This window comes from Equus quagga, chromosome 8 (genome assembly GCF_021613505.1).
Source record: "Equus quagga isolate Etosha38 chromosome 8, UCLA_HA_Equagga_1.0, whole genome shotgun sequence".
Classification (NCBI taxonomy): Eukaryota; Metazoa; Chordata; class Mammalia; order Perissodactyla; family Equidae; genus Equus; species Equus quagga.
In genome coordinates this window covers 116224912-116297000 of record NC_060274.1, presented here as the reverse complement: position 1 = coordinate 116297000, position 72089 = coordinate 116224912, and the positions used below count along the sequence as shown (strand labels likewise).

General features: G+C 39.6%; 1 protein-coding gene across 1 annotated transcript; it reads right to left on the bottom strand.

Moving 5' to 3' along the window:
* Positions 1 to 30260: 30260 nt before the first annotated feature.
* Positions 30261 to 69175, bottom strand: AKR1D1 (aldo-keto reductase family 1 member D1). Its single transcript, XM_046668870.1, has 9 exons — positions 69026 to 69175; positions 56874 to 57041; positions 55272 to 55388; positions 49712 to 49789; positions 44878 to 45000; positions 39197 to 39306; positions 38102 to 38267; positions 33514 to 33596; positions 30261 to 31315 (listed from the first exon to the last, which is right to left on the bottom strand). Exons 1-9 carry the CDS (start codon positions 69116 to 69118, stop codon positions 31273 to 31275), a joined length of 981 nt encoding a protein of 326 aa, XP_046524826.1. The 5' UTR covers positions 69119 to 69175; the 3' UTR covers positions 30261 to 31272.
* Between the last annotated feature and the right edge of the window lie 2914 nt (positions 69176 to 72089).

The following is a 72089-nucleotide window of genomic DNA, read 5'->3' as shown; positions in this document are numbered from 1 at the left end:
ATTTTATTTTTCCTTTTTCTCCCCAAAGCCCCCTGGTACATAGTTGTGTATTTTTAGTTGTGGGTCCTTCTAGTTGTGGCATGTGGGATGCTGCCCCAGCATGACTGATGAGCGGTGCCATGTCCAGGCCCAGGATTTGAACTGGTGAAACCCTGGGCCACAGAAGCAGAGCGCACGAACTTAACCACTCAGCCATGGGTACGGCCCCCTCTTCCTCTATTTTTGTATGTGGGTCGCTGCCACACCATGGCCTGATGAGTGGTGTAGGTTGGTGCTCAGGATCCAAACCCACGACTCTGGGCCACTGAAGTAGAGTGCTCCAAACTTAACCACTATGCCAAAGGGCCAGCCCCATTTTTTTCTTTTTTGCTGAGGAAGATTAGCCCTGAGCTAATGTCTGTGCCAGTCTTCCTCCTCTTTGTATGCAAGTCACAGCCACAGGATGGCTGACAAGAGGTGTAGATCCATGCCTGGGATCTGAACCCGTGAACCTGGGCCGCCAAGGTGGAGTGCTCCAAACTTAACCACTATGCCACAGAGCTGCCCCTGCCTCTTATTTTTGAAAGCCCTGGATATCTATCAAAGGACAACTAAGAACTGTGCATGATCAAATTGGCTTAGATATTTGAAACAGGCCTGCAGCTCCTTTCCTATATTGTTCACGGTCTTTGGCCACAAATACATGTAAGTAACCCATGAATATCTGTAATATTTTCATTTGTTCTAAAAATAATTTCTTGGGGCCGGCTTGGTGGTGCAGCAGTTGAGTTCGCACGTTCTGCTTCTCGGCAGCCTGGGGTTCGCCGGTTTGGATCCCGGGTGTGGACATGACACCGCTTGGCAAGCCATGCCATGGTAGGCATCCCACATATAAAAAATGTAGAGGAAGATGGGCATGGATGTTAGCTCAGGGGCGGTCTTCCTCAGCAAAAAGAGGAGGATTGGCAGCAGGTAGCTCAAGGCTAATCTTCCTCAAAAAAAAATTTCTTGTGGCTGGCCCCCTGGCTGAGTGGTTAAGTTCTTGTGCTCCACTTTGGTGGCCCAGGGTTTCGTGTATTCAGATCCTGGGCGCAGACGTGGCACTGCTCATCAGGCCATGCTGAGGCAGCATCCCACATGCCACAACTAGAAGAACCCACAACTAAAAATACACAACTATGTACCAGGGGGCTTTGGGGAGAAAAAGGAAAAATAAAATCTTAAGAAAAAAAAGTCTATAAAATAATTTCTTCTTTCTCAGATTATTTCTTCATGGCGCCAAATAAAATTTAAATGTATGTATTTGATTCAGGGAGTCTGGCAGAACTAGAAGAGAAAAAACACAATCCAGAGATGGTCTAATAAAATAATTATTATGATAATAATGATAGTGTAGGTGAGGAAAAATTTTTCCTCTACTCTTCTAGCTTCTGTGGCTGTATAAGAATTAAATTGATATAAAACAGATTAACAGGAGGATAAAAACCAATTTAATGATGTACTTATGCTCAGGAGACCCACAACGAGGTGAGACTTCAAAGGTGGCCAGAGGATTGAGACTTATACACCATCCTGAGCTGAGGAAAGGGACAGGGTTTGGGGCTTCTTAGTTGGGGAGGCAACTCACAGGACAGTGAGAGCAGGAAACATTTGGTAGATAAAAGTTGCCCTTTTATGCAGATAAGAATCTCAGGTCAAAAAACCTTATCTCTGTTAGTAGCTCTGTTCCTGGTATAGATACTCTTTCTAATAGAAATTTCCTTTATTAATGTAGATTTCTCCCACAAATGGGGAAATTTATACCTTTTTTAAGGTAGTTGAGGGGGAGCTAAGAGCTTTTCCTGAATCTGCTGAATCTTGATAGCTAAGGTCAAAATAATCTGCAGGCCAACGTGGCACCATTTGAGGTAGTAGGTTCTGAACTCCTTCGATAGCAATAACAGCTTTTGTTACCGTGCAAAAATGGGAATCTCCTACCTGGTGCACATGAACAAGTCAATTAATTGTGTCATCAGCCTTTCGGGGAGATATCAGCTTTATTCTATGAGATTGATCTGCCCTCAGATCTATCTCCCCAATTCAGGATCTGGCGCAGAATGTAAGAGGTTGGGGAGAGCAGGCTGGCACATGGAAATGCTGGCCGCGCAGGTTCTGATTGGTGGGCTTCAAGTATTCATGGTCAGGGTCTAGGCATTTATGACAAGGTTCTAAACATTCATGAGGTTTGAAACATTCATGACAGGGTGGGGAAGGAGTTTTAACACCAGATCTTCCTGAATGAGGTACTCCTTGCTTCTGATAAGAGTCCAACTTTTAAGTTCCAGTCAGGTCCCGGTCCTTTGGTTCCATAAGGAGGAGAATCTTTGGTTCCACAGTCATTTCAGGTCAAGATTTCTTCTCCTGTGCTTGCCCTGGCTACACGACTTTGCACATGTTCTGAAAGGCAATTATTATTATTATTATTTTTTAGCTGAGGAAGATTCACCCTGAGCTAACATCTGTGCCACTCTTGCTCTATTTTGTATGTGGGTTGCCACCACAGCATGGCTGGTGAGTGGTGTGGGTCCATGCCTGGGATCCGAACCCATGGACCCAGGCTGCCAAAGCAGAGTGCATGAGCTTAACCACTATGCCACGGGACCAGCCCCTCTGAGAGGCAATTCTTAATTCTTAATCACTCTGTTGATAAGATGGCGTTAGTTGAACTGGTCCTGGAGGACCTGGGGTTGTACTTTTTCCTTACTGCGAAATTAACTCTACCTCTCTGCATATACAGAAACGCGTTCATTATATGTTAAAGAAGTAGACATAAACACTTTAAAAAGTTGTAGAAGAAACGGATGATACTTTAATAATCTTGGGGACAGGAAAGCTTTCTGAAGTATAACATAAAACCCGGAATCAGAAAAAGAAAAGACTGAAAGACTTCATTAGATAAAAGCAAAACATTGAGGTATGGCAAAAGATGTCAGAAAAAATGTTAAAAAACAACAATCTGGCAGAAAATATTTGCAATGTGTAAAAAAATCAGAAAGTAATTACTTGCAATTGCACTAATTAAATGATGACAGAGATGATGGTTCTTAATCACTAGGAGGGTGTGTCTATCTGTCATCTATTCAATATCATAATTTTTCCTCACTTAATAACATAATTTGAATATATTTCCATATTATTAAGTACGCTTGTAGAGCATAATTGTTAATAGCCCCCCAGAACTCTACTGTGCTGAGCGTGGTTTACACACTGCAGTCCCTACAATAGTGCTGCTCTGAAGGAGAGTAAGCTCCTCACTTTCATCAGCCACCCCCCTACCCTTTCCGCCATCAGTGACACAGCCTCCTTTAAATAAACGTTGGACAAAATTTAGGAAGTGGTGACAAATTATTAGCCTGCCTGGTGCACCTGTGTCTCTTGATCCAATACTGCCTACCTTCTTGGTTCAGTTTCACCAAAACTTTTTTTCTTTTTCTTCTTTTTAAGCAGAACATAGAAAAATATGCAATAGCATAAAACGAGTAAGTGTGTGAAAACTCTACAACTAATTTTCTCAAGTTACAAGCCAGTTTTCTTAATAAAGATATGTCATCCTTCTTGTCAATAAATATCTTCATAAAATAACAGGAAATCGAGTTTGATATGTAATCAGATATAACTTCCTTCTTCTGATACCCTTAAATAATACTTTTAATTCATAGAGAATACCAGACACAAATTGTTTTGATTAGTTTCTTATTTATAGATTATGAAAAAGGTTGTTTTCTATTAGAGCAAACATATTAAAACTTATTTAACAATTAAAATGAATTAAAATTATTTTGTTTGGGAAGTTCATGATTTCAAATCATTTTTTTCAAATAAAATGTTAAAAGTTTTACATTTGTAACATGTTAAGTGAAAAACAGTGAGGTCTCTTTAATGAAATTAAAATGCATTCTAAAATACAATATTTTAATTTTTTTGGTAAGTTTATGACATAGTAATAAATTCTCCTGATTAAAAAGTAGAGGGGGCTGGCCCCGTGGCCAACTGGTTATGTTGGTGCACTCTGCTTTGGCAGCCTGGGGTTTCACTGGTTCGGATCCTGGATGTGGACCTAGTAATGCTCATGAGGCCACGCCGAGGTGGTGTCCCACATTGAAGAACTAGAATGACCTACTGCTAGGATATACAGCCATGTACTGGGGCTTTGGGGGGAAAAAAAAAGAGGAAGATTCGAGACAGATATTCGCTCAGGGCCAGACTTCCTCAAAAAAAAAAAAAAAAGTAGAAAACACCTAAATGGGGAATGAAGAAAAAGATCCATTCAAAGTCTTACAACTGTTAATATTTATTGTATTTTTTCCAGTCATTTTCTACGTAGAAGTTCCTCTTAGCTATCCTTCATGATTATTATTATATTATGTATACAGTGTAAACTCTTCATTTTTCACGTGACATAAAATAATGCATTTTATCAGAATTTTAATTCTATGAGGAGGACCTTTCATCCAAAGATGCACATTTAAGATCTGGTGCCTCTATCTAATGGAGCCATAAACAACTCTGTGCTACAGTAGATGTGCTTGTGAGTGAGTCTCTGTTCAGTACAGAACCTTTGTGGAATTTAGAGAAGACGTTTGGATAACATCGCTCATTTCAGCTCTCTTCCCAATGGCAAAGAGAATGGCTTTTGGCAGCCCAGCTTGTGATATACTGCCAATCACCAGAGGCAATGCCTGACAACTGACTTAGAAAATCTCATCACTTTTGACTGATAGAAAAGAAAAGGCATAGTTTCCAATTGATAAATGTTTGGTTTATTATTGCATGGCAGACACAAAACACATTTTGTGTGAAGATGCTATTTATGTCAAATGCATCCTTCCAGTGGGTTGGTAAGCAGACATCTTGTGTCTACAGATCAGCGATAGTTATAGCAGACATCCCTTAGGGACAGGCAGCTTTCAGGGTCATTGTACCTACAACCGATTCAAACACTGGGCGTTTACATTTGTTCTTAATCTTCTTGGTCCACTTGCTCACTCCATCATGCATTTCCCTTCATTGAAGTCTAGCCTCCCTAGAGAAAGCCCGCTGTGGAAGGCGTGGCCTTCTCAAATATCAGTGCATAGACTGCTTTATGCAGACACAATAAACAATGCACAAAAAATAAAATTAATGCAGCTGACCCGAGGTGTTTATCCACCTCTGGTACTGGAATTCCCTTCCCAGAAGTAGAAACCCTAACTCTATGAAGAATGAAAAGGACACAGTACAACCATTTCAAAGCAAAACCCCCAGTGTGCACAAAACACTGCTTTGGATAAAAGATGGCAGCTGCAGAGCTGGAATGGTAGCTGGTTGCCATGGTTACCAAGGCTCTGATTCAGCCACCATATGCCACCTGGTGTTCTCAGCCTGAAAAGGCAGGTCTGTGGTGTCCTAGATGGGTGATGGAGCTGTGGCCATAGTTCTTCAGAGAAACAGCACTGGCCTTGGATGTGAAGCAGTGTTGGCACTGTTTTACCCATTGCTGGAAGATTTGGGGGCTAAAGCCTTATCACTTATGGCACAGGTTCAGTTTGGGAAACGAACACACCCCCTCCTCCCTTTATAAAATAATTCTTTTTTCTCTCATGGAAATGCTGCTACATGATATTCATTCTCAAAGATTAATTTTTGTCCTCTTTTCAGGACAAATTTGCTACCCAAATCTGCTAGGTCATACGATATTGCAATAGCAACAAACTCAAAATGTTGGGTACAATGATTGCAGAACATTAGATTATACCAATTCTCAGGCTTCCAGAATCTTTAATACCCTTATCTCCTTCTAAAAGTGCTATATGGCAAATCATGGCTGTATGACTTTATTTGTTTATGTATTTATTTATTTATTTAAGGAAGATTAGCCCCGAACTAACATCTGCTACCAATCCTCCTCTTTTTGCTGAGGAAGACTGGCCCCTGAGCTAACATCCGTGCCCATCTTGCTCTACTTTATATGTGAGACGCTTACCACAACATGGTTTGCCAAGCAGTGCCTTGTCCGCACCCAGGCCGCGGAAGCAGAACGTGCGAACTTGACTGCTGTGCCACTGGGCCGGCCCCTCTATGACCTTATTTTAATATTGAATTTAATATGGAATTGTGTCCAAATTATTTAATGTATAAATGATTTATTTGTATATATTGCGAATCTGTAATAATTTTTATACTGTTCTACAATGCAAAACAGAGATTCTGGGCACTTGTCTTGGGATTCCTTGAGAATGTTCACAGTCATTGGGTAGTTATTGTTATGCAATGATAAGTAAATATACAGCCTACTATACAATGATTACAATGATGATGTCACATAAAAATGTTAGTCCTTACAGCAAATTTTGGGGACTTCATGTTTGATTTTTATATTTATGATAGAGACACCAGCTAGGTTTAGATATTGCTAATGATTCAAATTTGAAATAAACATTTCACGTCACCCCTTTTCTTGTTTTAAGAGCTATTAAAAAAGTGGTTACTGATTTCATATTAATGATTCGAGTATTCAAAATTGTATATGTATTTTGCTGTCCTTTTTACCAGTGCTGAGGAAACAATTCTCAAAGTATTAAGTAAATAAGACGGTCAAAAATAGGGAAAAAAACCCTGTTACTCTGTCAATAATTCTCGTATTGTGTCAGGATTTTTAATACTACGGAACTCAAAAAAAAATTGTATCTATAGTCTGCTATAACATTTAGTATCCTTTTTAATTTGAGGGCTTATCAAAACAGCCTCTTTGTTGTAATTAGATGACTTTATAATAAGTAAATATTATAAATTTGAATTTGTAAGCTGCATTATGTCAATTGAAAACAGCTTTAAAGATTTTATTTTTTTCCTTTTTCTCCCCAAAGCCCCCCGGTACATAGTTGTATATTCTTTGTCGTGGGTCCTTCTAGTTGTGGCATGTGGGATGCTGCCTCAGCGTGGTTTGATGAGCAGTGCCATGTTGCGCCCAGGATTCGAACTAATGAAACACTGGGCTGCCTGCAGCGGAGAACACGAACTTAACCACTCAGCCATGGGGCCAGCCCCTTTTTTTAAAAATTTTATTTTTTTCCTTTTTCGAAAACAGCTTTTATATTTCTTATATATTGGGGTCCCAAATACAATTTATTTGCAAAATGGGTTTCTGCTGTTAAAAACAAGTCTGAAAATCACTAGACTTGATAATGCCAGAGCCCAAATCAAACACCTTTTTGAAGAGGACTGACTCAGTCTCAGTAGACAAATCAGTGGAGGGAATTTCAGGGAATTTGGCCTCCCTTCTGGTTGGGTAGAAGTACCAGTAATTTTCATTACTCCCCAAACAAACTCCATTAGCAGCCATTCCCCATTTCCACGAATCTCCCAATCCCAGGCAACCACTAATCTACCTTCTGTCTTTATGAATTTGCCTATTCTGGACATTTCTATAAATGGAATCATATAATATATAGTCCTTTGTGACTGGCTTCTCAGCATAATGTTTTCAAGGTCCATCTATGTTATAGCATGAATCAGTACTTCATTCATTTTTATGGCTGCATAATATTCCATTGTATGGATGTTGTTTATCCATTTTTCTGTTGATGGACACTTGGGTTGCATGATGGTCAGTTGTGTGGGGTTTCCCTGAGGAAGAAGAGATTCTGCCCGTGGACTGAGCATCAGCTCCTGCCTGAGAGCTTCCAGTCTGTCCTTTCTTATGGCCTCTCCTACGGCTCTTGTACTTCCCAAGACAGCCCTGCAGTCAAGCAAGCCAATTCCTTGCAATAAATCTCCTCAGAAGCATACATATGTACATACTGGTCCTGTTTATCTGGTGGAATTCTGACTTATACAGATTTTTCCCCCACTTTTTGTCATTCTAATGGTTGCTATGAACTCTCATGTATGAGTTTTTGTGTGGATATGTGTTTTCATTTTTCTTGAGTATATACCTAGGAGAAGAATTGCTGGGTCATTTGGTAATTCTTTGTTTAACATTTTGAGGAACTGCTGAATTGTTTCCAAAATAGTTGGACCATTTTCTTTCTCACTAGTAGTGTATGAGGGTTCTAATTTCTCCACATCCTTGTCAACACTTATTATTTTCCATTTTTTGGATTGTAGCCATCCAAGTGAGTATGAAGTTGTATCTCATGGTGGTTTTGATTTTCATTTCCCTGATGACTAATGATGTCGAGCACCTTTTCATGCACTTATTGGCCATTTATATATCTTCTTTGGAGAAATGCCTATTCAGATCATTTACTCATTTAAAAAAATGGATTACTTGTCTTTTTATCATTGAGTTGTAATAGTTCCTTGTAGATTCTAAATACAAATCCCTTATCAGATAGATGATTTGCTAAATTTTTCTCTCATTCTGTGGATTATCTTTTCACCTCCTTGATGGTGTCCTTTGGAGCAAAAAAGTTTTTAATTTTGATGATGTCCAACTTATTAATCTTTTCTTTCATTAGTTTGCTTTAGGTTTCATATCTAAGAGACCATTGCCTTTCCCGATGGCCTGTCCTATGAATTTTGGATTTATCTGGCCAGCCTCCAAAATCCAACCCAGCTTTATAATACAAGGTAACAAAGATTTGTGCTTGTGTTTTCTTCTATGTGTTTAATTGATTTAGCTGTTACATTTAGGCCTTTGATCCATTTTGAGTTAATTTTTGTACATGTTGTGAGGTAGGGGTCCAACTTCATTCTTTTGCATGTGAACATTCACTTCTCTCAACACCGTTTGTTGAAAAGACTTTTTCCCCCATTGAATTGTCTTGACATCTTGTAGAAAATCAATAGGCCATAGATGTATGGGTTTCTTTCTGGACTCTCAATTCTCTCCCATTGATCTGTATGTCCATCTTGGTACCAGTACCACACTCTCTTTGTTACTGTAGCTTTGTAGCAAGTTTTGAAATCAGGAATTGTGAGTTCTCCAACTTTGTTCTTCCTTTTCAAGATTGTTTTGGCTATTCTGGCCCCTTGTGTTTCCATATGAATTTTAGAATCAGCTTGTCAATTTCTTCAAAGATGCTGCAATAAGATTTCCAAATAGAGACCTACTGAGCTCCATGCTTTTGAGCTTTTCTGACTTGGCTTACACCTCTGGAAAGGTATTTTGATAGAAAAACATGAATGGACATAGATACACAGGCAATCTTTGCTTTGCGTGGTTCTAAAATGTACAAATTTCAGTTTCCATAGTTTAGTTAGGCAGCTTCAGTCCCCCAACAACATGGTCCACATTTCAGTTGTCACAGAATCTTAACTGTGATTAATTGTGTAGAGTACAAGCTTTGCTGCTAATTCCTTGGTCCACAAATTACTACATAGAAAAACAGATGCCCATCATAAGCAGTAATCAATCATCACCAAACATCAGTCAGTGATTGGTCCCTGTGCATCTATTTTTCCCATCACACACAGACAGCAAAGCCTGTAGTTGCATTGTTTCCTTGCCTCCCAGTGATAGACCCACACAACATTTTACAAGAGTGGCTAATTAAAATAGGGAATTGGCCAAAAAGGATCAATGGAGGAAAAAAAACAATAAAACAAAACGTGATATTGCTGGAAGTGAAATTTGAGTCAAGCATAAATGGAGTTGTAAACAAGATCAGTGATGGTGGCACTGTTCCACTGTCATCATCTGACAGCCTCTAGGTCCGCCGCCAGAGGAACTGAGTGAAGGTGAGTTTATCGACATAAAGGAGGAAAGTGGTTGGGAGGAAAAAGGAGGAAGGTGTCCCAGAGGAAATGACGTGAGCAAAAAACTTTCCATTAAAGGGACTTTCACAGACATCTCGTGACATTGAAAGCACAAAGGATGAAATGGTGCTATCTGATCCAAATGTAGAAAGGAATATGACAATTCTCCAAAGTGCAGAAAAGATGTTTGTCTGTTTCACAAGTCAGGTGAGAAAAAGGCAAAAGCAAAAACTGTTCAAACTACTCTTTTTTTTTTTAACCTTTAATTATTTATTTATTTATTATTATTTTTTTGAGGAAGATTAGTCTTGAGCTAATATCTGCTGCCAGTCCTCTTCTTGCTGAGGAAGACTGGCCCTGAGCTAATATCCGTGCCCATCTTCCTCTACTTTATATGTGGGACACCTGCCACAGCATGGCTTGATAAGCATTGCATAGATCCACACCCGGGATCCAAACTGGCAAACCTGAGGCTGCTGAAGTGGAACATGCGAACTTAACTGCTGCGCCACCAGGCAGGCTCCTCAAACTAATCTTGATAAGTTTTTTTACAAAGAAATAAAACACTTTAATTCTCAATGTTTCTAAAATTTTAAATTACGGTGTAGTAAATAAATGTTAGTTCTATTTTTTTTTAATCTCACTGTGCATTTATAATCAAGAGTAAGAGAATTTTCAATATTTTGACAAAAATTTTTAATGTCACAGACAATTGTAATTTTTCCTGTTGATTATTAAGATTGCTTTGCACAGTTTTAGTTTGTGGTTTTTTTCTTTGGAAGATTAGCCCTGAGCTAACATCTACTGCCAATCCTCCTCTTTTTGCTGAGGAAGACTGGCCCTGAGCTAACATCCATGCCCATCTTCCTCTACTTTATATGTGGAACGATTACCACAGCATGGCTTGCCAAGCGGTGCCATGTCTGCACCTGGGATCCGGGCTGGGAAACCCTGGGCCGCCAAAGTGGAACTTGCACACTTAACCACTGAGCCACTGGGCTGGCCCCTGTGTGGTGTTTTTAGAAAGTCTCACATGCAAAGGGAGGATTGCTTATAGTTGATATAATGTTATGATATAATTTTATATGATGCAATGTTACAATAGATGCTTATTGGTATAACTGAATGTACATTTATCTTATTTAAAATAATTTAATATTGTTAATGGTTTTCTACACTAAACTTCAAGCTTCCTGTTGTGCCTGGACCTGTCCCTCACCCATAGAAGTTGCTTAATTTTATATATAGCCACTTATTTTCATATATAAAAAAATAATTTCTTTTTCCTAAATACCTCATTTTATTATGTTTATATTTGTTTATATTTACTTCTGGATACAACCTTTACTTTATATATTGGTGAACTAAATGCTTTAAAATTTTCCGATTTTGGGACCGGCCCCGTGGCCGAGTAATCAAGTTCATGCACTCCACTGCGGCGGCCTAGGATTTTGCCAGTTCGGATCCTGGGCGCAGACGTGGCACCACTCATTAGCCCAAGCTGAGGCGGCATCCCACATGCCACAACTAGAAGGACCCACAACTATAACAAAATATACAACTATGTACTGGAGGGATTTGGGGAGAAAAAGTAGAAAAAAAAAAAGATTGGGAATAGTTGTTAGCTCAGGTGCCAATCTTTAAAAACAAAATTTTTTTTCCAATTTTTTTTTTTTGGTGAGGAGGGTTGCCCTGAGGTAACGTCTGTGTCAATCTTCCTCTAGTCTATACGTGGGATGCCGCCACAGCATGGCTTGATGAACAGTGTGTAGGTCAGCACCCAGGATCCAAACCTGCGAAGCCAGGCCACCCAAGCAGAGTGCACAAACTCAACTGCTACTCCACTGGGCCAGCCCCTAAAATTTTCCAATTTTTAAACAATATTGTAAAGATTCTGCTCACCAGTGTGTTTGTGTGTGCATGTGTGTGTAAAATAAAATAGAATAGTTTGAATCTAAACTCCTTTTTCCCCTGCTCACTCTGAAAGGACAACAATTCCCAATCACCTATTACCTTCTGAAAATTGGAAAGTCAAGATACTGAAATAAAAATATACTATTATATATAAAAGACAATTTAGAATGATCTTTAGAGACAGTAAAAAATCAATATATTTTCTTTGTAATAGCATCCCAGTTAGAAATGAAAATTAAAAAAAAACATTTACCGTAGGAACAAATCTATAAATTACCCATGAATAAATCAAACAGGAAATGTGGAACGCTGAGGAAAACTGTGTGATTTTACTAATGGACATAAAACAAGAACTGAACACAGAGACACACCATGTTTTTGGGTGGGAAGATTTAATATGACAAAGCTGGCAATGTTTCTCAAAATAATATATACATTTTTTGTAATTTCAAAGAGAATCCCAATGGTGCGTTTAGGGGGATACTGAAAACTTTCTATTTTCATCCGAAGGAAAAAAACATGGTAATTACCAAGAAATTGTTGAAAAGAGTAATAGTGAGGGAGAAACTATCAGATACTAATGTATTATATTGTATATATTATAAATATATATAATATATGTTATATATTAATAAATACATATAAATATATTATAAGGTAACACTAATTAGTAGTTTTGGCAGAGGAATAAACAAATAGATCAGAGGAATAAAAAAGACCCCAGAAACAGACTCATTGGGGCCGGCCTGCTGGCACAGCCGTTAAGTTCGCACCTTCCGCTTCTCAGCAGCCCGGGGTTTGCTGGTTCAGATCCCGGGTGTGGACGTGGCACCACTTGGCAAGCCATGCTGTGGTAGGCACCCCACACATAAAGTAGAGGAAGATGGGCACAGATGTTAGCTCAGGGCCAGTCTTCCTCAGCAAAAAGAGGAGGATTGGCAGTAGATGTTAGCTCAGGGCTAATCTTCCTCAATAAATAAATAAATAATAAAAAATAAAAAGTGAAATGATAAAAAAAAAGACTCATGACATATGGGAATTAAGCGTATAATAAACGGAGCATTTAAAGTCAATGAGAAAACAATGGCCCCTTGAATAATGGCATTGGGACAACTGGATTTCCATTAAAAATGTATAAAGTTATGGCTATGCTGATAGCAAATACAAAAGTATTTTCAGATGAATTAAAGATCTAAATTTAACTACAGAAGACAAAACAACTAGACACGATTAGAAAAATAGAGGCGATTTATATAATTTTAGGATATGGTAAAAGAGTCAGAACGTCTAAAGGAAAACACTGACAGGCTCCACTATCTGACGTTTTATTATGTGTATATTTTCCTGAGTCGGACTTCACGAGTGGGGGTCCAGTTAATTCTATGCCTCACTTTATGACACATTAATATTGTTAGCTTGTGTGAGGTTCCTCTTTTGATTTTATCCATGTCTCTATGCATTGATGCATTGTCATTTATCCCTTTTCATCTTCTCACTCCCCAACGTATATAAGCAGCCATTCTAATAGTTTAAATGCACGTTTTTTTGTTTGTATTGCTCTAAAATGGGCAATGTTGTTTAGAATGCATGCGTCCCATTATGTAAATTGTGTTATTATAGATCTCATCCTGTTTCTTATTCTTGTTATTTCTTCTCTCAGTGCCATGTTTTAAAGATCCATGTTGCCACACTTAGCCTGTCACTTCTCCTGGCTGCATAGTACTCCATGGGATGTATTTGCCATAGTTGGGTTAACTTCTTCCCTGCCATGGGCACCCTGATTGTTCTGAACACCCAACTACAATAAACAACACTTCCACTAATATCCTTGTGCATACAACCTAATGGACATGGGTGGGAATTTTCTTTTGGACATGGGTGGGAATAAATACTCAGACTTGGCATGCAGACTTAATCAGGCCAAGTGCCAGACTGCTCTCCTGAATGACTGTGCCAACAGAACACACTTCCCTCAGCACTTCTAAGGCCAGTATCCCCCAATTTTTCTAATTTAACAGGTGTAAAGTGATCTCATTATTTTGTTTTCTAACTCATATTTAGAGTGAGTTTCCTATAGACGGCATAGAGTTGGGTCGTACATTTTTATCTAATCTGACAATCTGTGACTTTTACTTATTTTGAATTCTCAAATCACATTGCATATAATTATGAATTTCACTGAGTTTGGGTCTACCATCTTGCTAAAAGCTTTTTATTTGTCCCACCTATTCTTTGATACCTTTTTCTTCTTTTTCTGCTTTCTTTTGTATTTACTGAATATTTTTATGATTACGTTTGTCACTACTATTGACTTAGCTCTGCAGTTCTTTTTTAAATGGTTGCCCTAACGTTTTCCTAACGCATGTCTAACTTAGACTGTTGTCAAACAACTTCATATTGAATATAAAAGCCTTTTTACAATACACTTCCATTTCCCCATTGCATAGTTAGCTGACAGCTACTGTAGGGATCAGCCTGGACATTCCGTCCTTAAGAAGGCTGACACAGGAGGTGGCTTCGTAGTGCAGCGGTTAAGTTCGCATGTTCTGCTTTGGCAGCCCAGAGTTTGATGACCCGGATCCTGGGTGTGGACCTGGGCACCGCTTGTCAAGCCATGCTGTGCCAGGTGTCCCACATATAAAGTAGAGGAAAAAAAGGATTGGCAGCAGATGTTAGCTCAGGGCTAATCTTCCTCAAAAAAAAAAAAAAAATTAAGAAGGCTGACACAGGTATTCAAGAACTTCATTAGTTTATGGATTCTCCAGAAGAATTTGGGAGTCTAGTCATGGAGGATATACAACAGCTGTCTCTGTGTAACATCTGCTTGGGGCCTTCTGTCAGCACCACCTTTTAATTAGGCCAAGACTGCACCACTTCCCTCATAGGAACTTCTCAACTTCCCCTTTTGGTCAAATGAGGTCCTAATGGAGCAGGTTTGGCTATAACGGGTTAGACCTTTCTGACTCAGTCTTATCAATTGGATGTCAGCTTGGGTTAAAGGAGTGGCTCTATAGTAACAGTTTGGTCCCTGGCTATCAGCTAGTGGAGGAGGGCACAAAGGGATGAGGACAGCCATAAAGATTAAGAGAAAATTGGAAACCTAAGGCCTAGCAAGAAAAGTAGCTTCATGAAGTTTGAATAAGCTGTTTTTTGTGTGCTCGTCTTAATGGAATATTTTAACTGTTATTTGGTTCCCCATCACAGATAAGTTACGGATCACACACATTGTAGTTTTGAAACTTCTTGCCAGAGTAGAATTGTTGTAGAAATCAGTGAAATCTAGTGTCTTAGATCCTTTTTGATATCAGGTTTTATTTATTTTTTTAATTTGTAGCATATTTATTTATTTGCTGCAAAATGCTTTACTGTTTCCATTTGGTCCACAGCGTGGCACAGGGCTCCTGGGGGGTTAAAAAGCTGCTGTGTGGCTGCAGGAAGAGGCTCCAGCCGAAGTCCCGATGCCAGGGGGATGCCGGTGGGGCCCCTCAAAGGTGGCTGGGCACATTGTTGTGCAACTATCACCGCTAGTTATCTCCAGAACTTCTGCATCTCCCCAAACTGAAATTCCACGTCCATCAAACGCTAACTGCCCACTCCTGGGCTGCCACAGGCCCTGGCAGCCACCAGTCTACTTTCTGTTTCCATGAATTTGACTACTCTAGAAATCTCCGATAAGTGGAATCATACTGTGTTTGTCCTTTTATGACTGGGTCATTTCACTTAGCATGATGTCCTCAGGGTTCATCCGTGTCGTAGCGCTTCTAGATCAGTTCACCTGTAGAGGTGTGTTCTGGGTGTCCTTTATGGACGTGTGGCTGGCATCTGCTGTGTATATAACTAAGTCCGTAAATTAAATAATACTTGACGAGATCAGGATGTATCACAGTGGAATCTGTCAGTAGAGAATTCAAGCCAAGTCTTAAGGGAATTTTAATAACAATTTAATATAGTGAGAATTTATGGAGATTTTGGGGTAGAGATCCCATTATCATGAGGGCTGGAGGTAAAACTCTGGGCCAAGAGCAAGCTTCTCCAGAAGCAGGGCAGTATTGATCTTAATGTATCGTTAGCTTGCCTTTTTCTTCTTAGAGCGTTGGGGATAATGTGGACTCTTCAGTTTGATGTGTCTACTTTGCATACATTAAAAAAAATATTCTACCTCTAGGGGCCAGCCTGGTGGCATAGGGGTTGTTTGTGTGCTCTGCTTCGGTGGCCTGGGGGTCATGGGTTCAGATCTGGGCAGGGACCTACACATCGTTCGCTAAGTCACACTGTGGAGGCATCCTATGTACAAAATAGAGGAAGATTGGCACAGATGTTAGCTCAGAGCCAATCTTCCTCACCAAAAAAAACCACACACACACACTCAAACCTGTAAAGTAAGCTTTTATCATTGATTATTGAAGATACTTCCAGGCAGGAAAACAAAATCTATGTTTTTGCATCAGCATGTTACTCTTTTAGCAAGAAACTGCTTCGATTCAACCATAATATTTATTTATAAATAATTACTAAAATATATATCAAAGCTTGAAACAATAAAATGAAACTCATGTGTAAATGTTCAGGTGGTTCTTTAAGTAGGGGTTTCAGTCCTTGCCCTACAGCTTCAGTTTTTTGGAGGTTTATAAAAATTATGAAAAAGATAAGATTCTATCAATAATGGAATAAGTTCTTTTTCCTTCCAGAAACTAGATTAAATAACTATCTTTCTATGGACTATAAAGTTTTGGTCTCTTTTTGATGCAAACGTGTAGTAGTAGTCAGATAATGCATTTTCTTCATTGGTTTTAAGCTTAATAAAGAAATCTTCTTCGGATGTTGGATTATCTCTAATAATTTTATTGGACTTCACAAACAAGTTAGAAAATTCCTTTACTTTCGTAGCTTGGCAAACACATAAACAACTTTAAAGGTGTAATATCTACTATTAAGTTTAGATGTTAATTCTTTTTTTGAGGAAGATTAGCCCTGAGCTAACTACTGCCAATCCTCCTCTTTTTTCTGAGGAAGACTGGCCCTGAGCTAACATGCATGCCCATCTTCCTCTACTTTATACGTGGGATGCCTACCACAGCATGGCATGCCAAGCGGTGCCACGTCCGCACCCAGGATACGAACCGGCGAACCCCGGGCCGCCAAAGCAGAACATGCACACTTAACTGCTGTGTCACCAGGCCCGCCTCATAGATGTTAATTCTTAAACCTCTGGCAATGTGGCATGTTTGGGTCAGAGTTATCTGAATAGAATGATTTGTTAGTAACATAATGTTTTAAGTAAAATATTTAGAAATTACCTTGATTATTTTTTAACACCAAATAGCATCATATTGTCATCAGAGATGAGTATCAGACAAATTAGAATGAGACAAGTTTAAGGTTTTAAATTAAAGTTTGTATCCTGAGAAAAAAATCACCTTGACTTTTATGAATATTGAAAGAGGTTTAGCATAGTTAGAAAGGCCCAGAGCTTAGGGGTTGCTGTAATGTCTCTTAAGAAAGGAAAAGGCCTGTTCAGGATCTGGCTTCCAAGAGAGGGCTTTTGAGATCTCCACTGTAGCAACAAATTTTTACATCCTCCCGACAGAGAAATTAAAAGGCAGAAAAGTAAGAACTATCTAGTTATGTTTGTCCATGAGTACTAATTATCTATCATCTTATCAAATTTTAAGTTGAAAAAATACGCATGTGCATTATCCTTTAAAGGCATTTTCATCCTTTCATCTGCTAAGTGATGGCCATCCTATAGTTTTCGTAAAAATAAGAGAGAAGTGTAAATTAAAATGACATTTAGTGACCAATGTTTTCTATCTTTATCTTCTGTTAAAAAACAAAATTCACCTGAGTAAATTTTAAAGATCTTATTTGCTTTATTCAACTATTCATGAATCGGGCAGCATCCAATCCAGCAGATAGAAAGGCGGTCTGAGGAGGTGGATAAAAGGAAAGCCTTTTATCGGCGGAGGGAAGCAGGAACAAGAAAGTTGTACTAAGCAAACTGGCAATTAAGTCTCACTCTGGTGACATGGCGTTTAGCATAAGTGACTCCATTTTGGGCCTGTTGTCTCACTTTTAACACTTACTTAGAAATTTTCCAGGTATCCAAAGATAATTCAATAATTAACTCAATTTAATATTTGTTTAAGGGCTTAAAACTAAGGATTTGGATATTACAATTTATGCTGAAAAATTGTATGATTTATAGCATTGTAAGAATCCTTCTTGTGGAGAGTTATCCATTATAATTTAATTTAGTTTGACACATAATTTTAATATTTTATAATCTTATATGAATTCACTTATTTCCCATCAAAATCAGCAGAGGAAATTTAGAAAACTCTAATCAGCCTTTTTATTAGAAAATAAACCCAAGAAAATAGGCTAAATAATTTTATACTGGTGAAATCAGGCAAAAGCTAGCTATTTCTGATCCAAAAGTATAAAACCAGTCTAATTTATCCAAGGAATCATCCTGATTATTATATAAAACTCTTCCCTATATAACTCTGTACCAGATATTAAAATTTTTAGGTTGTTTGAGGGCCAGCCCAGTTGGTGCAGTGGTTAAGTTCGCACATTCCGCTTTGGCGGCCCAGGGTTCGGATCCCAGGTGCAGACATGGCACCGCCTGGCAAAAAGCCATGCTGTGGTAGGCATCCCACATACAAAGTAGAGGAAGATGGGCATGGAAGTTAGTGCAGGGCCAGTCTTCCTCAGCAAAAAGAGGAGGAGTGGCAGTAGTTAGCTCAGGGCTATCTCCCTCAAAAAAAAAAATTGGGTTGTTTGAAAACAATTTTTATTCTTGACATATTTCCAAATAACCATGTAAACAATTAACCATCAATTAAACTCACATAGTTTTTTGTTTTTTTAATTTATTTATTTTTATTAAGGTTATGATAGATTACAACCTTGTGAGATTTCAGTTGCACATTATTGTTAGTCATGTTGTGGGAACACCACTTCACCCTTTGTGCCCTCCCCCCACCCCCCCTTTTCCCTGGTAACCACCGATCAGTTCTCCTTGTCTATATCACATAGTTTTCTTAAACATTTTTTTCTGTTACCACTTTATTTTATTTTTTTATACTTTATTTACATATTTTTTGTGTGAGGACGATTGGCTCTGAGTTAACATCCTTTGCCAATCTTCTCCTTTTTGCTTGAGGAAGATGGTCCCTGAGCTAACATCTGTGCCCATCTTCCTCTCTTTTGTATGTGGAATGCTGACACAGCATGGTTTGATGAGCAGTGTGTAGGTCTGCACCCGGGATCTGAACCCGCAAAGCCTGGGCCACTGAAGTGGAGCACACGCACTTAACCACTATACCACCAGGCCAGCCCCTGTTAGCACCTTAGCAAAACATTTTTTTTTCTTAGAAACAGTACATTTAAAGCATAAAAAAGAAATCCCTAGAAATCTTTGTGTTCCTCTTCACATTTACATTAATATTTGATATATTAATATTGTTTCTTTTTTTTTATTGAGTTGTTGATAGGTTACAATCTTGTGAAATTTCAGTTGTACATTAATGTTTGTCAGTCGTGTTGTAGGTGCACCACTTCACCCTTTGTGCCCACCCCCCACCCCACCTTTCCCCTGGTATCCACTAAACTATTCTTGGTCCATAATTTTAAATTCCTCATATGAGTGGAGTCATACACAGATTATCTTTCTCTCGCTGGCTTATTTCACTTAACATAATTCTCTCAAGGTCCATCCATGTTATTGCAAACGGAATGATTTTGTTCTGTTTTGCAGCTGAGTAGTATTCCATTGTATATATGTACCACATCTTCTTTATCCATTTGTCTGTTGCTGGACACTTAGGTTGCTTGCACGTCTTGGCTATTGTAAACAGTGCTGCAATAAACATTGGAGTGCATAGGACTTTAGGGATTGCTGACTTCAAGCTCTTTGGATAAATACCCAGTAGTGGGATGGCTGGATCGTATGGTAGTTCTATTTTTAGTTTTTTGAGGAATCTCCATACTGTTTTCCATAGTGGCTGCACCAGTTTGCATGCCCAGCAGCAGTGTATGAGGGTTCCTTTTTCTCCGCAACCTCTCCAACATTTGTTGCTATTAGTTTTAGATATTTTTGTCATTCTAACGGGTGTAAGGTGATATCTTAGTGTAGTTTTGATTTGCATTTCCCTGATGATCAGCGATGATGAGCATCTTTTCATGTGCCTATTAGCCATCAGTATATCTTCTTTGGAGAAATGTCTGTTCATGTCTCCAGCCCATTTTTTGATTGGGTTGTTTGATGTTTTGTGGTTGAGTTGCGAGAGTTCTTTATATATTATGGATATTAAGCCTTTGTCAGATATATGACTTGCAAATATTTTTTCCCAGTTAGTGGGTTGTTTTTTTGTTTCAATCTTGTTTTCATTTGCCTTGAAGAAGCTCTTTAATCTGATGAAGTCCCATTTGTTTATTCTTTCTATTGTTTCCCTTCTCTGAGAAGGCATGGTGTCCGAAAAGATCCTTTTAATACTGATGTCAAAGAGTGTACTGCCTACGTTTTCTTCCAGAAGGCTTATGGTTTCAGGTCTCACCTTTAGGTCTTTAATCCATTTTGAGTTTATTTTGGTGAATGGTGAAAAAGGATGGTCAATTTTCATTCTTTTACATGTGGCTTTCCAGTTTTCCCAGCACCATTTGTTGAAAAGACTTTCTTTTCTCCATTGTATGCCCTCAGCTCCTTTGTCAAAGATAAGCTGTCCATAGATGTGTGGTTTTATTTCTGGGCTTTCAATTCTGTTCCATTGATCTGTGCACCTCTTTCTGTACCAGTACCATGCTGTTTTGATTACTGTAGCTTTGTAGTATGTTTTGAAGTCAGGGATTGTGATGCCTCCCGTTTTGTTCTTTTTTCTCAGGATTGCTTTAGCAATTCGGGGTCTTTTGTTGCCCCATATGAATTTTAGGATTCTTTGTTCTAATTCTGTAAAGAATGTCATTGGGATTCTGATTGGGATGGCGTTGAATCTGTAGATTGCTTTAGGTAGAATGGACATTTTAACTATGTTTATTCTTCCAATCCATGTACATGGAATGTCTTTCCATCTCCTTATGTCATCATCCAATTCTCTCAGAAAGGCCTTGTAATTTTCATTATATAGGTCCTTCACTTCCTTAGTTAAATTTACCCCAAGGTATTTTATTCTTTTTGTTGTGAATGTTGTGAATGGTATTGTATTCTTGAGTTCTTTTTCTGTTGGTTCATTACTGGAGTATAGAAATGCTACTGATTTATGCAAATTGATTTTATGCCCTGCAACTTTGCTGTAGTTGTTGATTACTTCTAACAGTTTTCCAATGGATTCTTTGGGGTTTTCTATATATAAGATCATGTCGTCTGCAAACAGCGAGAGTTTCACTTCTTCCCTCCCTATTTGGATTCCTTTTATTCCTTTTTCTTGCCTGATTGCTCTGGCCAGGACCTCCAGTACTACGTTAAATAAGAGTGGTGATAGAGGGCATCCTTGTCTTGTTCCTGTTCTCAGGGGGATGGGGTTCAGTTTTTGCCCATTGAGTATGATGTTGGCTATGGGTTTGTTGTATATGGCCTTTATTATGTTGAGGTAGTTTCCTTCTATGCCCATTTTGTTCAGAGTTTTTATCATAAATGGCTGTTGGATCTTGTCAAATGCCTTCTCTGCATCTATTGAGATGATCATGTGGTTTTTATTCCTCAGTTTGTTGATGTGGTGTATCACGTTGATTGATTTGCGGATGTCGAACCATCCCTGTGTCCCTGGTATGAATCCCACCTGATCCCGATGTATGATTCTTTTGATGAATTGCTGAATTCTGGTTGCCAAAATTTTGTTTAGAATTTTTGCATCTATGTTCATCAGTGATATTGGCCTGTAGTTCTCTTTTTTCGTGGTGTCCTTGACAGGTTTTGGTATCAGCGTGATGTTGGCCTCATAGAATGTGTTAGGAAGTGTTCCATCTTCCCTAATTTTTTGGAATAGCTTGAAAAGGATAGGTATTAAATCCTCTCTGAAAGTTTAGTAGAATTCCCCAGGAAAGCCATCTGGTCCTGGGGTTTTATTCTTTGGGATGTTTTTGATTGCTGTTTCAATCTCTTTCCTTGTGATTGGTCTGTTCAAATTGTCTGCCTCTTCTTGAGTGAGCTTTGGGAGATTGTAGGAGTCCAAGAATTTATCCATTTCCTCTAGGTTATCCATTCTGTTGGCATATAGTTTTTTGTAGTTATTAATATTGTTTCTATTGGATAATTGGAATAAGAACTTTCTCCATTAAATTTTAATAAATCTTATAATCTGACTTATTAATTCTTCCTGGAGGTAGATAAGATATATGTTTGCTCAAAAAAATTATATTTATAAAATGGGACATTTTAGCAACTTTTTTGCAAGCCAGGGCAGCAATGGCGATAAAGTCTCACAATGCAACATGAAAACAGAGATGTTGGTGTCTCTTAAGACTATTGATCAGTTAAAGAAGCAAAGACATATAATTATGTACCAGCAGAAACTTCAGGGGAAAATCATTATTGAAATCTAAGAAATTTTATCATTTCTTCTGAATATAGCAGCATAATCTTTTTCAGTTTCCATGTCCCTCATAATAATGACAACTTCCTTTTTTCAGTCTCCCTCGGGACAACAGCAAAACCAAGGGTTCAGACGATTGCCACGTGAATAATTGTCCCTCCTGTTGCTGAGGGTCCATGCCATGCTGCTGCTAAGCCACGTGATAGCCTGCAGCTGGACCCCGACGGGGCGAGACAGAGAGCCTCAGATCTCAGCAGAACCTGGGAGGAGATGAGAAACTGCCTCCTTTCAGCCTCCTTGGCAGATACGGGAGTGAGTGAGAAATGGCCTTGTAGCATCTCCTCACCGGCCTCCCATGTTCTCATGTTTTGAGAAGATCCAGGATGTTCTGCCAAGACTCAGATCAGCTGCTGTTCAAACTTGGCCTACGTGCCTGTGTGGATACAAGCAAGGTTATTAGATATCAGCAAGGATCTGCTCTTTTCTATTACACAGTAAAAATCTGTCTGCAGGGACTTATCCCAAAGCGTATATGAGGCATTCCAAAGAGGTCTACGACCATGGAGGTGCAAATTGATAGTGCTAATAGTCCGTTCAGCTGTGATTGATGACACCTGTGCATAAGGGCAGTCCTTTTCATGCCACACACTTTGGAAGAATGCTCCTAGAATTTTGGATGTCATCAGTGCATTCGGAACCTCCAGCTTTCTGATTCTGCCTCCTTCACTCCCAATTGCCCAAGGTCATTTTAGGCAAAACCCTGCTGCTGTCTTTCTTGCAGTTAGCTGGTGGAACCCATGTGCCGCTCTCGTTCCTTAGCTTGACTCCTTGCCCAGAAGGCACGTGAAGTTGGCAAGAGGAGATAACTGGTCTTATGGCCTCCACGGTAATTGTTCAGGGCTTCTGTGCCTCCTCCCAAGAGTTGTTGGGAGGAGGAGAATATGAATTTATACATGACACAGTCATGTGAGGGGGTGGTAATCTCTTCCTCTACCCATCTTAGGTTCTCTGGCAGGGGCTCTGTAAATTGGACCGACAAAAGACAGATCAACAAGAGAAAAACGAACAAGTGTATTAACATGTGCATTGTGCATATAACATATGGGAGTATTCAGAGATGAGTATCTCAAAGGTTTGCTTAGAACTTGGGTTTATATTGCCTCTTAGCAAAGGAACAAAAAACTTTTAAAGAAGTGATAAGACAGAGGAAAAGGGCTTGAGTCTCTAAGGGCAAATTTTGAAGGCAAATATATGGGAGACTAACGGTAGATAAAGGCTAGTTAGTAGCTTGTGATGTAGATTCCTCTGGTGGCATCTCCAGACTGATAAGGGTCTAAAGTCGTCTCTGGTGATTAACTTTTGTCCTTCCTGGTAGAGAGGGGAAGAGGGACACCTTTGTAAATTTATGTCCTGCTTTTAGACAAATAGGGGGAGGGCAGAGAGCTTTTCTTATATCTGTTTCTTCTCAATTGCCTTCAGTTCAAAATAATCTTTATGCCAAAGGGCATATTTTGGGGTGGCAAATTCTGGTCTCCTCCAGTGTAATACACGGGTCCCCTTTTAAAGGGACCCCTTTAATACTTCTATGTCCTCCTGTTTCCTCCTTCTATTGTTATGTTTCCCCCTCCCCCACTCCATCGCTTTATCCTGGAAGTAAATGCCAGCATTGGCTTCGTGATTTCCTTTTTTTAATCCTGCCTTTTGAGTGATTCTTTGAAGTTACCCCAGGCTGTGATCTGTTTCTCTTTCCGGTCTCAATATTCTGTTCCCTGCCCTCTTCTGGAACAGTATTCGCTTTGATTAGAGAGCAGTGGCTTTCAGCCTGAAGAGCAACCATGGCAGTTGGCAGCCCCTCAGAATGGTGTGTGTGTCTGGGAGGGAATAGCCCTGGAGGAAGGGAGGTCAATGGAACTTCTGCTTTCTTTTTTTATTGACTCTAAGCTTGACACATGTCTAAAATTGCTGTTATCTCTGCAGTGGTAGTTTCCTGAAAGTACTCTGGCTATGGTCTTCTACTCTTATTTCTTTGTCAATCCAATTACTTCTGCTTTCTACCCTTCAGGATTTTGGTTCGCTCACGGTACCCTTTCTTTATCCCAGAGGTGCTATGGATTTGGACTATTTAATTGGCTTTCTGCTTAGTTATTTCAAGAAATTCGGGGCAGGAAGGAAAGCAGATTACCAGCTTAATCTAATCTCTCAGATTGCTTCTATCTTTTAATAGCAGCCGGTTACTTATCAGAGCAATTTTGACTCATACTGAGGAAATAATTTATAATTTCTGTTTCCTGCATTAACGCATTTTCATTGGGACTCATTTGCCTGTGTGCTTTAAACTCAAATGCTAAAAGCTTGAAACCTGTTATCAGTGTAACAATCTGGGAAAAGATAAAATGCATAAGAAAAAACATAGATGAGTTATAAAGGATGGGCAGTTTACTTTAAGCACTATAAAAATGAGCCTGCATGGATTAGTGTTCAGTTATATGCAATGAGCTGAAATTACGGCACTAGGAATAAGCACATTTTAACATCTATCAAGAAAGACTCTCGTGTTAGCAGGGTTTCTCACCCTCAGCACTGTTGACATTTTGGTCCAGATAATTCTTTGTTGTGGGGGCTGTTCTGTGCACTGCAGGATGTTTAGCAGCATCCCTGGCCTCTACCTATGTAGGGGAGGAAGACAATTCCTCTACCCTCTAGGTCCTTCTGGCTGGTCTAAGAATTAAACCGACATGAGACAGAATAATAGGAGAAAATCAAACAAAGTTTAAGAACATGGATATGTGGGAGAAACCCAGGAAAACTGAGTAACTCGCCAGAATGGCTGAATCTTGCCACCTTAAATACCATCTTTAGCTACAGACAAAGGAGGATGTTGGGGGTAGTGGTTTGGGACTTCAAAGGGGAAGAAGGTAGTTCACATGGAAATGGAAAAGCAAATATTTGGTAGACGGAACTTTCGTAAGAATGGATTTAGCAAGGACCCTCCCAGTCTACTGATACCCAGAGTTATCTATGGTGATGGCCTGTCCTGGGGACAGGCTTCTATCTTAAACTCTTTTAGGCAGTTAGGAGGAAGGTCAAAGTTTCTTTCAGAGTCTCTTTCCTTAAAAATAATCAAGCCAAAGAGACACATTTTGGGGTGGCCAATTCTGATCCCCGACACTACTAAATGCCAGCATCACCTCCCTCCACCCCACCACTAGTTGTGACAACAGAAATGTCTGCAGACGTTGCCAAATGTCCCCTGGAGGAGGGTGGAGCAAAATTGCCCCCAGTTAAGAACCTCTGTTTTAAAGGAAAGAACCACTTACTCAAAATAGCTTTTCTAGAACCAGATGGTAAAAATGTATAACACAGGCTCCCTGCTTGTGTATGTCGATTATATCCAACTCAATACTTTAAAATAGAATGTATGTTGTCACAATCCCATGAAATATTAAAAACATTGATTAATGATCTCTGAACTCAGCATGATTAAAAGCAGAATATAAAAGCTATAAAAAAAGCTTGAACACTAGAAATTAAAATAAGACAGAAACTCTTGTAAACAACTATTAATCAAAGGAGAAAGCAAAACCAAAATTCAGAATATCTAGAAAATAACAAAATTGATTCATGAAATCTTAACTAAATTGGTGCTCAGAGGAAAATTCATTATATTCAGTGTTTTTATCACTAAACAAGAAAAAGAAAAACAAACAAGAATCAATGAAATAGGCATTCAACCTAAGAAGTTAGAAGTCTATGGACAAGCTAGGAAAAATAGACAAGAGCTCAGTAAAAGAAAACAAGATGTTAATGAATTAGGAAACAGAAAAACAGAAGCACTACTCAATGAATTTTTTTTTCCTTTGGGAAATTTGCCCTAAGGGAAATCCAGAAAAAGCAAGAATAACTTGATAAGCTACTAATTAATTAATAGGAAAAAAACCCAGATCATAGACATACAAAATAAGAATGGAGAGGGGAAAATACCCACAGGTTTAGGAAAAGTGAAGGAATCCAGAGAGTCCACGTGAATGAGAGCTCAGGGATTTTGGTTTTGTTTACTAATCTAACCCAACTACCTAAGATGGAGCCCAGCAGAGGGGCTCACAAAAGAATATGCTGACTAAATGAATAAATACCTATTTACACTTGCTAAACTATATGACATTGATACACTTTGAGAAGATTAAATTGCAAAATTGATCCTAGACCACATAGCAAATGTACAGGCTCCCTACTGACAGAGATGAAATTATCAGGTAAATTCCCCCAACACTTTAAGGAACGAATAATTTAAACTTAATTTAATTAGTTCTAGAGCAGAGAATATGAAAGAAAATCTCACTCTTTTCAATAATGAATGAGCACTATTTGATAATAGAAGCTAGTCAAAGAGTATGCATAAAGAAAACTACAGAATCGTCTTGTTTACAAACATCAATACAAAAATGCTCAATAGTACATTATCAACTAGCAACACAGTTAAAAAATATGTTCAATCATTTCCACTGGCTTCTGGTCAGGTTCTCCTGCCTGACCTCCATGTGGCCCTCAGCAGGACTTAAAGTGAGCACTACCCAGCTCCGGGTCTTCTGGAAACTTCATCCCTTCCTGACAACCTGCAAGACAGGATTAACAGGGCCTGAATGCTCCTAAGGATGCCACATAGCCTCTGTAGGAAGATTTACCAATAGCCAGATTTAAGGTGGGTGGGGCAGTCCTACATGGTCCGTGGACTTTTGTCAAGACCACTGCTACTCCTGTCCACCACACTCTCCATCTCAGCCCACACACTGGCTGAAATACCACTGCCCAGAAGGAGATTATGATTAAAAATGATTATCTATCCCTCCCCACCTCCTGCCCCAGCCAATAGAAGTGAGAACTCAGAGATTTGGTATTTGGAGGTAGCAACATGGAGGCTACAGTTCAGGTTTAGGGAGAGTTCACATTCAAGGACCAGGGCTCCACAAGATACCCGGATTTAGTTACTAGTCTGCAGCTATGAGAAATTGAGGGGCCAGCCCAGTGGTGCAACAGTTAAGTGCACATGTTCTGCTTCAGCGGCCCAAGATTCAAAGGTTCAGATCCCAGGTGTGGACATGGCACTGCTTGGCAAGCCATGCTGTCATAGGTGTCCCACAAATAAAGTAGAGGAAGATGGGCATGGATGTTAGCTCAGGGCCAGTCTTCCTCAGCAAAAAAAAAAAAAAAAAAAAAAGAGGCAGATTGGCAGTAGATCTTAGCTCAGGGTTAATCTTCCTCAAAAAAAAAAAAAAAAGAAATTGAAGTCACCAGCAGAAGCCTATAATTTTAAGGGAGTTCCAGATATTACCAAACCTGGGGAATATAATTTAGCTCAACCTTTGTTAATTCCCATAACTATGGTCATAAAGTGGGCACATCTCAAAGTGTTGAAGCCTGCAGACATGGGATCATCATCTATTCGCCTGTCATGGGCTCTTGCAATGTCCTCTGTGTCATTATCTGTGGAAGACTGTGCCCAAGGGAAGTCCGCCAGTGACAACAGTCAGGGATAGGCAGATCCAGAGACATTCTGCAGGCTGTGGCAGTTACTCCTTACTGCTCAGTCCATGTGTTTCTCTGAATCAGTGAGCATGGTATGCTATTGGCCTCCTCTCCTTTTCCAGGCAAGAGATGTCACTATTGATACATCTTACTCCATAGCTGATCAGAGGCTTCTGATTAGAAAGAAGATTGATTTTGGTTAACAAACATCTTTGGGGTTGCAAAAGTTCCCAAGAGGATCAAAATTATTGGTTATCCATACCTGAGCTCAGCAAAACATTGACTAAGTAAGGTCATTTCTACTACTGATGTCAGCTGGAGATGCCGGAAATCTTGACTGAGGGATGGTGTATTGGTTTGCCAGGGCTGCTGCAACAAAGTGCCACAAACTGGGTGACTTAAACAACAGACATTTATTGTCTCACAGTTCTGGAGGCCAGAAGATGAATATCAAGGTGTTGGACTGATTCTTTCTGAGGGCTGTGAAGGAGAATCCAGTCCATGCCTCTCCCCTAGCTCCTGGTGGTTTGCTAGAAATCTTTGGGGGTTCCTTTACTCGTAAAAGCATCACTCCAATGCATCACTCTGATCTCTGCCTCTATCTGCATGTGGTGTCTTCCCTGTGTCCGAATGGCTTCCCCCTTTTTTTATATGTGTAAAGAGATTTCCACACCCACAGGGAAAGATTCACCCGAAGCTAATATCTGTTGCCAATTCCCCTTTTTTTTCCTCCCCAAAGCCCCGGTGCGTGGTTGTATATCCTAGTTGTAAATCCTTCTAGTTCTTCTATGTGAGCTGCTGCCACAGCATGGCAACTGACAGGCGGGTTGTGTGGTTCTGTGACCAGGAAACGAACCAGGGCTGCTGAAGCGGTGAGAGCACCGAACTTTAACCACGAGGCCATCAGGGCTGGCTCCAAATTTCCCCTTTTTATAAGGACACTAGTCAGATTGGATTAGGGCCCTCTCTTCTCTCATATGACCTCATCTTAAGTAATTACATATGCAATAACCCTATTTCCAAGTTAGGTCACATTCTGAGGTACTGGGGCTAGAACTTCAATCCATGAATTTTGAGGGGACACAATTCATCCCCAAAATAGATGCGAAGCTTGAAACGGTGAGAGTGGAGGGAGAAGTGACATGCAGAAGCATTACCGGCTACAAAAATAGATTCTTTACCTGCCACACGAGGGGCCAAATAAAAACTGGAACACCAGGCTTATGGAAAGGAAAGAGTTTTTATTTTGGATGATATCAGCCGGGAGACAAGAGTGAGCCCTCAAATTTGTCTGTCTCCCTAAATGATGGGAGGCAAGAGGTTTTAAAGGCTGCAAGGGATGTGGCTGCTTGCAGGGAGGGGAGACTGAAGGCATGTTGGTTGGTGCTTTCCCGTCAGCCTGCCTTTGGCCTTGTGAGGCTGCCTGCAGGAAGGGGGGTGGCGAGATAAGGAAACCTGGAAGTGGGTGTCTGTGGTTGTCTGCCTCTATGGTGGATAGTGGATGCTGGTGCCAGCAAGCTGAGGAGTAAGCAGGGAAAGGGGAGGAGTGCTTTGGTTTTACCCCCATTTATGCTGGGTTTAATGTAGGGGAACCAACATCAAGGCCGGTGTTGGAAGCTTATATCAGACTGTCACTCTTTCCTGTCTCCAACTCTTTTCCCTCCATCTCTGTTGTGACTAAGAGAGGACTCTACTCCTCCAATCTCTAGAAATACATTTTTTTCCTCTGAAAAATGGTGGGACTCTTTTCCAATGCTCGCCTTTTAAAAATAGTTTGATAGATGTGGTCCCTCCTCCACACCAGCCCCCTCAAAATATTGTGAAGGGGTTTGACAACAGGGATCAGGACTCGGGTTTCTGTTCTTTTATAATGGTGCCCCTTTTCTTCCCTCTCTTACCAGTGCTAATGTACAGGAGGAACATGATCAAAGGTCTTTTAATTGGATTCAGATGAGTCTCCCTCCTTCCCCCACCCCAGGGAACAAAATGGAGAATCATGAGGTGAAACAAATCATCGTATTTTATTATTTCTTGTGAACAAGATATTTTCCAGAGGACAGCATTGTGTGCATTAATATTAGAATCAACAGAAACAATGAGTAGAGATCAGTTGTTTTTGAAGTGATCATTTCTCAGAAATGTATGTTTTCTAGTCATTGAAGATTGTCTATAAACAGTCGGTCTTGCACAAATATAATTTTTGAAGAACTCTCTTGCTCTGTGAGAAAGACTTCATGTGAATGAATAGAATATATTGCTTTAGTGAAACTGAAAATGGGTACATCTCTACCTATTTTCTACATCTATTTCCATATATCTATTGTGGAATTCTAATAATCTTCTTATTCACTTAAAAAATTTACATACAGTAAAATTACCAGTGTTCTTTTGAACTTGCTACTTTCTCAAAATTCACAGTTATCCTAATAACATTTTCAAAATCTTCAGAAGAATAATTTTTTAAAACTTCTTTTTTTATTTTGATGAAGATCAGTCCTGAGCTAACATCTGCTGCCAATCCTCCTCTTTTTGCTGAGGAAGGCTGGCCCTGAGCTAACATCCGTGCCCATCTTCCTCTACTTTATATGTGGGACGTCTACCACAGCATGGCGTGCCAAGCAGTGCCATGTCCGCACCCCGGATCCGAACCGGCAAACCCCAGGCCGCCGAAGTGGAACGTGCACACTTAACTCCTGCACCACCGGGCTGGCCCCTAAAACTTCTTTTTTCAATATGTTTCCTAAAGCCTCCTTTTTAAATGCCTTCTTTTAAAACAGTCATCTTTGGACTGTTTACGATACAAGGCTTTATTTGTGTATGTTGGTTGTCTCAAGCCACTTTGTATAACGGTGGCCCTGTGATGAATGGGGGCAAGAGTGACAGTCAGTGCGAGTATGATTCACCAGTCAGGTTGGAGCTCAGGCCCTTTAAAGCATGCAAGAGGAAACCAGCAATTATCTGTTCCTCAAGCTAGGTAAAAACTAAGCAAATGTACATTGGGTGGAAACAGACAACAACTAAGTCACAATGGCTTTGCTGACTGCTGTGGTATTTAATTAGCTTTATTGTAAGACCCTTCTGCACTTAGCTCTTGCTCTCTCCTCAAGGTGCAGCAAATCACTGCCTTGTTAATAATGCACGCGTGGATCTTATCTTGGCTGTGTCTGTCTTACAGTCAGTCGTCCAAACCATCAAGGCCACTGCCAGCACACTGGCATGTGGCAGCTCTCCACCCTCTTTTTTGCCCTGTTAAGTACTAACAAACTCAGGCTACCAGTGGTAGTACCCGATTCAGGTTATTTATCTTCATATGTTGCCTCTGAAGTCTTTTCTAAAGCCTGATGTTTTTCTGTCTGGGAACCCAGAAGACACTGATCTAATAAAATCTTAACTGATAATTTCTAATAATTATTTCAACAGATTTAAACATTTTTTTTCTGCAACATAGCTAGGTCAAAGTCACTTACACTACCCAAAAGTAATCGTTTCCATCACCACTTCATCTGAGGATAGGAAAATGCCGTTCATTTCCACATCTGGCGGAACCACCCAGCCAAAGGTCTTGGCGCACATGGGAGGGAAAAAGCAGTTCAGAAGCTCCCTGAAGTCAGTATTCCTCATGAAATGGGTATTCGGGGTGATCACGCCACCTGCCAAAACAATTTCCCAAAGGGAAAAGGTTCACTCCTTTGACAGTTTCACTGCCTGCCCCCTCCTCTCTTATGCATTCCCTTCTATTTCTCACCCACTCTCCTCCTCTGTTTTTCCTCAAGTGAGCACCTTTTAGTGAAACCCTGGGCAGCACCCTGGGTGTAAGTGCGTGTGTTAGGGGAGGCGGATTGCCTCCACTTCAACATTTTGCTCAGAACAAAACACAGGAGGTAAGCAATGCCTGCCTATATTTCCAGGCCTCATCCCGGCTCCTTCCTCTATTCTGCTCTCCTGATACAGGCTGCCTCCCATTTCAGTGAACTACATAGGCGCTTCTCTTCAAAGCTCTGTTGCCAGTCAGTGTCACCCTCTTCTGCTCAGAGTTTTTACTTGCCCTTCTCACTAGGCCCCCTGAGAACTGAAAGTTTGAGGTCTATAAAGGTGATGACAGCAGAGTAAGTTTCCTTGATGATGATGATGGTGGGGGTGGTAAGGATGAACCTCTCTCTTAAACGATGGTGAAACAGTCTATAAAAGGATGAACGTGTGTGTGCCTGTCATGGAACGTATCTAAGATTCAGTTCTCTGCAAGTACTATGAGCTTTAAATCAAAATATAAAACCAAAAAATGGTTCTCAAATGTCAAAGATCAATTGGATGAAAAATAGAGAAGAACCATGGCCCCATATCCCTAAATCAGACATTTTTTTTGAAGAATGGGGCCTAATCTTTCTTTTTCTTGCTGATTTTTCAAGTTATTTCCTGGTACAGTGAGTTATTTTCCCAGTGTTGCTATAATTAGGTATTAAATATGTCGTGTCAAACCAAATAATGTCACCAACTGTAAAAAAGTCAGTACATTGGTGGATTGACTATATCTTACTATCTCTTCTTAATTTAATGTTATTTATTCAGTAGAAATCATTTATCTTCAAGAGCTATTAATTAACCTAGAAGTGTAGGTTAGTGCTGAGTTGGTGTTCACTCTTATTCTTGAGGCTAGGTAGTGCCTTTTGATGTTGAGTAATTCTTTCCGCTGGAAAATTTACATTAGAAAGCTGTTTTATTCATTTAGAAATTGATTCAGAAATTTGGTATTAGCACAGTCAGAGCGCTTTCTGACTCGTGAAAAGTAGTGGGGCCAATAAGATAAGTGTCTAAACTATACAAACCATCTTAATGAGCATTTTCTAAACATTCACGAAAAAGAAGATTGCAACAAGATGATGACTATCCAGGTGACGTGAAGAACTGGAAATACTAATAAAGAATGATTAAGAAGAAAAAAATGTGTCTGTATTTATACAAATATATGTGTGTGTGTGTATACGTATGAACTATATTCTTTTTTTATTTTAAAGGACCTGTAATATTTAGAGAATAAAGGGCTACTTCATTGATTAGCTGAATTTGGCAACATTTTGAAGGAGTGTAAGGAATTTTGCTTGTGGGAAGTCAGCTAATAGGTGGAGCTGGAAGCTCCAAATCTTATAGGCAAGCATGTGTCTAAAACTCTAGGTTCTTGGCTCTCAACCTGGTGCTCTTTCTTCCATGCTCTCATGCCTGTCTCCTAGTAATTGTTTTTTTATTGATAACTTTGCTCTAATTTGTACATCACTTTTATTTTTTTATTTTTCCTTCTTCTCCCCAAAGCCCCTCAGTACATAGTTGTATATTTTACCTATGGGTCCTTCTAGTCGTGGCATATGGGACGCTGCCTCAGCATGGCCTGATGAGCAGGGCTAGGTCCACACCCAGGATTCGAACCGGCAAAATCCCGGGCTGCCGAAGCAGAGCGCGCCAACTCAACCACTCGGCCAGGGGCCCAGCCCCACATCACTTTTATTTTTAGGAAGAAATACATATATTGTTTGAATAATTGTGCCACTCTTGTATTAACATTTGTACACTATGGCTTAATTCTCCTCAAGGTCTTTAGCCTGCCATACCTTAACCTAAGTCATGAGATGTTATATAAATGCCAGAAATCTTCTTTTAAATAAAAACGTGAATTTGTAGGAAGCTCCTAGCACGGATGTAATTCAACTAGACCTGTTTGATATTCAGAATATGCTGCCTGCTGGCCATGACCCTTGTACTTTCTGTGGACAGAGGTGTGGTTCATAAGATCTCTGTTGGTTGTTTGACATTCTAACACCACCGGTCAGCGCCTGATTAATGATCCCCCAGAACTCACATGAGCATTTCCACGAAGCGGACATTTTTATTCAAGGCTTCAATGTCCTGCATTTCTTTTTCAGTGAGAGAAAAGTCAAAGATCTGAAATAGAAATAAAAGACAGATACTTATAATGGTAGACGATGGGTCAAGCTTGGGATGAGGGAGTGGGGCCAGCAGTGGGAGCCCTTCAAAGATTTATGAACATCTCTGTAAATATTTAAGAGCAGTTGAACTAGTTGAACTGACGTGGAGTTGGAATGCTCTTCTGCCCTTTGTCTTTAAGATAATCCTGCTGGGGACATCTTGCAAGAAATCCCAAATGCTCTGAAACAACATATATTCATGTTACTGGCTCTTGGTTAATATCAGCCCTGATATTGGTTCCCCGACAGTGAACCCAGCATGCATGGGGTTAAAACTAAAAGCACACATTCCCAGTTCCCTGGGTCTTTAGTCACACTCATATGTAAATGTTTGTTTCTTTAACCTCTGACTCCTTGAGCTTTACAACCAGATAGAAGTTACAAATTGTTAAAGTCCAAATGGCCTCAAGCTGGGCTCCCGCTAAAGTTGTGGCTATCACAGGATCCTGAAGCTCTTTTACAGAGAAACTAAGGTCCAGAGAATATCTGGAAACTGAAGCTTCCCAGGCCCAACTCCTCAGCTTCCTGACATCAGTCTGCCTTCCACAATGGAGATAAACAGCCAAGGACACTCATCTGAGAAATCCTTTGTCTCCTCTGCTGGAAGCAGCCCCAGACATAGGCAGATGGGAAAATGCTGACCAGGAAGGCCACAGCTCCCCTCCCCTACCTAAAACCCCAAATAAAAACCCCTACCCATTTCTTAACAGGAAGCTAGCAATTCTTCAGGCACTAGCCCTTGCTTTTCTCCCTCAGTCTGGCAAAGCAAAGCTTTCCTTTTTCACTCAAGACTCTGTTCTCATTATTTGGATTGGCATCGGGACCAGAAACTGAATTTTCAGTAACATTCTGACATCTGAAATTCCAAGAGTAAAGAATTCCTATCGTTTCTGGATAAGATGCTGAACTTAGATTCTGGACTATGGCCTTCAAACACTTTTTCTTTTAAATATTCCCTAGTCTCTAAATTTGTTATGTAATTTTTAAACTTTTAATTTGCTTTATCTTTTTTTTTTAAGAAGGTCTCTCCTTTTTCTTTTAAAGATTTTATTTTTCCTTTTTCTCCCCAAAGCTGCCCAGTACATAATTGTGTATTTTTAGTTGTGGGTCCTTCTAGTTGTGGCATGTGGGATGCTCCCTCAACATGACCTGATGAGTGGTGCCATGTCCATGCCCAGGATTCAAACCAGCAAAACCCTGGGCCGCTGAAGCAGAGGTACATGAACTTAACTGCTTGGCCATGGGGCTGGCCCCTGCTTTGTTTTATCTTAATCCTCTCTCTCATCATTTTTAATGTCTCTTCTTCTACCTTTTAACTCTAATTACATTTTCATTGTTTTAATTTTTCTTAGGTTGTACACGTTATACTCTGGTTTTATTTTATTTTTTAATTTTTTTTGAGGAAGATTAGCCCTGAGCTAACATCCGTGCCCATCTTCCTCTACTTTATATGTGGGACGCCTACTATAGCATGGCTTGCCAAGCGGTACCATGTCTGCACCTGGGATCCGAACTAGCAAACCCCAGGCCACCAAAGCAGAAAGTGCACACTTAACCGCTGTGCCACTGGGCAGGCCCCAGATACACTCTGGTTTTACAATTGTCCTTTATTAACATTTTCAAATTTTATTTTAGCTTATTTATATTCTTAATGTTTGGCTTCTCTATCTGTAATATATCTTCTCTTTATTGTTTTATCTTTCTATCCCTTAACTTTTATTTTAGTATATTTAACCATTTACAAATTTTCATTCTCTAAGTAATACATAAATATATGTTCTCTGTAAAGAGATGAAGCGGTACAGAAGTGCATGGACGCGTGTGGATAAAAAGCGAAAGTTCCTCTTCTTACCCACCAACTATCCCTCTTCCCAGATATTCCTTCCAAACACTGAACACACTGAGAGCAAAATGCAATCATTGTATCCTGTCTTTATTTTTCTGAAAATTCTCTCATTCACGCAGTCTTGCTGATCTTTTCTGTCAAAATATATAGACAGATTATATTCATTTAACCGCTGCATCCATGTAACACAATCTGCTCAATCATCCCCCACGGATTACTTCTAAGTGCTCTTTTCAGGGAGCCCTTTCTTTCATCATTTATCATCCAAGTATTGTGTAAGGAATCAAAAGTTTTCGGGGCCAGCCCAGTGGCGCAGCGGTTAAGTTCACACGTTCCTCTTTGGCGGCCTGAGATTCGCTGGTTTGGATCCTGGCTGTGGACATGGCACCGCTTGGCAAGCCGTGCTGTGGTAGGCATCCCACGTATAAAAGTAGAGGAAGATGGGCATGGATGTTAGCTCAGGGCCAGGCTTCCTCAGCAAAAGAGAGGGGGTCTGGCAGTAGTTAGCTCAGGGCTAATCTTCCTCAAAAAAAAAAAAAAAAAATCTCTTTCAGATGAAGCCCTCTGAAATTTTACGAAAATTATTCTCTTTATGATCACAGTGCAAAAACCTCTGGGAAGAAGAAGATGTCATGTTGTGTTATCCCATAGTTTTGTCAAGCATATTTTAAAAAATCAGCTCTGATTCACTGTTTCTTCTAAGATTTAGTGCACGTATGCAATTGTTACCTAAATTTTGTTGAATATAAAGATAAGTAAAATTACTTTCATAATTCTGTTTCAATTTTAAGATAAACTTCCAAATTGCCCTTCCTCCATTATTTCTATACGGTTTTTCCTTATTTTATGTGGATTGATTTTCAGTTGTCTTTCTATTTTCATGGCTCAAATGATCCTAAGTGAGTGAGAATCTCATATCACAAAACTGAGCGCCTGATATCCCCCTCACGAAACCTGCGTCTCTTCTAGTAAATGTTTCAAGAAGAGAGTGTTAACTGTATTAAACGCTGTTGAAAGATGTAATAGTACTGGGACTGAGAACTAATTGTTGGATCTAGCAATGTGGAGGTCACTGGTAACCCTGACGAGAGCTGTGTCAGTGGGATGGTCAGGGTGAAATAACAGAATCCATTTTTTCATTTTATGAACTTCCCTTCCCCCACCTTGTGAGGTGTTTGCCCCATGACCTCACCTCCTCCAGGTCAGGAATAGGGATGCAGCCCAGGGAGTCAATCAAGACACCTGCTCACTGGACACCATGATTAATATGGGGGTGGCCAATGACCTACAAAGGAATAATTGGGGATTGACAGAGACCCCAACAGATGCTTTTATCTGTGGTCATCTTTTCTGAATGTGAGTAATAGATTAGCCCGGACTGTTTGTGCCACCATGTGGAGAGAGAGAGAGAGTGAAAGAGAGAGAGAAAGAGAACTCAATCCTTTTATAAATCACTTGAATCCTTGTGTCCAGTCATGTATGACCTAGCTGTGGACTTTCTAGTTATATGAGCCAGTAAACTATGTTTCTTTTTCTTGGCTAAACTTGAGTTGCGTTCTGTCACGTGGTAGCAAAAAAGCCATGAAGATAAATTGTCTAATAGCGTGGGTATCTTCCCATGTCAGTACTTACGTTTTCACTTTATGATTTTTAAATGGCTATATAATATTTCACTGTAATTGTAATATATCATAATTTGTTTTAAACATTCTATTGTAGATTGTTTCCAGTTTTTTTAAATGATAAGTAATGCCATAAACATCTATGTACGTGTACATGTGTGTGCAAATACCTCTGGATAAGATTGTTGGGTCAATGGATACGTGCATTTGAATTTTGATCGATCTGGAAAAATGGCATTCTCCTTCCCCAAATTTTATGGCAGTTAGTGTTTCTAACAGCAGTATTTGAAAGTGCCTATTTTCCCACGCATCATCAACATTCTCATCATTTTTCTATCCGAGGGGATTAAATACTATCTCATTTTTATCTTAATTGGGAATAAGAGAAAAAACAACCTACTTCTGAAATTTAACTTATTACCCGATGGGCAATTCATTGACTTTACATGGTACTTTACCATGGCTGTATTTATTTAGCAGATTAGTCTTTAGGAGTACCAGAGTATATTAATCGCTCATTTGTCCAGTGGCCTCTTTTCTCACCTGTAAGTTACGATGCAGAATATAGATTACTTATAGAAGGGATAAAGGCAATTAGTATTCGTGTAATCTAAATGACCCTCTTGAATAATTTCCAACTTTGTCCCCAACTTTTACCAGAGTCATTAAGGTGGAAAGTTAGCTATTGCAAATTTCAAATTTTACTCTTTCTTTTCCTGCTGTGCTGGCCGTGAAGTGAGTGGGTAGTGGTGGACAGGTAAGGGAACAGAAGAAATAAGGCAACGAGGTAATGTACAAGCAGCAAAGCAATCCCGAAGTACTGAGAATTGTTTTAAATTCAGCTAAAATTAAATCCAGATACGGGCAGAGTGGGTCGGGGCGCTGGTATAAGATGAAATATGAAGGCATTACAAGTTTCCTATTAATCTGAACAGAAAATTCTCTAAATAAAAAATACTCTATTTTTTACATTTGCAGAAGCAGTTCTCTTACCTGAAAGTTTTCTTTGATCCTTTCAGAGTTAAAGCTTTTAGGAATGACTACCACTCCTCGCTGGATGTTGAAACGCAAAGCAACTTGAGCTGCTGTTTTATTATACTTTTTCCCCAGTGAGTTGAGAAGTGCATCCTTTAACAAAGGTGGGGAAGATAAATTCACCCTTTAAAAAAATCAAAACATGCATCGTATTCAGCTCAAGTAATGAGAAGCAATGGTTGATCACTCACTCTCCTCCCTTATCTCCCCATTCACCTGGCCTCCTACCAGGACACTTCAGGTCACCTCTAACCTCTTTCTCTGAGTGCAGAGTACTGGATGAAGAGTCGCTTTTAGTATGGGAAGATGAAGAGAGGCAAGTTTAGGGTCAGCCCGGTGGTGTAGTGGTTAAGTTCATGCGCTCCACTTCAGTGACCCGGGTTTCGCAGGTTCAGATCCCGGGTGTGGACCTAGCACTGCTCGCCAAGCCACACTGTGGTGGCATCCCACATAAAATAGAGGAAGATTGGCAAAGACGTTAGCTCAGCAACAATCTTCCTCACACAAAAAAAAAGAGAGTGGCAAGTTTATAGAGCTGCCTCTTTCGGAAAGTAAACCACATTTCTTTGATGGGTCTTACAGAGAGAACTGGTTTGGAAGTAGGCATATAGGGGAAAGCAGGAAGACTGAAGTGGAAGAAACAGAGGCACAACTCTTGGGATCAGAGTAAAAAAATTTCTACTTAAGTCTGTGGAACACATCACAGTGGAAGTGTCGCCATTGAATACAGAGATCAAAAAATTCTAAAATTGCAGAATACAGCCACAGAGACTCTTTGTCAAATAATACCTAAACTAATATTTATTGAGCATTTTCTATGTTTCAGGCACTGTTAGGTAATTTCATACATACAGTGTAATCAGTTCTTACAACCCTCAGCGAGGAAGGTTTTATTAGCTCTAATTTGTTTACATGGAGAATGACTCGAAGAGGTTAAGATACATTCTTGAGATCACATAGCCAAATAGAGCCATTCCAACCAGGTAATTCACATTAGCCTCATACTCTGCACCAAAGGAAACACTTCCTGAAGAGAGATACAACATTACTTACCAGACTGGATTCCTGGAGGTCCCCAAAGGGCTGTATGCAATAATGACAATGTCATGTTGTTGGCAGAATTTCAGGAGTTTTGGCTGGGTGAAATATGGATGGCACTCAACCTATGTGGTTGCATTGAAGAGCAGAGCACAAAATTAAATTTGTAGATGAATGCAATTTTACATAATTAAACAAATTTTCTTAGGGCCTGCCCCTTGGTGTAGTGGTTAAGTTCGTGCTCTCCGCTTCATCGGCCCAGGTTCCCAGGTTCCGATCCTGGGTGTGGACCTAAATCACTTGTCGGTGGCCATGCTGAGGTGGCTACCCACATACAAAATAGAGAAAGATTGGCACAGATGTTAGCTCAGGGCAAATCTTCCTCAAGCAAAAAAAGAGAAAGATTGATAATGGATATTAGCTCAGGGCAAATCTTCCTCACCGAAAAAACAAACAAAAAAAGTTCTTCAATAAAATCCATGTAAAAATATTATGGATAATAAGGCAAATCTTAAATATTTTTCCTAATGAGAGAGTTTACATTCTTTATACACCAGTGAGATTCATTAGAACAAGGTTGGTGAGGTCTCCATCTGAGTTAATTCTAAAATAATTGGGGGACAACTTCAATTTTGTATTGCTATCATAGTTAAAAATTTTAACTGGACAGACTCAGTTATTTGTAATAAAATTCTAGCAAACAGAATTTTCCATGGCAAACATACAGTCTAAAAGTTCAGATTATGGTCTTGGTAAGTAGAAGGGACATGTTGCAGAAACCTCTGTCCTGAACTATCAAACATCTAAGAATATTTTCACAAGAGGTGGAGCATGTATAAAACTAAATTTAAAGATAAATTTTATCTTCTTGCCTGAGAGTTCTTTATACCACTAAATGTAAGCCTACTTTTATTTTCAGTATCTCATTGACAAGATTCCTGCGCTACAAATACCTGCATCAACAAAGTTCTTCTCCAAGCTTCTTCTTAAACATTATGGTAGTTTTTACCTACGCTTTTCTTTTCTTTTTAATTAAAATCAACCAAGCCTTAATTAAAATATTTTAGGAATGTACTTATTATTTTCACCATCAGGAATATTGAATATTTGACAAGTTCTAGAAGGTACAAGGAAATGCTATTGAGAAGTGGAACGGTAAACTGTGGTTCTTAGCGGTGGGTCTTATTTTCTCCTAATTTGATATACTTTTCTTTTTTACTGATGTCAGTTTCTCCTCTTTCTTCTCTCTCCCCTCACTTCCTTATAATCTTGCCCCTAAGAACAATCTTTCCCTAAGAAACACTTGTGGTTTTTCCCCCTTTGGAACATTTCTTGAGCAATTCTTAAAGGTGACACATAGACTAAAATAAGTTAGGAATCGTAGCATTCGTTGTATTTCTTTCCTTTACCCTCTCTCATTCCCAACATCACTCTCCACTTCCAATCCTTTTATTCTTTTCAACTTGTTCATTGTTAGTAGACTTCTCTTTCCGAGACATCTTTTATCACGTCACTCTACTGTTTAGAGACTAAAATTCCTTAATTTAATGGCTGCCTGCTTGTTCCAAACACAACATTTAATTTTACCCACTAATCAGGTGGTGTGCCATTACCTGTCTCTGGCCTATTAAATATCTATATGTATGTATGTGTATATCCACATGTGTGTATATATATGTGTATTTGTGTTTATATGTATATTGAACATTTTTATAAAATATCCTTTGAAAAAGGATTTTGTATGGTTTGTAGCAAAAGGCATGCATAATAGGGCTAGTACAATTAAAAATAGAACAAACAGGCATGTGAATCCAAAATCTGTGCCTGAGCAAATTTGGGACTTTACAGAATTGCGTTTGGCAACATACTAGAACCATGTACTCAACAAAAACTTTTGAGTTAATGTAATATAAACTCAAACATAATATAAACTATAACATAAAAATAATATAATCTGATGTAACATAAATCTTTGCATAGATGGTTCTTAGATAAAAATTCTAGGACATATCCCTAAAGGGTCACTCAGAGAGGGGAATTCTGGGGTGGGGTGGGGTGAGGTGGGGTAAACTAATATGATCCAAGTGCATATGAACTCAGAGAACCACATTCCTTCTTTCCACAGCATTTCTCTCAGTTTCTAAATAAATAACTTTGATGATTGATTAATGTCTGTTCCCACTAGATAGCTAGCACCACGAGAGCAAAGACTTTGTCCGTCTTTGGTCACTTTTGTATGCCTACAACCTAGCGAAGTGCTTGGCAGAAGCCAGGTGCTTGGTGACTATTTGTTGAGTGAGTGAAAACAACAGCCATACAGAGAGGAGAGAGCCTGAATCATAGGAGACCTGACTGTCGACGCTGCAGAGCTGTGTAGGCTGCGCTTCATAAGGGCTGCAGCCGGATGGGGTCGTTTCAGGCCAGGGACTGATCCGTGTTGAGTAGGCTGGGACCGGATGCTCAGGCGAAGGTGGACGGTGGTGACGGTTTCTGATATCATCAATGCCCTGGAACTTCCTCATTTTCAAGTAGAAGCATTATCTAGGCACACTTGCTCCCTTCTTTGCGAGGGGCTGGTTACAACCGTTTGTGAATGGGTCCGTGGGGATGCAGGCTTTACTTTTCCGTGTTTGCTATGTAAAATTGATGTAACTTGTCAGCGTCTTGACACGTCTGGGGCTTTTACAGAACTATTTGGTAAAGCTACAGCTTTAGATAACAAAGTCTCACAATATGAAGGTAAGAAGCTGGATAGAATCCATGAAGGGAAATAGCAAAAGCCCTTTAGTTCATTAATCCCATCCTTTTCCGTCTTTCTGTAAAAAACTGCGTTGCATTTTCCTTTTATTAATTAAGACTCTCAAGAGGTATTTATTGACTCCTATGTGTCAGGACACCGTGACTTAGTCAGGAAGAACTTTCCTTTCGCCTTCCCTCCCTTCTCCTGTCCTCCCCGCTCCCTTCCTTCATTAGTAGAATAGGCGTTGGAACTTTGTGTGAAATTAAACGGCCTGAGGTGGATCTGTGGTCTCCTTTGAACTAGGCTGGGAAAGCCCTGCATGACAAGTTGCCCACCAGGAAGGGTTTCTGACAGACTAAGCCAGGAGACACGTTTCTTTAGAGGGACGTCATAGGTAGTACTAAGGAAGCTTGGAATGCTCAGGCCCTGAGAATAAGTACAGAGTGAGGCTATATTCTATGAGAATTTGTTCATGAAGTCAATGAAAAATACAAAAATTTGCCAATTTTACTTTAGATTTACTCTAATGAGAAAATTAGTTTTGAAATATGTGAATTTTGAATTATGCAAGGTCTGCAGGTCCGTATCCTTTACACATAAAATGTGTCCACTCTGTATAATGCCCATAATATGCTCATCCTGCACCTGGATTGAAAGCTGCTCATGCTTGTGCGCTGCAAGCTGCTCATTTTGTATCTTTGGAGGAGAGGCGGTCCTACCCAGTGCACCGGGTTATGGCTGGTGACCAGCAGACCTGCCCTTTGATCTGTGCCATCTCTGGAGTATTGACATACTCCGCTTTCAAATACCACAGAACATATGAATAGGCTTAGGCTGTGATCTTCCAAGACGTCTTGCTTCCCTCATAGGGTATATTTGTGAAGCTGATCCATATTCTCATGCCAATGAATCAGGGTTATTTCCTCCTTGGCTTGAGGAGACAGCTATCAAATTTTTACTGTTTTTCATTCTGAGGTCAAAAATCACCATCTTTCTCTGTATATTTGTGGGAAGAAATCTGTTTATCATTTCAACATTTTATAACAAAATATTGTTCTTGGGGGTGCAAGAAGGAGGTGTGCTAATGAGGGACTGGGTGGGAATAAAGGGATGGATTGAGATCCATTAGGAAGTCAAAGGTTGTTGCTCTCAGGTCCCGAGAGCGTCTGGGATAGCGTCAGCTCAGGTGTCAGTTTGGAAGTGGTACTTGTAAGTATAGCAACACTTCTAGTTTAGCTGTGGGCTATTGTCATGATGTAGGTAATAATTCATTCCTTCTCTTATGAACTCATGCCAGACTCTTTTGAAGTTACTAAAAACAATGAGTCAAACAAACGACCCAACCATAATCCCAATATGTGAATATTTACTCAATCCAAGAGCATTTTTTAGTGTGGTTTCTTATGTTTTATGAAGTAGGGTAAAGAGGGTATCATTATCTCCATTGGACAAGATGGATAATAGTATTTCGTTGGCATTATAAAAGTAATATATGCTCACTACAGAAGACTTGGAAAATACAGAAAGGCATAAAGAAGAAAACAAAATTCACTTGTAAAATCCACAGCCAGAGATAACCACAGTTAGTATTTCGATATATTTCTTTCCAATCATTTTTCTATGCATGGTTTTTTATAATATAATCATCTTCATACGTATTACATTTTGTATCCTAATCTTTCCCCTTAACATCATGGCCATCTTTCTCTTGCTCAAAAACGATTCAAGAACATCTTTTGTTAAGATTTCACATAATAGGAATGTTTTATAATTTATTTAAGCATTCCCCTAATTATTCATACTTATGTTGTTTCCTTTTTTTGTGTACCATTCTAAACAGTGCCGTGACAAACACACATGTTGGGCAATCTGATTTTTTTCATGAGGATAAATTCCTAGAAATAGAAAACTGAACATTTTTAAGGCTCTTGCTACTTATTGGCAAATTGCTTTCTAGTCAGGATGAACCAATTTATACTTGCCAGCACTTCAGCACTTGCTTATATGGAACGTTATATTAAAAAATAAAACAAAAGCTTTGCTAATTTTATATACAATACAAAACAAATGTAAATTTCTGTAATTATTAGTGCAGTAGAACATTTTTCATATGTTTACCAGTCTTGCAATTTGTTTTCTGTGAATTTCTGTTCATTTCTTTTGCCCATTTTTCTGCTGAGTATTTTTTCTCATTGATTTTTTCCATTGATTTTTATTAGGCTTTTAATTCATAAGGATACGATTCCTTTTTTCTATTATATTTAAAAAATATATAATTATTTTCGTTTGCTCTTTGTTGCTAATATTTTGAGTTTAACATTTTTATGCTATGAAATGTATCAATTTTCTTTATAAGTTTCCCGTGGCTTTCTTTTCTATCCATAGCTCCAGAAAACTAAAATCATTTTGTAGTATTTACAAACGATTTCCTCTTTCTTCTTTAGCTCCTGATCAAAGGGACACTTTGGAGTATGACATGAGGCAAATATCTGTATTTGTTTCTACATCACCAGCTATTTTCCCCACGCTATTTACTGAAAAATCCATCCCTTTGCTATTAGTTTGTGTTATTTTGTTTTATGCTAAGTTTTTAGTATAATTGGACCCATTTCTAAGATATTTCTTATTTTGTATTTATTTTTATGTCAGTTCTTGCACTAAGCTTACATTATTTTTAATATTTTATATGTCAGTATCTGGCAGGTTTTGTTTCCCCTTACTATTTTTCTTCAAAAAATTTTTGGAGTTGCCTTTGCATAAATTTGAACTTCCAAATCTTTTTTCTTAAGAGACATAAGTTGAGGGAAGTCAAAAGACTTGCCCAGGGTCTTATGAGGAGATATATGAAGAGTGACTACGAGACTTTCTCACTCCTACTCTGGGCTTCTTTCTGTTAAGTAAATATTGGATTCTCTGCTCCCACGCCCTTACCTCCCAGCCCCCTATCAAGAGGTACCTGGTTGCTGACTGGCTTATATTTGAGTCCTGGTTTGTTCAGGATGAGCTCCAGTTGCCTTCGGTTAAAATTGGATACTCCAAGGGATTTCACCAAGCCAGCATCTTTGCAAGCTTCCAAAGCCTGGAGAGTGAGAGCCACTTGGTCAAGAAAGAAGCCTCAAAACAAGTAAGAATAAGGGTTTATAAGGATGACTATGAATTCTTTAGAAAACAAAGTCCCTGTGTATGTTAATAGAAATTCTGTGAGGAAAAAAAAGGGAGGGGAGACAGGCAGGAATTTTGTAAAGGAATGAGTCTGGGAAATATTGTATACCATATCTTCCCCTTCTATTTTCACAATGTATACCAACACATTAATAATGATCTTATTTTTTGAAATCTGTTGAGGTTTTCTTCATGGCATGTTACCTGGTCAATTTTTATAAATGTTTAGTGTATGTGAAAAATGTATATTCTCCTATTTTTGGATAGAAGCATCTCTCTCCTCTCTCTCTGTCTCTCTCTCGTACATATGTGTGTCTATATACATTTACATATGTTATATGTAAAATTAGGTTTCCTTTTTCCTGGCTTCTCAATAATTTAAAGGTAATATGTCAGAAATCTCCCACTATAATGGTAGATTTATCAATGTTTTCCTGTTTTGTATCAATTTTTGCTTTATAGATTTTGAAGATATTTTATTTGGTACATACGTGTTTAAGATTGGTGTATATTCTTGGTAAATTGAATCTTTTATTGTTATGTTATTTGTATTTCCTTATAAATTTTAGAATCAGCTTTTCAATTTCTTTTGGGATTGCATTGAATGTGTAGGTCAATTTGGGAAGAATTAACATCTTACCTGTATTCAGTCTTTCTATCAAAGAACATGGTATATCTCTTTATTTAGATTTTAAAAAATTTCTCTCAGTAAGGTATTGTGATTTTTACCGTATAAGTCTTGCACAGATTTTGTTAACTTTATCTCTAAGTATTTAATATTTTAAAAAATTTAACTTCCAATTGTGTTGCTAGCTATAGATTATATATAGATATAATTTTTGTTATTTCTTCTTTGTCTTATGGGTTGTTTACATGTATGCTTCTTAATTTCCAAATATTTGATGATTTTTCAGATATATTTTTGTTATTAGCTTCAAATTTAATTCCAATTTTATCAGACAGCATACTTCAGATAGAGAATATTTTAAAATGTATTGAGATTTGTTAATGTCTCAGAAAATGGACTATTTTGTTACACATTCCATGTGAACTCGAAAAATAGCATTCTATTAAATTTTGGCAAAGGATTCTATAAATATCAAGGTCAAGTTGGTTGATAATGTTTAAATCTCCTATATTCAATAGATTTTCTCTCTACTTATTATCTCAGTTATAGAGAGAGAGGTTTTGAAATCTCTGATTATAATTGTGGATTATTCTCTTTCTCTTTCCAGTTCTCTTAGTTTATGCTTCATGTTTTGGAGTTCTGTTATTAGGTGCATAGATATTAAGGATTGATCCCTTTTATTATTGTAAAACACACTTTGTCCGTGGTAATACGCTTTGCTCTGAAATCTTTGTTGATATTAAAATAGCTACTCCAGCTTCCTTTTGATTAATGTCAGCCTAGTATATCTTTTCTTATTTTATTTCAACCTTTTACTTTTAACTTGTTTGTGTCTTTTAATTTAAAATGGATTTTTTGTATATAATATATAGTGAGGTTTTGCTTTTAATCCATTCTGACAACCTGTGCCTTTTAATTGGGTTATTTAGACTATTTACATATACTGTGATTACGACACCACTGAGTTTAGATCTCTCATCTTTCTAATCGCTTTCCATTTTCCCCATCTATTCATTTCCCCTCTTTTCTTTTTTTCCTGCTTTCTCTTGGGTTGCCTATTTTTTTATTACTCTATTTTGTTTTTGTTAGTGGCTTGTTTGCTATACTCTGGAAGTTTTAATATTTTCTCTTTATGTTTGCTATTCTAGAATTTCACCAAAATGCATGTGGGTATGGGTTTCCTTCTCTTTCCTCTTTGGTAATCCATGCCCTTTCAATATCTCTGGGGTTTTTTCCTTCAAATATTACCTCTTTTTATTTTTCTTTCTTCTTTCTGAGGCTCCTATTGTGTGGAGACTGGAAATTTTAATTTTATCTTTTACATCTCTTAGCTTTTCTTTCATACTTAAAAGTTTTCTTGTCCTTTCCCTCTTCATATTGGGAGACTTCCTCATTCTGATCTTTCAATCTGATAATTTTTTCCTTGTCTATATCCATTTTATTTTTTATCATATCTATTGCATTCTTGATGTTTTCTAATTATTATTTTTGCTGTTTTCAAAAAGGGTTTTCTTGTTCTTGTTTCATATTGCTACTATCTTTTCTTATCTCCTTGACTATATTCATTTGCCAGTTAAAAAGTTCTTGGTCCTCTCTTTTGTTTATGTTGGGATCTGTAATTGAGACGTTGTTTCCTTGTGAAATAAATGCCTTGCCATTTTGGGCTGTGAGCTCATTTTCTCCTGGGGATACTGGCTATGCTTTCAGGCAGTCCTCTGAGGGGAACACCAGACTCCAAGCCTAGTCAGCTCCAATGAGGTCAGGAGTGAGTACATGGTCTCCCAGGTGGAGAGCCCCAGGCACCAGAAAACCCAGTCAGTGCCTCCTCACCTCTTAAAACAACTCCACAGTTCAGATCTTCAGCTGTCACCTATGGGGGATGTCTATTAGAAAGAGATACTCTTTGGAGTCTAATTTCCCAGCTTTTGGAGTTTGGAATTAGAGACCAAGAGAAACAACTGCCAGAGGTCAGGTAGTAACTTAAGTTTTTCTCGGCTTCTCACAGTGCAAGATTTCATTGCTGCTCTGATTTGACTCCTGAAGACATCTGAACACAAGTCCTAAGTTTCTGCAAGTGTGGAGCAGACAATATTTGTCCTAAGGCTATAGCAGGAGAGGAGTAAGAGCAAAAAGAACTCCAATAGTCCCTCCTCCTTACTGCTTGGTGGGCTGCCTTCTTCTCTAGGTGAAAGCTGCCACATTATCTCATAATCAAATCAGTTCAAAGCATCTGTCCCTCTGCCCACGAATCTGTGAGTTTTCTTATTATTTTCTCCTGGTTTCCCACTCCTGTGATCTTGGGGAAGGTGCCAGCAGCCTGCTCAGAAATGGAACCAGAATTAATTTTCAGTTTTTCATGTATCATTTTGTTTTAAGTTTCTTTTATTATTTATTTATTTATTTTTATGGAACTAACATTCGTTTATAACAGGATATAAATTTCAGGTGTACATCATCATATTCTGATTTCTGTGTAGACTATATCGTGTTCACCACCCAATTAAGTTTGTTTGTTTTAGATGTCATATTATCGATTTTTTAAAATTCAATTTGAGAAACTTTTAGGATTTATGAGTTTATCTCATTTATATATTTTTCAAAATTTACTATTACATTAGAACATCTATTTTACTTCATTTTTCCTTCCACCCTTCTCTCTTCCTTATCTTTGGCATTCTTCTTTTCCATCAAAGCAAAATCAAGAATTTTTCAGCACCCAGAAGCAGAGATTTTAGACATCTTTGCTTATGGTTAGAAATGGCTGTTCTGTTGCTTTCCATTGGGAGTAAAGGCTGCATGTCCCCATAAACCAGACAAGAATAGTCAGATCACAGTCTAAAAGTGTAGTCTTTTGGAAAGTGATGTTAGCATCATGGCAGAGTGACCCCTCCCCATAAACTGACCCCTCTAAAGTACCATGAAAAGAACATTTATATTCTAACAGAGGACATTCATACAACACAAAAGACGTCTGAGAGATCCACACAGCCATACCTGGGAAGGTGGAGGTCCTGGAGTGCCATCCCCTGACCTGAGGAAATGGAAGAAGGTAAGAGAAAGCTTCTCTTCCTCCCTGAAGGGCAACGACCTGGGGATTGCACACGGCCTCCGAGAGGAAAAGGAGAAGGGAGCAGTGGCCCTCTTAAGGAACACCATAGATCTCTGAAGTCCCTCACAGCTCAGAGGAAAGCCCCCCACAGAGGTGAATAGATATTACAGGGGTGTCTTCATCAAGCCAACACCCCAGGAGAGCAGATAGCAGGGGCAGAGTGAGAAGCCTCCAAGATGGCACAGGAGAAAGAAAGCATCCTTCCCCCTGGCCTTGTGCCCAGCCCAGCAGCTGGGAGCTATCCTGGGGATTGCAATAGGCTCAGAATATGCAGCTTTTGACTCCCACCCAGTGGCAACAGGTGGAAGCAGTGATCAAACACTACCACAATGTGGAAGCAAAAATCCACTGTGTAGTAATATGAAAAAATATATTAAATCTCCAGACCAGAAGGAAAATGACAAGTACCCAGAAGTCAATCCTGAAGACACAGAAATCTATAACCTAAATGACAGAGAATTCAAAATAGCTATCATTAAAAAACTCAGCACGTTAAAAGAGAATGCAGATAGACAATTCCATGAGTTCAGGAGCTACTTCACAAAAGAGATTGAAACTATAAAGAAGAACCAATCAGAAATATTGGAGATGAAAAACACAATGGATGACATAAAGCAGAATATGGAGTCCCTCAACAATAGAGCTGATATCACAGAGAAATGGATCAGCAACATTGAGGACAGAAATATGGAAATGCTTCAGATGGAGGAGGAGAGAGAATTAAGACTAAGCAGAAATGAAGAAAGTTCTCTGAGAAATATCCGACCCAATTAGGAAATGCAACATAAGGATTATAGGTATTCCAGAGTGAGATGAGAAGGAGAATGGAGCACTTCTGCACTTGTTCAAAGAAATAAAAATGTAGTCTTAAAGAGGCCCACTTGAACTTACCTCCCAAGTGGTGCACAGATTTGATTTGTGATATAACCACTTGCCATTCTCATCTCTTGGATAGGTTTCATCTCCAGGCTGCAAAAAAAAAAAAAAGAATAATTGTAATTCATTTGATTTATATCTGGGGATTAAAATTATGGAATTTGAGTTGCCAGTATACCAATATACTTGGCCCTGTAAAAGCAATTCAAGTTTAATTATTTATATATTTATAAATATATAAATTTCTTACTCTCATAAGAAACAAAAGATCATCACTAAAGGTGAGAGGGAATTCTTCAACTAAGAAAGTACAGTTGATGAATGGAATGCTCCCTAAGTATAAGGGAAATGCACAGCATGTTACTTCTCAGTTCTGGCTAACCACCCAGTGGTTCTTTTTTTCCCTCTTTGGGCCCTCCGGAAGTTCAGCATCTCTTTTTCTACCTCACACACCATCTGAGTATGAAATTGCCTTCTCTAGTTTAGGGTGATCCTTTCCCAACTAATACTGATTATGATGTGGAACACTCTTTCCATTTCTCTTTTTTTTGCTATATCTAAAAATGGGACGCATCTCTTATGGGCTTTGAAATGGGATAGAGAGAAATAAAAGATGATTCCTAGGCTGTTTGGGTGGATGGTGGTAATCATTTCCTAAGCCTGGGCTAGGAATCAAGAATTTTGTTTTGGATATTTTGAGCTTGACATGACCATTCAAATGGATATTTGAGGAGGCAATTGAACAGAGAAACCTCAGAGGGAGGCTCAGAGAGAGGTCATGGCTGAAGATAAAATTTGGGAGTCCTCAGTGTATAAAATGGTATTCAATCCATGCAGCTGAATGAGATCACCTATAGAGAGAGTATGCTGAGTAAGACAAGAATACTGAGGATGGAGTACTGGGCATAACATTTGGAGGTTGGAAGAGAAGAAGCTACCAAAGAATCAGGAGAGGGTGATCTCACAGAAGTCACGAGATGGAAATATTTAAAGAAGGAGGTAGTAGTCAACAGTGTTGAAAGAAACCAAATAATATGAGGACAAAGTGTCTATTGGATTTGGCCGGCAGCATGGAAGTCTTTGCAGACCTTGATGATAGACATTTTTTTTTTTTTGGTGAAAATCAAGCAGTTGGACAAAATCCATTATATTCTTGAATTTTTTTACCCTAATTTTTCCTTTGCCATCTCACTTGAGTGACTCTTTCCCTGGTGATAACACTTTCTCCGTTGTTCTCTTTAGTGAAGACTGTTTCGTCTCAATTTTCTCACTGAGAGCAGGAAAAGAGCTCCTTTCTCCCCAATGCCATGTAATCACTCATGTTAATTATCCTTTCTGTCTCTGACTTCTATGCTCTCTGACCTTCTCCACGCTTATGACCCACATTTCCACTCTAGTCTCCCATCATATTTCTTGCCTTTTGCATTTCTTAAACTCACTTCTGTTCCAAAATGGCTTTATGCCTCCATCGTGAATTCTGTTAAATAATTTTTACTTTCCCAGATTTGGATTAAGTCCTTATCAAGCCTAAACCCATGTTAGATGTTACTATGATGTCCCTCTTGAGATTCCATGTGCCTACTTCGCTAAATCCTTCATCCGGATAAGTCCATTGTCTTTTTCCTCCACTCCGGCTCCTTACTGTGAGGCATTATTAGAAGGATAATCCAATCCTCTAAAAATCCACGCTATTGATTCTCATTCCTGTTCAGCAGCAACTTTATTCATCTTTTTAAAAAGTCTTATCAGGTATTTTTGTATTTTATTGTTCCGAAATTGTGTCTGCTTGTTAACTTGACATTTAAAAAATAGTACAGTGCTAAAACATTTCAGCAAGAAAGTCTTTTTTGTTTAAAAAATCATGAAATTCAAAACCATGTGCTATTTTGACTTCAAAGATTGATTTCTCAAATACAGGAATTACAGGCTCAGTTGGGCGGTAACATCATTATATTGTGTCATTTCTCACTGTTAAAAGTTTTAACTTCTCTGTGTCCTTGAGCCTCAATCCCATCTAAAAATAAGAATATAAATTCTCTATTTACTTCTCCAAAAAGAGTTTAGTCAGCCATAGAGAGGTAAATTTCATTTTCTCACTTTTAAACACAGGTTCTTTCCAAATCTTTAAGACTCAGTTTAGCAACGTGCCATTTGAACAAGAGTCAAAGTTAACCGAGTGAGGAGGAGGGCTGAGATTATAACTCGCAAGAGCCTGAAATCCAGAAATCACTGTAGTCCGCAGGTATTGGAATTGTTAGGCTTGTGAGGATAAGACAGGAGAGGCAGTGTAATAGTGAACAAGTGTGGGGTTGGCATCAGGGGACCCAGGATGTGGTTCCAGTTCTGATGGACTTTAAACCTGGCATCACTTGGGGCCTCAATTTTCTCTTCTGTGAAAAAAGTTGTTGGGATATATAATTGCTAAGGTTCCTTTCCACCTGAACATTTTACAATATTATCTTTCATTTATTGTCTATAAAATTTCAGGCATTGTGTCAATAATTTCACACAGCTAATTTTAACGACTCCTCACAACACTTGGCAAGTTAGCTATTATTGTCTCCATTTTTTTTTTTTTTAAAGATTGGCACCTGAGCTAACAACTGTTGCCAATCTTCTTTTTTTTTTTTCTGCTTTTTGTCCCCAAATCTCCCAAGTACATAGTTGTATATTTTAGTTGTGGGTCCTTCTAGTTGTGGCATGTGGGACGACCTCAACGTGGCCTAACAAGCAGTGCCATGTCCGTGCCCAGGATCTGAACCAGTGAAACCCTGGGCCACCGAAGCAGAGCTCACGAACTTAACCACTCAGCCACGGGGCCAGCCCCTGTTGTCTCCATTTTACTGATAATGGAATTGAAGTTTGGAGACACCAAAGTGACTACATTAGTAAGTAATAAAGCTGGAAATAAGTCCCTCTTCTGTGTGACTCCAAAGTCCATACTCTTTCCCCAGAACCAGGTTTAGGTGATGTGGAAAGAGATCAGGTAATAACTTGACCAAGTCCTCTGGCTCATATGCGACAGAGCTGGGATTCAAACTGGGCAGCCTGGCTCTGGAGCCCATGCTCCTTACCACTGTGCAAAGCTACCTCTAACTAATGAGTATAGTGGAAATCTCCTATTTTGCCTTCTACCATTTCTGTGCCATCTCTTCTGAAGGAGCTCGTTCCATGTTGTTTGGCTGGGCTGACCCAGCTTGCACTCTTGGCCATAGACATCAATCAGTCATCCATGTCCTTAGACCAAAGGTTAGTTGGTAATAGGTACATGACCCAAGCAAGGCTAATCAATATTTCTCCATGAGGTTTAATGTACAATCTCTCTCTGAATTTTCAAGTTGTGTCAATGATGTAGGCTTGGCATGTCAATGGCCCTTTTGCCATCATACAGAGAAGGATTTTTGAGAACGAAGCCAACCAGAATACAGAGATAGAGAAAGGGCCAGAGTACAGATAGTAGTTTGAACTTCTGGATCCAGCTGTGCCTGAATTAGATGTCTCTTGGAATTCTTAGTTTCCTTTTTTGCTAATGCCAATTTGAGTTGAATTTCTGCCATTTATAACAAGAGTCCTGACTAATACAAAGATGTCAGGGTATAGTAAGTAATAGACCAAAAATGTGGAATTTTAGGTCAATATGGGATTGTGGACAGTGAGGATTTTCCCATCTCCAGCTGAGAATTGGCAGTTCTTGCTATGTAATAGCATGACATCTGGTTAAATTGTTGCCTTGTCGGGGGCCAGCCCAGTGGCACAGCAGTTAAGTTCACACTTTCCGCTTCTTGGTGGCCCGGGGTTCGATAGTTTGGACCCCAGGTGCGGACGTGGCACTGCTTGGCAAAAGCCATGCTGTGGTAGGCGTCCCACGTATAAAGTAGAGGAAGATGGGCATGGATCTTAGCTCAGGGCCAGTCTTCCTCAGCAAAAGGAGGAGGATTGACAGTAGTTAGCTCAGGGCTAATCATCCTCAAAAAGAAAAAAATTGTTGCCTTGTGGTGTCTTTAGATTCAGACAATGGGCCTACCAAGATTGGAGCTTTAGGGGACTGAGTAGAAAAACAGTGGGTGTTGGAGTTTTTTGGTCATTTTTACAGTCTTCAGTCAGGTCCTGAAGAAAGATAAATGCGTTTGTTGCTACTGGGCCTATAAGACGAGAGGTAAGATGGTATTTTGCTAAAATGGGTACTTTCATCTCCTGGATGCAATCCAAGATGGCAGAAGTTTAGCTCTAAGCCTTCCAGAGATAGAAAAGTCAGTACCAGCCAAGGCAAGAAGATAAGAATCCCAGAGGAAATAAAATTGGACCTGGGGAGAACTCTGGTCCTCAGTGTCTCTCTGAAGGCAAAATCTCAGGCCGTGGATGCCTTATTTGACAAAAGTGCACCACTCATGAGATACAGGCTGGGTGCAAGGAACACCCAGTTATCTGTGCCTCCCTGTTTTTGTATATTTCAAGCCATATGGAGGCCATTAAGCTGAAAACTGGGCAAATGAGGAGAACAAGGAGGTTCATTACTAAGAGACAGAAACCACAGGCCAAGGATTAGATGCAAGAAATAGAATATTTCCAGTTTTAATTACTCATTCATGGAGTTGGCTGAATGTGAATTTACTGAAAGCCTATCAAGCTTTTAAGGGATATTGTCTTGTCCGTGAAATCCCACCCTGACCAATAGGGGGTTGCGATTATCAAGGCCATTGTGAAGCCTCCGAACCACTATCTACCTGAAGTAAGATGCAAAAGGGGAATCTTCCCTGATGTTCTTCTTGGATGTGACCACAGAGGAGAGTCAGTAAAGAAAGTACTTCCAGAGAACAGAGCGGGAGCAGCCAGGTTGGTCACGTAAAGGAATTCTGGCCACTGCAATGGCCGAGAGTCCTTGTTCTTCCTGACCCGTAGGATCTGATTTACCTCATGAACAAGCGGCCAATTTCGTTTTTCAAACTCTCCTTCCCTCAGTGAACTTTTACAGCAGTTACTCCTCTTCAGCAGCGTATATTGGGGGTGTTGTTGGTGCTCAAATTAACACTGAGCTCATAGATTTAGAAAGTTCAAGGAAGGAGTGCATTTGAACTAGAGGAATGGACATCACATAGATCTCCTGATCTTGGAGCTAGCTCCAAAAACTTCACTGTTCTTTGGATTATTTCCCTTTGGAGGGGGTGGAGGGTAAGTTTTCAGTTGTATATATTATCTTGCATTATATGGTGCAGGGATGTTTTCATGACTGTGTGAGTGGGAAGAAAGGTGTGTCTGGATGCCAGGCAACTGAAATGTGGACGACAGTTAGGAGACTACATGTTGGTTTGATGGAGAGAATTTAGACTATCATTGTAAAGACATGATATAATAGAAAGTGCATTGGATTATGAATCAAGAAACTTGGGATCCAGACCTCAGTCTGTTGTACATAATCTTTCTGGGCATCTGTTGGGCTAGGTCAGTGCTATCTGATCTATGGTAACAAAACACCATACCTTCTATGGTGCTAAGTAATGAACTAACTTCATGCATATAGCTGCTGGCTCATGGTTTCCAAAGGGCAGAGGCCTAATCTTTAGGCATCTGAGCTCACCTTAAAAGCCATGGGTATTTCAATGATGTAAAGATCCACATAATCTAGCTGGAGGACCTTGAGTGTCTTCTCCAGGGTTGGACGCACCATCTCTGGCTCATGTTTTGTAGCCCACAGCTGCAAGAATAACAGGGGGATTGTTAACTAACATTCACATTATTCTGTTTACTGTAATGCAGCCCTTTATTCTTTACAAAGCATTCATGCACATTTTATTCACTCATTTCATTTCACAAAAATATGTTTATGTTGCACTGTCATCTGGGCATAGGATGAGCTGATATAACTCTTGACATCCAGAGTATAGCTTTATCTGAATATAGTACCAGAGACCTAAAGATCCACCTGAACCCCAGAGTACCTAATTCAGAGAGAGTCTTCCCCCACCTGGTGCTCATCTCCTGACTGACCTTTAGCACTTTCACTTGTCCTCATTGTGTAACTAGGGAACATGCACCAGACTAGCTGTTCTGACCTGGCGTGGTGCTTTTCATGTCATTCTGACAAAAGGTCTGCTTCTCTTGAGCAAGAAATAGGGTTGTGTGTGTGACTGCTCTGGATCCGTCACATTGTGATGGGCGGTGCAGAAGCTGGAGAAATTTTCAATTATTCCAAAGGTTTAGATTCCCTTTCACTGCTCCTTTGTTCTCATTTAGTCCTACTCAGATCCCAGGGAAATTCTGCCAATTCCTACTAAGAAATTACTTGATCTCTGGCTGAACCAATGATGTCACCAAAATGGCAGCGGAGGAGACCCCAGCCTCCTTATCCCCAACAAAAATCAATAATTAGACAGCTATCTACAAACGAAAATGGGGAGATGTTGGTCAAAGGGTACAAACTTCCAGTTATAAGATGAATAAGTTCTGGGGATCTAATGTACAGCATGGTGACTGTAGTTAACAATACTGTATTGTATACTCGAAAGTTGCCAAGAGAGTCAATCTGATATGTTCTCGCCACAAAAAAGAAATGGTAATTATGAGATGTGGTGGAGGTGTTAGCTAACATGATGGTGCTAATCATTTTGCAACATATAAGTGTATCAAATCAGTGTGTTGTACACTTTAAACTTATACAATGTTATATGTCAATTATGTCTCAATAAAGCTGGAAAAAGATAACAGAAACTTAGCTTAACAAAAAGAAAAAGAAATCGCTTGATCTCTAAAGTATTAGGTAATGAAAAATTGTGGCTTGGATTTTCAAACTAGAGCATGTGTGAATTACATCTCAATAAAAAAATTAATGATCTATGGACAAGTAGGCATACACAAAAGAAAAAGAAATTTTCCCTTTAAAAGAAAGCTTTGGCAAATGCTTATGTCATATGAACCACCTCCCACGTCCCTCCACTCCCCAATTTTTCTGCTTTATAGATTTGGCTCTTCCCATATTGTCTTAAATCAATGCCCATGTATGAAGAAGGAATTTTCCCCTAATCTTCAAGGGGCTAATTGGTCCCTAAATTCTTGGCAAGACTCAGGAATTTGGCAGTTGAGAGCTCAGCTCCTCTTGGTGAGTCCAACATTCTTTAGCAGAGAAAAGTGACATCAGATCCACCATTAATTAAGGAGATGGAGGGTGAAGGGACGATCTCACCTTTCCACAGTAGAAGATGTCCTCCCTCCGCACCTTTCCTTCTGCTATCTTCTCCCTGATGGCCTCCCCCACTTCGTGCTCATTCAGGTAGATGTAGGCCCCGTCAAAGTGCCGGTACCCCAGGTCAATGGCAACCTTCACTGATGCCGCACAGCTCCCCTTAGGGGTCTGAAATGACAAGGGGATTGGTGTGGAGGAGAAGAGAAGTGGGTCTTTCCTTTGGTTTAATCATTCTTAATCAGGTCGCTTTGCACTTTTTACCTTGTTTCACAGCTAAAATGACAGATTCCCAATTCCATGGTGTTGTGACTGGAAGACAGTGTCCAGGGACTGGAGAAACCGACCTCCTACAGAGCTTTCCACCCTCAGGGGGAAACTCTATCCATCCCAGGTCTGCCCTCAGCTTTGTGGCTTCAGAAATGTAACTTGATCAATTTTACCAGCGACAGGACATTTCATGGTAGCCATGTTAAGGAGGGCACAATTTCGCTGAAGAAGGCTCAATTATAAACCAAAGATTTGGGTAAGCAAATTGAGATATATGCACAGAATGGAATACCAGTCATCAACAAAAAGAAATGAACTATTGATACATACAGCAACACGGATAAATATCAAAATAATTATGCTGAGGGAAAGAAGCCAGACAAAAAAAGAATAAATAGTTTATGATCCCATTTATATAAAATGCTAGAAGAGGAAAACTAATCTGTAGTGACAGACACAGCTCAGTGCTGGCCTGGGGTGGGGGTGGGGGTATGTGGGCAGGGGTGGCAGGAAGGGATTACAAAGGAGTGCAAGGAAAGTTTTGGCAGTGACAGACATGTTCGCCATCTTAATTGTGGTGGTTGTATCATGGGTATATGCAAGTGTCAAACTCATCAAATTGTATACTTTAAATATACACAGTTTGTTGTATGTCAATTATATCTCAATCAAGCTGGGAAAAAAAGATTGTTGGGGGGCATGTTAGATTTTTCATGATATATTTTAATCGAATTTGGTAGTAAAACCTTTGTTCATTTTATTAACCTGCATGGAACATAAGAATGAGAATATCCTCTCCCCCAAACATTGACAGAACCAACCAAAACACTTGACAAATTCCTAATGCTTGAGGTATGAGTTATCTGTTTTTCAGATTGCACATAAATTACTGTTCTTTAGTTATGATGACATTTTAAATATACAAGAGTATGTCTCATTTTAGTTAAACTTTTTTCTTAATGAGAAACGGAAGCCTTGATGGAGGTTTCCAACAAGACAAACACCTAATTTCATCAACAAACTTTTCAAATCATCTTTTCAGTTGTGTGCAGAGAAGAGGTTTAATATGATTTGTAGATTTTTATTGACCGCATATTCAGATGGAGCACATTCTGATCTCGTTCACAGATGTTAAGACCTACTTGTGCTCGTTTCTGTATTTTCAGTGTTCTAACTGAATGCCTGACAGATCATACCAGACCTGTGAACTCTGACCCACAGCTATTGATTTGTTGTAGAATGAGTGAGACAAGAAATCTCTTATATTTCTAGTGACTTTATAGTCCTGGGCTGGAAATAGAAAGCCTTGGGAGCATAAATTGCATTTTCTTTCCCTATTTCAGTTGAAAGTCATCCCTATTGACAAGCTAAGAGGATATGATAAATGAACAAATTGGCTACACAGATGGTATTAGAAAAAAGGATTCATAGTCACAAATATCAAATAGCTTGGAAAAGAGACACACATTCCAGGAATGTGAGAAATACTTCTTTGGTTAATTAATGGACAACCAGATTAATAGGGCCTGAAGAGTAATTGAGGCAAGAAACCTCAAAACTGTAAAATGAGGTGTTACGGATGACAGCAAGTGTGACAAAGCACAGTGGGAAGAGGAGTCGAGGCAGAATCCAGAAATTTACAGGGAAAAAATAAAAATACTTCTTTTTTCCCTCAGGTGTATACATAATATTAATGAAAAGAATAAAGCTCAGTATGAGATGGTAAATAGAACGTCAGAAACATCACTGAGATTTTGTGGGCCGGAAGTGATATTTTAAGTACAGAGCTAAAGTAGATTTAATACAAGGGGTAGAGCCTCAAACAATGCATATTAAAGTATATGCTTGTATTTTCCAAGATTAACCCAAGAAAAGAGGCTCAGGGGCGAGCACTTAAGAGAGAAAGTGAGAAAGACGGGGGCTAAGGTAGGAGTGACGTACTGACCATCTGAAGTAACGTATGTGTGATGCTTCATTTAATAAAGATTATGGCATAGAAGCAGGTTATAGTAGTGAAAGCCTTCAATTATTCAGTTATTAAAGAGTCTTTTATGAAAGCCGAATATTTCCTACATTCTTTACTTGCTAAAAATATTCTCCTTTCGAAGGCGGAAGCAGCAACAAGGGGCATTGCTATTTTGGACTTAATTCTATTCACTGTGGAGGAACTAGTTGGAAAGGTGGACATGAGAAAAATACTTCTTTGTAATTCTTAAATGTAGCATAAGAGAATTCCATAGAAATTCTGACAGATTCTTTAGGAAAATCTATTTTAGAGAAAAAAAATCAGAAAAATCAGATAAAATACCATATTTGGAGATTCAAATAAGTGATAGGATAGGAGAATCTAAAATGCAAGAATTTGACTCTGTAATTAAGGACAATTTCAGTGAAATAAAAAATTCTGTTTCCTGAAATGGCCAATAGCATCCTTCCTCTACTTAAGAAAGGGGAGCGTCCTAAAAGGATGAGGCGCCACCCTCCAGGATGTAACATATACCCTAGGTCAACATCCATCATGTGGTTTTGTGTCCCCAATAAGTAGAACATATGAGTCTGAAAACCTAGTAGGAGTGATTCAGCTTAGCATCACTCCCTTTACCTACTTAGAAAATATGTGCTTCTCATTCCTGAACTTTAGACTCTATTATCTAAAGGTTGCCAGGGGAAACCAGCCTCCTTATTTCAAGAGTTTATCAGTCAAGGAAAGCAGTTGCCATACTGGCAGAAGTTAGTGACCCTTATCATGGGAGCAGGTAGGGCTCCTCCATTGTTACGCAAGGGGACAGGGAAGGAAATGTTTGGCACCTAGTTGATCGAGTGATACACCCCTTCCCAGTTTTGATAGTTAGTGGCCAAGTGCAGCAGCCATGAGCTGAGAAGGTAAGTTGACCAAGGACTCAGACAACTCAAGGATGAGGATCTGGGTCAAAATATCAAGTAAGCCATCTGATAGACCAGCAGAGATGTTGGCTAAGGGTGTGGGCAATCTAGAATGGGTAGTCTTGGAGACAGACCATAAATATAAGTTGCAACGTAAAGACAGCTTTAGTGACAGGAGCTATATTCATCCTGCTAACCTCTTCTTTTAATTTTTTCTAGGAAAGAGACCAAATAGAATTCTGGAAGAGCTGTTCTCAAGGGTGAACTTAGCATACAAAGCCAGTAGGTGCAGTTGGCACTAGGGGCAGACTGTAGTGGATGTCATGGTGTACCCCACAGGACAGAGGCACTCATTTCCTCAGCTGCCAGGAGTATTGGCTGCTGACTGCTCACATCTGAGTCCGTCTATGGCTGATATAAAAGTATATTTCCTTGCAAGATATTTCAACAAAACTCTGTAGCACCCCTCCCCTTTCAGAGCTGCTTGTGGGATTGCCGAGCAAGTCCATCACAGTTCAACTCTCCCCTCTGCACAGACCTGCTTTTCTCGCTCCCTTACAGGTAAGCCTCTAGCATGCAAATCTCCTTGTCAGAGGTTGTTCTTCAGTGTATCCAAACTAAGACACTTGGGTAAAGAGGGATTTCTTAAACAAGCCACAGAAAGTACTAATGACAAATTAAAAGAGTGATAAATGTGACTACATTAAAATTGAGAAACTCTATTTATCAAAAGACACCAGGACAAGAGTAAAATGACAAATGAGAAGAGATATTTTCACATAGATTTAACTGACAAAAGGCTCATATCCAAATATTTAACAAATTCACCATATCAACAAAAAAAGGAAATCCAATAAATAAAAATGCATAGATGGCACAGCCACTTTACAAAAGATATCCAAGGGCTAATAAAAATATGAAAAATTGACCAATTTCATTCAGAGTAAAGGAAATGCAAATTAAAACTGCAATGAGAGATGACTTCACACTTACTAGAGTTGCATAAATTAAAAAGACACCAAGTGTTGGTGAGAATGTGGAGCAAGCGGTACTCTCATACCTTGTTGGAGGGAGTGTAAATTATATGCCTACTTTGGAAATTATCTAGATTGACATCATCTACCAAAATTGAAGATACTGATACTCGATGGCATAGCAGTTCCATTCCTAGGTAGGTACCTAGAGAAACTCATGCACGTGTGCAAGGAGACATGTGCGAGACTCTTTGTAGCAATATTGTCTGTAAGGCTCCAAACTGGAAGCCATACAAATGCCCACCAGTAAAATGAGTAATGGTAAATCCTCATAATTAAATATTATACAGCAATAAAAATGGTTGACATGTTAATAACATAGGTGAATCTTATTTTTTATTTTTTTTGAGGAAGATTAGCCCTGAGCTAACATCTGCTGCCAATCCTCCTCTTTTTGCTGAGGAAGACTGGCCCTGAGCTAACATCCATGCACATCTTTCTCTACTTTTCTTATATGTGGGACGCCTACCACAGCATGGCTTGCCAAGCGGTGCCATGTCCGCACCCGGGATCCGAACTGGCGAACCCCAGGCCACTGAAGCGGAACGTGTGCATTTAACTGCTGTACCACTAGGCCAGCCCCATAGGTGAATGTTACAACATAGTATTTAGAAAAAGAAGCAAGACAAAAAAACAGTGGGTTCAGTATGTTTCCATTGATAGAAAGTCCAAAAACTGTCAAAATTAAATTATATTGTTAGAAAGGCATGTTAAAGTTGTGCAACCCTTAGAAAAAGGCAAGAAAATAATCACCATAAAACTTGGGAGAGCAATTACCTCTTGAGGGTGGGTTTCTGAGTGTGGTATGTTCTGATTTTGGAGCTGGTCAGTGGTGACACAAATGCTGGCTTTAAAAGTATGTGTCTCTCTCTAAGGACATCGTACTTCAAGATTTTGGAGGTTAGAAAAAGAAAAGGAGGGGGATGAAAAATAAGGAGTAAGTGACTCAACTGAATTTCAAAACCTTAGATCCAAGGAATGTAGTAAGCTGGGCCTGAAACATCCTTTTCGGCCTTCAGCTACCGTTTGTTCTTCTTTGCCTGATCCACTCGGTTGCCAAGCTTTGCAGACTTCATGCTAAGGATTTGTAACCGTCAGCCAAGTTACTTCCTTCCTAGGCTCCAGCCAAATTATTTTCCTCAAAGCCCCCAACCCAGTTCAAGTCCTCGTTATTTTTTTGCCTGATTGATTTCAGGAGCCTTCTCACTTGATGTCCATGCATTCCATCTCTTCTCATTTTAATTCATTTTAACTTTGGTAGGTTAATATTTTTGAAGGATGAACCTATGTTTTTCTCCCTGGTGTGTTTTTTTTACCCTCTGCCCTCACCACCAAACCACTTTTGCTGCTGGATGTGCAGCCTTCATTGCTTCTAGAATGACATAACAAAATGCAGATTGATTTCTCAAAACCGAGATCCGTGCAGCAGGAATGCAAGTGTGAAGGGGTCACAGGTACTGGAAAGAACTCAAAATATGCACTCTACTAAAAGTAAAAATGACCAATTGAATTGTTCTTTGTTCTTTGGCCCTCAAAATGTTAGCCCATATAACGTCATACAAAAATCTAAATGAGTTGCTATTATTTAAAAATTAATAATTACTTTACAAAATTTTCTGAAAAATGGTTGAAGACCAGGCCACACTGGACCCTAGTTGATGCAAGACAATTGGCGTAGTGGAGAAGTCGCCACCCTCTTTTAGAATGGTGGGTAGGGTGTCTAGTCCTCTGCTTGCTGTGTATTGACGATAGTCTCCTGAGCGTTAGCTGCATGAGTTTTCTTTTTGATCGTAGCAGAGAAGAAAATAAAACATTTCTTGCACTCTTGTCTGTTGTCAAAATGGGAAAGCAGAACAAAACTGAGAAATAGTCTTTGCTACCCAGGACCACTTATCCATGCTTCCTGCCGAGTCCCTAGTCCCTTTAGGAAGAGACCGTGAAAGCACCCTCACCCCTGACAAAGATTCTTTCATTGACCAAACTCTAAGCAGGCTCCCTTGAACGCTTTTCAACATGGGCTTCCATGTTGGTCTCTGCATTGTCCAATTTCGGCAAGAATCCTGCTAAGTCAGTTCAGCAATAACCCCTCACCCTCCATATCTGACCACTGTTGATATCTAATCAGGTTCCAGGTTCCTCATCATCTGCCATCCCCCAGGTGATGTCTGATCATATAGATTGTCTTCAGCAAGAATCCTGTGAGGTTGGTTTAGCCAGAATCCCCTCTTACCCCTGATGTTTCCTCTTCGTAATTCTCCATCCACTGACCCCTACCCTGCTCCATGGCTGTAAATTCCTTCTTGCCCTTGCTGTTCAGAGTTGAGCCCAATCTTTCCCCTAAGCAGAATTCCATCACAGTGGTCCCTATACTCATCACAACAGTTCCTCCCTTGCACACAGTCTTCCTTACTGTGCTTTAACAAGTGTCTTTGAATAATTATTTTTCTTCAACACCCCATCCTCAGCTTAAAAACAGATCTATGGCCCAGTGGTAAAGTTCACATGCTCTGCTTTGGTGGTTCACATTCGCTGGTTCAGATCCTGGTGGGGCACCTAGCACCACTCAACAGGCCATGCTGAGGCGGCACCCCACGTAGAGGAACTAGAAGGACATACAACTAGAATATACAACTATGTACTAGGGGGCTTTGTAGAGGGAAAAAAGCAAAAGAGGGAGATTGGCAACAGATGTTAACTCAGGGCCAATCTTCCTCACCAAAAAAAGCATACCTTTAAAAAAAAAAAGATCTAAAAATCCTTGGTGTAAAAGCAAGGCTTTGCCCTCTCCGGGTGAACGAGGTTCCCTGGGTTGAAAAGAGGAGGGGAATTAGATGGGCACTGGGGAGAAAGGAAGGGCTATTTAAAGGATGGCATACTCCTGAGAAGGGGTCCTGAGCCTGGCACCCTCCACCTCCTCCAGCTCAGGTGCAGAATGGACTTGATGTTTCAGGATCCTCCTTGCTACTCATCAGGGTTTGGACATCGCCTCTCCTTTGCCCAAAGTGCAAAGCCTTTGACTCACTCTCCAGATTGTGAAAACTGCCTGCAGCGAGAGAAATCTCAACCAAGGCCACCCAGGAAGGAATACAGGCTCCTTTACAACCCCAATCTACCTTCCTAGGCCACTCCTTCCCCAGAGATTAATGGTTCTTGACCTACCTCACAACTAGAGTTGTTCATTGATACTTTCATTTTGAATAAGTATTGTCTCTCTTAAAGCACTTCAGCTTTTGCTTATATTTTAAGTTATATGTGTATTTATTTTTTCTGCTTTCAGTCATTCCACTTACAGATTTTAAATCCCTGTTTCTAGCACATTGTTTCCATACCTGCGTTACCTAGAAAAATGTCTTGCATATCGTAGGCACTCAATAAATATTCATTGAATTGAATTATTGCCAATTACCCAAAATACTGACCATTGTTCTCAGATTTGTGTCATCTGCTCATTCAGCAGTATTCTTGAGTTTGACCTAAAGTTTTTGATAAATATTGGCTTTTAACTCTATGGGCTGATATTCAGAGAAACTGAATTAATTTCTATCAAAGCAGAAAAAGGGAACAAATTTCAAGGAACTATCAGACTTACCCAGATGGAGCTATAGGGAGAGTGGCAGAAAGAAGGGAGGTCTGTTGGGAGGCTGTTACAGACCATTTCGTCCCTGTGTGAAAGCATTCTGGGACGCTGTCAGAGGGAAACAGCACATGGAGAACTGGTACCTTTTAGTTTTCATTAGTGATCATCAAGTGAAGTAATGCACGGAGTGCTTGGTGCTACTAAATGTTGGTTCCATCTGAAATTCCCTGAATCTGCAGGCATGAAACCCCTTTACAAGAAAGTGAGCATATTAAGAAAAAAATTTTTTGTAAGTTAGGAGATCCTGGGCTGGTCAGCCTCACGCGGCTCCATGGTAACGTTCTTCCAAGCTGCTTTCCCACAGTTCCTGTCTCCTCATGTTCTGGTGGAATGTCCACAGGGCAGAAGTTGGAGGAGACAGTACTAGTCTTCCTTATTTTAGCTTCCATCTCTGCTCCCGCTCCATCTCCTCCTGAAGACAGCCCGAGTCTTCCCCTGGTGCCCGGAAGCTCTCTAACTTCTATAGCAAAACAAAACTGATCAGGATCCCAGGGCAAATATTGGCTGACTTGACCATATCCCTGAAAAATGAACGAATTGCAGTTAAAGAGTAATCTCAGCCCAGCACCTGCCTTCTCTCTCTTGTTGTGGAATGAAAGGTTTTGAAAAAAATCTCAGGCGTGTCAAGTGGAGAAGACTGTTTTGGCATCAGACTGCACCTCTAGTTCTGACTGACTCTGAAGTTAAATCTAACTTGGTGCTTTTATTTCACAGTGACTGGCTGAGCACAGACAGTTCTAGCCTTTGCCTCCTCAGCCCTGGGCAGGTGATAAAGGAGTTGTCAGTTGTGTGGTTTGCAACAGAAAGCCATGAGTCTGCTCTATCCAAGATACTCCATTCTCTCCACTCCCCATCTTCCCACTTAAACACCAACTCCTCCAGATACCCCAAATCTTCCAGTTGCATGCTGTGTATTTTTCTTCACATAAGAGTTTCTGATTTTGTGAGACATACTATTGACTCTATATAGTACTTTAACACTGGTAATATTTCTTATCACAATGTGGTTGGTGCATGCATGATCTTCATTTCCAATAGTATTCCTCGTATGTCATATTCTCTAATTGGTGTATGTCTTATCTTCTGAAGTGAGTTACAGTTCCTTTTGGGAAATGTCACATGACTGCTTTGGAACGTCTCCAACCCATAGCATTTAATATTACTGGACACATAGGTATTCAATAATACTTATTGGTAGACATAGCACTTTGAGCCCCACTGAGTTTCAGGAGGTATATATATATATTAAGGGAATATATATATATATATATCTCCTAGATACTTTCATATACAGAAACACACACATAGAAAGTTGTAGTTAGTTTCATAAGATATATTCAGTTTCATAAGATATATTCATAACAGGCAGTATAGTATAGGGATTAGAGCATAGGATTTGGGCCAAAACTACTCTGGTTCAAATCCCAGCTCTGTTCCTTAGCATTACAAGTTTTGGGCAATTTATTTTACTTCTTTATGCCTGTTTTCTTATCTGTAAAATGGGGTTAAATGGTATCTCTTTCATAATTTTGTGAGCATTAAATTAGAAAATGCATGCAGTGTGAAGTACTTAAAAGAGTTCCTGGCAGATGGTTAAGTATTCAGAAAAATTTTATCTATTACTGTTGTATCCATTTACATCTCCATTCCCTCTGATGCTCACATACATGTATATTCCCTTTCACAAATTCATTCATTAATTTGGCAAGCATTAGCTGAACACCCATTACACCTAGACACTATATGGGGAATACAGAGCTGAATAATGGATTTCACAGTCTCGTGGGGAAGATTGCAGAGAAACAGTGATTACAGTATAGTGCGATAAGTGCTACAATAGAGTTGAGCACAAGGGGCTATGTGAATATGCTGGAGTGGCAAGTTGTGGTGGCTGGGAATGGGTTCCTAAGGAGAGGTGTCCTTGAGTTGAGTCGTGAAGGTTTAGTAGAAGTTATCCAAGTGAAGAAAGCAGCAGAAAGGGTGGTCCAGGTCGAAGGCAGTGCATTCAAAGGCATGGAGGTGGGAGAGTTGTTTAAGGAACTTAGGTAGTTGTACTTTACACATAGGGAGAGGTGGAAGAGTGCTGGCAGATGCTGTTGGACAGACAGGTCTCCACTGAACCATAAAGGACCAGTGCGCAAGGTAAGATGTGTAGATTCTACCTTATAAGTGATAGGGAGCCACTGAAGTAATTAAACAGAGGAGTGACACGATCAGATTTGGGTCTGAGGAAGATCCTGATAGCCCCAGTTTGGATGATTATCTGGAAGGGGACAAAACTGGAAGAATAGCTCAAAGATAAATTAAGAGCCTAAACTCAGGCAGTGACAGTGGAGATGAAGAGGAGAGTATGAACTGGGGAATGTTTCTGAGATAAATTCAACAGTGATTTAACAATCAATTGGATGTAATGTGGAGAAGGGAAGAAATAAGAAGAGGGCAGAATGAAGGAATATACTCAGATTTCTGGCTTGGGTGGCTGGGAGTGGTCGTGTGATTTGCTAGGAGGAGAAGTATTTTGGGGGGGAAGGGGAGATGGTGAGGGTAGTTTTGTCATGTTGAGTTAGAGGTGCCTGTGGAAGATGGAGTACATACTGGATTGGACGACAGAATTAGCCAAAGAGCTTGTTAAATGCAGGTTCTTAGGCTCTGTCCCTAGAGATTCAGATTCAGTTGACCAAAGGTGAGGCCTAAAAAGCTGTATTTTTTAAAAATCTGGTGGTTCTTATGTAGCCAGTCCACAGGTGTATGGTAGATTTAACAAACAGAATAGGAAATACAATTCAGGAGTCCCTGCATATATGTAGTTGAAGCCAAGATTCCGAATGAGGTCACACAGAGACATGGGCAAAGTAAGAAGAGCAAGGGGCCAATGATCGACTCTTGTCGTTGTTCCAACAGTGATTTCCCTTTGCATTAGCAAAAACAGGGGAACTTGGCAGTTGAAGTGGAATGCGGGATCGTGATGCAAGTGTTAACTACTCTTGGTGTCTGCCATTTATTTTTCTTCCTCTGTCTTCCGTTCTCCATGCTGCCCCAGAGTTATCCTTCAAAAACACTGATCTAATGATGCTCTTCCTCTCTTCCTAAACTTCAGATAATTTCTCCTGTTCTATAGAATGGAGTTCCAACTCCTTGGCATGGTATTCAAGGTCCTTTATAATCCACTCTCAGCTTGAGTTTCCAGATCCAGCTGCTATTGCCTCCAACGCTAATTCCATGTTCCAGCCACTGTGGGATTGGCCTTTCCTGGACATGTCATACATCCTTGCACCTGTATACTTCCCCTCTGCCTCAAATGTCCTGCCTCAGCTCTGCTTCTTTGCCTGACCAACTCATACTTAGCGTTACAGAGTTCATTTATGCACGAGCACTCAAATTTCCGCAGCATTCTCCACATACCACTGTTTATTCTGGTAATCAGCATTAAATGTTGAATTGCAATGAGGAAAGCAGAAAGACATTTTTCTTATAAGTAGAAACTTTACTATATTTTAATGAAAACCCACTTCAATCTTCATGGTCGAATTTAACTATTCCCTTCCTGTGTTTTCGGAGAGCTACGGTGTACAATTCTAGAAGAGCATTTACTCTTATCTTCATTGTTCTACAATTAGTTTTAGAGAGTCTGCCTCTTCTATAAGATTTTTAATTCCTAGGCAGCAGAGATACTGTTTTCTTCATATTTGAAGTTTCTATAGCTTAATGCTTCATACATGGTGGGTTTTCACTAAATGTTTGTTGGACTGAACTAAAAATTCTTAAATATAGGGGCTGGCCTGGTTAAGTGCGCATGTTCTACTTCGGTGGCCCAGGGGTCGCCGGTTCAGATCCCGGGGGCGGACATGGCACCAATGGCACACTATACTGTGGTAAGGTGTTCCCCATATAAAGTAGAGGAAGACAGGCACGATGTTAGCTCAGGGCCAGTTTTCCTCAGCAAAAAGCGGAGGATTGGCAGCAGTTAGCTCAAGGCTAATTTTCCTCAAAAAAAAAAAAAAAAACCTTAAATATAAACAAAAAAAAAATCACAAGTCAAAACTCAGAAATATTGCGTGTCTCAGTTCAATCTAATAATCAGCACTGAGCTGAATTTCAATAAATGAGGCAGAAAGGTCCCATTCTCTAATCTAAGATAATTTTTTATCATAAACTGATTTAGTTTAACCTTTAGTCCAAAACCCATTTAGCCAAACAGTAGTCCTTGGAGGTTGCTCTCATTGTTACAAAAGGGGTAAATTGGTGACATCCATTCAAAATAAATTACAGATTATGCTTTATGAAAGTTTCTTAAAAACAAACTAAAACAGAAGAAAAAGAGATAAGCTTACTGATTTAGGTTCTGAGTAGGTACCAAGTCCGATGATAGGAATGCTGTTTCCATCACTTAGAGGTATGCGGTGATTTTCAGCGCTGAGGTACATCTTGGAGAGAGTCTGGGGTTTCAAATTTCTAGAAGTAATTCTGAGCACCACAGGAAGTCTTTCTGAAAGGAGTCCCAGGGCCTATTTAATCAAAGAGAGGAGGGCCAGAGGGAGGAGCGGTGGGAGGGAGAAGAGGTTAACAGATCTGTTTCTCAATCTGTATTTTTTTCCAGGTTGTTCTGGAAATCCCATCTGAGATTGTCTTTTGAACTTCACTGGGGCATGTAAATTACATAGCTCACTGAGAGCTTATGCTCTCTTCTCCGCAAAGAGAAGACTGAAAAAACAAAGGAGAGAAATCTAGCTGGCTTCTATGGGTTAGGATGCTTTTGTTGGCAAGTAACAGGACTATCTCAAATTCTCTTAAACTATAAAGGAAACTTACTGGTTCGTATTCCTGAAAACATCAACTTTAGGGCTAGCTTAATGTAAGACGAGAGGCTTCCCTGCAGACTCTGATGCAGCACGATTGGGAAGAGTCCTGGGATTTTTATCACCTAATTAAGTTTGGGAGACACTGGACTAGAGAACCAAATGATATGCCCAGGAACCAGTTTCTCATGTTCCAGTTGATCTCTCATGTTTCCACCTCCTCGCTCTCTTAGCAGACTCTCCCCTTCTCATTAAAAGATGGTAACCCGTCCTTGGAGTGACGTGGTTCCAGGTTCAAACACAACCAAAAAGAGATCTGTTGACTCCAAAGCTCGCACAGTAATTCAGAAGTGCAGTCTTTTTGGCCTCAATTGCCTTTCTTGGTTCACGGATCCATCACTAAATCAATTATGGTGGTCAAAGGAAATAAAAGACTGATTGCCTTAAGATAATTAGAAGCTATTTCTAAGTTTGGAGTTGGGTTTAATCTCACCTGGGAAGATTCTGGAGATTGTTAAGAAAAAGGAAAGAAGTAGCAGTTAGGGAAATAATTAATAAATGTTTATTGAACTCTTCCTGTAAAGGACTGTACTGTGTATAAAATGAGAACTTTGGACCTGGTGACATCAAAGGTGACTGTGTCAACTATGGTGAAAGCATCCTCAAGTTTGTCTATAATTAACTTGCCCTCTCTCCAGAACACTCTTTCTTGCTTACATATGCACGATCAGCTGGTGGACACAATAATTTCAACTAAGTTGGGGCAGTGTGGAACATGGGCAATAGTGATCTTCAACGTCATTTGTAAATCAATCCAGCACACACTTACTGTGCATCTTTGTGTGCTGAGATGTTGGCTAATATATTTCTTTATTTTTATTATTATTGATTTTTTTTTGTATTTAGCTCTATGAATTTTAGCACATGTACAGATCACAACTGGGATACTGAGACTTTCTATAACCCAGAGAACTCCTTCATGCTATTTCTTTATAATCACACTCTCCCCCACTCCCAGCCCCTGGAAATCACTACCTGTTCTCCATTGCTATAGTTTTATCTTTTGAGAATATCGTATGAATTGAATCATACAGTATGTAACTTTTTGAGATTGGCTTCTTTCACTCCAAATAATGCCTTTGAGATTCATCCAGGTTGTTGCTTGTATCAATAGCTTATTCGTTTTTATTGCTGAGTAGTATTCCAGTATATATAGGTACCACAGTTTATTTCTCTATTTGAAGGACATTTGGTTTGTTTCCAGTTTTTGGTGAATGTGAATAGAACTGCTGTAAACATTTGTGTACAGTTTTTTTTAGTTTCCTTTTCTCTCGGCTAACTACCCAGGAGGGGGATTGCCAGGTCCTGTGGTAGGTGTGTTTAACTTTGTAGGAAGCTGCCAAGCTGCTTTTCAGAATGGTTATGTAGGGGAGGAAGACATTTCCTCTTCCCAAATGTGGGTTCGTCTGGCCGGAGAACTAATTAAATTCACATGAGACAGAATAGCAAGAGAAAATTAAACAAAGCTTTATGAGGAACCATGGCCTGGGGACTTTCTTCCCGAAGGAAGAAAGGGCACGGAAGAAGTGGGGTGCACAGAGTGGTTATATACCCCCAAACAGGATATTTCACATATGATTGAAATGTCCCTCCCACAATAGTCACAAGATTGCCCTGTAGGCACAGCGCTTGATGGACACAGCAGGTAGTGGGTCTGCTATCTCAGTGGGCAAAGCAGGAGGCAAGTCTATTGTCTTGAGCTGGCTGGTCACAGGTGAGTGCAGCAATCAGTTCCTAGCCTAAGGAAAGATGCTTAATCCCTAAGGAAATGCCAGCGTTGGGAGGGGGAGGGAAGTGAGTTACAGGAGGTTACCAGACAAGCACAATAAAATGCAGATTTAAGTCCTTGCCTTTGGTATTGATTAAGAGTTTCTAGAGAGAAGGTCCTCTCCTTTCTTCTTCCTGGTACAGAGAGGGAGGCACCTTTTACAGATAGAGGTTTACCTTACAAATGTAAATGTGTCCTAACACAGGGCAAGCTCCATTCCTCAGAGCCTCCTTCCCTGTCCCGGTTTATCAAAAGCAATGAGCCTCAAATAATCCTGATGCCAAAGAGACATATCTTGGGGTGGCCAATTCCAGTCCCCCACAGTCCCACCTTTGAAACTAAAAGTTTCACAGTCCAGAAGCTGAGTGGTAGATTGTTTCATCTCACTGAACACATTTCTTAGTCGTGGTAATAGATCAGTCCAAAGTCATTTTAGAAGGCGGCAACGCAGTTGGGCTCCCAAAGTTAGGCCTATATTTTGGAAGCAAGCAATCAGGTATTTAATAAGTATTTCTATGGAAATAAAAAGAAAAACAAGGTTAATGTTTGGAGCAAATTATAAACTAGTTCCTGAGTCCAGGAGGCAGCCAGTCAAGAAGACTTCTAGATGTCAGAGTGAAGCATCTTTAGCAGCTTGAAACGTCTCTGATTATGTCATCGGGCATTCAGGTATCTTTCTGAGTGGCTTACATCTTATAAAGCAACAGACAGGAATCTCTCAAGTTTCTATCAAGTTGTTCAGCTTTAGTTTGCAAGGCTTCAGGAAAAAGA

Coding starts and splice junctions, on each gene's coding strand:
- AKR1D1 (XM_046668870.1), bottom strand. CDS start 69,118: ATGTACCTCAGCGCTGAAAATCACCGCATACCTCTAAGTGATGGAAAC. Junction 45,001..49,711: donor ATCTGTGCACCACTTGGGAG/GTAAGTTCAAGT, acceptor CTCACTCTCCAG/GCTTTGGAAGCTTGCAAAGA. Junction 33,597..38,101: donor GGATCAAAGAAAACTTTCAG/GTAAGAGAACTG, acceptor TTTCTATTTCAG/ATCTTTGACTTTTCTCTCAC.